We start from the raw sequence: 59,349 nt of genomic DNA, 5'->3' as shown, positions 1-59,349 counted from the left end.
AGAGTTGGAGGAGCTACGTCTTGAGGCCTATGAGAACTCTAGAATTTACAAAGAAAAGACCAAACAATACCGTGACAAGAATATTTCAAGCAAAGAATTCTACGTTGGTCAAAAGGTTCTCTTGTTCAATTCTCATCTTAAACTCATGCCTAGAAAGCTCAAATCAAGGTGGGTTGGACCCTTCACTGTTACAAAGATCTTTTCCTATGGTGCAGTAGAGATCATAAGTGACTCCACTAGCAAACGCTTTATGGTGAATGGGCACCGCTTGAAGTCATTCTTGCAAAACTTAGCTACCTTGGAAGAAGTTGAGAAGATTAACTTGAAACCACTATGCATTAACCTCCATTCTGACCCTTGGCCTCCATAACTTATTCCAGACGTCAAGCTAGTGACGTTAAAGAAGCGCTGTGTGAGAGGCAACTCACAAGTTGATTAAGAATTTTTTTTTTTATGGTTCTTTTCATTCAATAAGCATTTTTATGATTGAGCTGTGAATTGTGATGAATTAAACATGGTTTTATTACATATTCTTCATTCTTTTTACAGTGGACAGTTTTAAATTTTGAATTTGATTCATGCAGAGACCACAGGAATTTCATATGCACAAAGACATATCCAAGGTACCCACTTCCATTTCATAGTAGTTGCTTTCAAGCTAAGGTAAGTGAACCCACTCTCTGTAGTTTTCACTTTCAGCCAATAGTGATCACTCAAAAGGTTTATGGGTCATGAGTCTGCGCGCAATCACTCCTAGTTCATAGTGAACACGCGCAAATGACTGGAATATAGAAGGCTCTCTGTAGTTATCACTTTGGTTTCATAGTGATAACGACAGAGGCACCTCCTGGGTCAACCATGATGCGCATAGTTACTCCTATTTCATAGTAACTACGCGCAACTCACTTCACAAAATGCCTTCTCTATAGTTGTCACTTTCACCCCATAGTGATTACGCACGACACCTAACTTGTAAAATATAAATGCGCATGTTTACTATGGTTTGAAAGTGATAATGCCCACAACCTATATAAATTGAAAGTGACTACTCCAGCGCTCACTTTCACTCACCCTCTGAACGCTCTCACTCTCATCTCCAACCTTCCTATGATTTCTCCCTTTCCCTTCACTGTTTTGTGCTAAAACCAATTCCATTCTGCATTTCTGCAATAATCTAGAACTCCTATCCAGGTAAATCTTTCAATTTTTTTCTCTTTCTATTTTAGGGTTTATAACTGCAGAATTTGGGGATTTTGATCTGGGGTTGCATAATTTGAAATTTTTGTGTACATTCTGTTAGTCGAAGTATGATTGCCTGATTCAAAGGGGTTAGGGGTATTTAATTGTGATAAATTTTGCATTTTATCATTGCTCCAACCCTAGCATGCTCGCTGTCAACTAGGGACTTTGATTTTAACCCTCGTTTATGGAATTGCTACACAAGTTCTATCAATTTGAACGTGATTATCTGTTTGAAAGGGGTTAGGGTACTTTAAGTTGGGTAATATGTTGTGTTCCACCATTATCAAACCCAAGGGTAGTCACTCCCATTTGAAATTATGAATGATTGTGTATTCTGATGTAGTGGCGACCATCCTAGGCTTGTATTCACTGATTTTGGCTACGCTAACATGATTGCCACAAGGTCTGGAGTGTTATCTTAGTTTCACTCAATGCATTTTGGATAATTACTGTCAGTTGGGAATTCTGTTCTGAGCCTTTGCACTAAAATTGTTTTGAACATTCTGTTATTTGAAGTTTGACTTGTTGATTGAAAGGAATTAAGATTATGTGTTTGCTTGACAATTCATCCTTTTGTGTATGCCTTGCATCGACAACATTGTGCTGCAATTCCTACACTCCCATTTATCATAACTTAACAATTTCCACACCATGCATACTTGCACTTCAAATTTTCAATTCCTATGTTATAAGTCTCACTGTGCCTTACTGCATATTGTTAAATTCAGAATGCCATTTTCACTTCACTGCACACATATGCATTTCCATTTCATTTTTGCATTCTAGAATTTGAGACTACCCTGCCTGTGCTTAAAACTTTCATACATAACAATTGTGTTGAAAATTCTGCTATACACTTGTTTGATCAAAAGGGATTGAGAGTTTGTATTGTGGTTATTTGTGTTCTGTACTGTTGTTGCGTCATAGGGTACCTACTTTCATTTCTAGTGGTGATTATCTTGAATGTTTGATACAATAGGGACTGATTTAATTTTCTGCTTGCATAATATTCACTACCTCACCGCAATTCCCTGTCATCAGTTGCAGCAATTAGTGTACAAGCATGGAATGCGCTTCATTCACTCTGTATTATCCTTGACTGCACATAGTACACTCTGCATACACACATACCTCTGCTGATCTTTGCTGCTCCAAATTAATCACTTTTATTTTGTTGTGTACATTACTTTAATGGAAAGTGGCTAATTTGATTACCTCATACACATTTCTTTATTCATGTTGAGTTGCATAACCCCACTGTTCCACTGCACACATGCATAATTCCCTGTTAATTACTCCATGCAAATTGAAAATGAACATCCTTGTCAATTGCTTGCACAGAAACTGCTTTGTATTCTCTCAGTGGCCTGGTACTACTTGTTTGATTTATATGCACTTATTTTCATTCTGCTGCATCATTGTCCATCTCCAATTTGGTTGCCTTGCTGTTGTGTTTCCTGAACCATAATGTGATCATTTTGGCATTGTAACCCATCACCAATATTCTGGTTTACTCCTTCACTGTCTAGTTGAATGTTATTTTAGTTGATACGCACAGTTGCTGCATAATATCAATATATATCTCACACAAACTCTTTTCTTCTGCAGCAAATATGGTCAATACACCAAGGAAGAGCACTCCAAGGTCCAAGAGGGCCAAAACAGCTGGTGAATCTTCCTCTGCACCCCCACCTAACCATGACCCCAGGTTTAGGTCATTGGAGCATGAAGAATATTTCAAAACAAACATCTTGAGAAGAAAGTTGGTGCTGGATCGCAACTTTAAAATTCAAGAAGGCACCTATCCCCAATTTGAAGAGGAGATTCAGAGGAGAGGATGGGACCTTTTCACGACCTGTGCTGGTTGATGAATCCACATTTTACTAAATTTTTATACATCATTTATTACTTTTTATAGAAAAGAATAGACTTAGATAGTGTAAATAAGATGAATATTCCAATTAGGCTAAATAATATAGGTTTTTTAGTTTTTGATTAATTTACATTGATTTAAATAGTTTATTTTACATGTTTTGATCATTTGAATAATGTAGCAGGAATCTCCAAGCTTATTTTGAAGTATTATTGGATTTTGAGGAATCTGAGGTGAAAGTAACTACTTTCAAGATTGATAGTGACAACTACAGCAAGCCACTTCCAGCCAAGGGACCAAAGTGATCACTTTCAAAGCTTATAGTGACAACTACAGCAGCGCAGAATCCACTTAAACCTGCACGTGGTTACTATGAAAGTTCATAGTAATCACTCTAGAGCATGCAGAATTGAAGGTGTTGCGTGTAGTTACTATCAAAGTTCATAGTGACAACTCCAGAGAGTCCAAAATGTCCCAGTTCTGCGCGTGGTTACTATGAACTTTCATAGTAATCACTCCAGAAAGGCAAAACCCAACTGATGCTATTCGTGTTTACTATGAAAGAATGAAAGTAATTACTTTGGAGGGCGCCAGCTTTAGTATAAATAGATTTTTACCAAATTAGGAAAGAGAGCTTTTACACTTTTTAAGATTGCATACCAATTTAGGAACACGGGGAGAGCCTAGGGTGGCCTTGGGTGATAGCCAAGGGTCCAACCTAGGGTTTGATTTTCATTTTCTCCTTAGTTCTCTTTGATTTTTGTATTGATGTTATTGATTTCTCTTTACTTTCATTTTGTAATTGTGAGACCCATCCTCATGGAGGGTTAATTTTCTTGTAATCTCTAGTGAGTTGTTGTTCGCAATCTAACACTAGCAAGTGGTGCACTAGGATTGCAACAAGTGATGAGTAAATTTAAGATCCAAATATCGTCTCCATAAGGAATTTAGGTTTCAAGTACCACTTCATAGAATTATAACCATTTGAGCTTTTTCGAAATTGGAAGGAGAGTAGTAACATGTAATAATAACAAACCAGAACAATTGGAAGTAAAAGAAACTTGCAGAAAACAGAACAATGAACACACAGTTATGTGTTAAAAGAGGAAGAAACCATAGCTAGGGAATTGCTTCACCAAAACTCCAATGTTTAATCAATAAAGTTCTGAATTAACAAGCAATTAGAAAGAATGACAATCAGTTTCACATTATATTATTCAGAAGTTATTTCCTTAACTCAGTGAACCTAACATTCAATTAAACCATTCTAATTCCTTAGATCTGATTCAATTCAATATTGCTTTAAGTGTAAGAAACCAGAAGATTGCAAAATCAAAGCCTTTTATCCCTAAGAAAACTATAATCTCGGTGATTGGTTCAGATCTGAAGAACAAATTCAATTTCCATTGACAAGAGTTCCTTTGAATTTAGTTAATCAAATTTCCATTCAATTTCCATGTGAAGTTCAGAATCAATCACTCAATCTATTCCAAAGCTTGAAATTCAGATCCAAATCAATTCAACATGTTCGTTTCAGATCTACAATCCTAACTATGAACGAATTACACAGCCATGGCAGCAGAGAAAAGAAAAGAAAGAGAAGAAGAGAAGAAGAAATTCAGAAACGCCATGGAAGCTTGCTCCACTCCAATTCCTCTTCGTGAAGCTCCAAGATTCGAATCCCCACTCCTCTCTCTCACTTCCTCTAACGAGAATCTAACTAAAAAAGCTAAAAATGAACAGAATCCCCTCTTTCCGGATCGTTTATGGTATTTATAGAATTTCCCAGATTTTCACGTCATCACTTTTATTAGAAATAGTATTTACGCAGAGAGTTTTTGGTTGCGCGTTAACACTTTTCCCAGAAATAGTGGCCACGCGCATTTTCTTGATATTGAGAGCTCTCTGGAACTATCACTCTTGATGATAAAAGTGACAACGCAGAGCCAAGGTAGTTGCGCGTTATCACTATTGCTAATAAAAGTGACTACGCGCAACTCGCCAAGTTGAAGACTCTCTGGAACGATCACCTTTGATGACAATAGTGGTTACGCAGAGCTTTCCTGATATTTTGCCTCTCTGGAACTATCACTTTTAATGATAAAAGTGGTTACGCAGAGCTTTCCTTCTTCTTTGAGCTCTGAAGTGATCACTTTCACTGACAATAGTGATCACGCCCAGTCTGCAATTTCTTATTCTTGTGTTTTTGTAGTCCAGACTTGCTTCTTTCCTCTTCCTTGTCATCAAACCTCCATGGATATGACCCTTGCTCAATTTATTCCTTCAAAAACAAGATTAAAAACTTAATTCCTAAGCAAAAATTTCACAATTGCTAAAATAACTACAAATTTGAAACAAAACTTCAATTCCTTTTCTTTTTCTGAGTTTTTTTGCTTTCTTTATATATTTTTCTTATCAAATGTGTTAGAATTATGCTAAAATATCAGTCAAAATATGGATTCATCACTACCCCAAACTTGAATTTTTGCTTGTCCTCAAGCAAATCAAACTAAACCAAGGGTAATTCTTCCACTTTTCAAAAACCAATTAGCAAATTGCTTTTCTCAGATTTTTCAATTTTCTGTGTTTTCTGCAAAATTTTCAATTATGATGTTCATCTAATTACTCATCATTGCAATCACAATGCATTCATCAAATTTTAAGCAAGAATTGCTATCTAAGTGAATATATATCAGCCAAGTTCATGTGAGAAACATTAAAAATCATGATCACTTCTCACTGGACAGTGTTTCCCTCATTTCTCAGCAGTGTTTAGGTACTATTTTCTCTCTTTAATCATCAATTCAGCTACACTCTACCATATGCTTGCCCAATTTCTCCATCCCCTCTGCTTAGTACAGCCAATCACACATCAAGAGGACTTTTTATAGTTTATAATAGGGCTTAGGTTAAGGTAGATACTGAACAAAATAAGAAACAAGTTGCAATTTCAAAATATCAGAGGCATTTTGAGTGAATGACTTTAAAACTAGTCTGGTTTAACATTCATTCACATTAAATCCCTCAATTATGCAGCAAACACATTGTTTTTGTGCAGCAGAATTTTCATTTTCCTTTTTCTTCTCTTACTTCCATTTACTCTTTTTTTTTTCTTGAATTTCTTTTTCTTTTTATCTACAACAGTTTACTGCGAATTTCTTCTTTTTGATCTCCATTTTGCTCTTTTCAACTCAGATTCTGTTTTTGAACTCATGTTTTACTCTTTCCACAGTTTTGCTGCATAATTTTTCATTTTTTTGCAGCACTTTTACTATCACTTTCTGACTTTTTGAATTCAAACTTAGATAGCTTGCTATTCCCCTACCCAAACTTAAAAATTTGCTTGTCCTCAAGCAACATAAATGGATGCTACCCCAAACTTAGTTTTAAAACTCATTCTTGATTAAACTCACTATGCCTCTTTTCCTTTGAATGGTAAAATTGGTTTTTCAGCAAGGCTTGCAATGAAGTTAACTCAAGAAACGGGAATATTAAGCTCAAAGGGGTAAACTAGAGCAATTAATCATAAGGGAAGGCATTTTAGGCTAACTAAGTATATTAAACATGGCCTCTATCATGTGTGTGAGAACTGTAACATGCATATTCAATTAAGAACAAGGGCAAGTTCTAGAGAATGCAGTAAAATCTGATTAATCACACAAGAAAAAGAAAAAGGCAGCTCAAGTCTCACTAGGCATTTATAAGTGATCATGTGGATTAATGAAAACACAATGCACTTTTCAGAATTATATGCACCTAGTGGCAACTGCCTCATTTTTGAAAATACAAATGTGATCTCATTTTGAGAATGGGAAAAACAACTTAAAAAGAAATTCACACAGAATTCATAGCCAGCGGTTTATTACTTATTCTAGTATTTAGTGTTTTTCAAAAACAATTCAGTGTAATGTGAGGCTACACATGAATAAGAGGTAGAGAATGAAACCCCCCTTTCATGGCAGCTTGTGCAAGAGTCACCATCTAATGTGTGTGAGTATTGTGTGTGTGATATTCTCTGCACAAAAACACCAGAATTCCATCAATTCGCAGAAAGAGAAAGGTAATTAGTTAGGAAGCTAATATAATTGCAAAACAGGTAAGTGAAAATTAAACCAAATTGTACCAAATAGTGATTACAACCCAAAAAGTTTAAAACTACAGAAATTTACAAAATCCTAATAACAGAAAATAAATTCCTAAACTAATCTTCTACTGCATCTTCTTCTTCTGAGCTTTCCTCATCAGAACCTTCTTCTTCTTCTTCTTCTTCTTCTTCTTCTTCTTCTTCTTCTTCCGCTACCTCTTCAAATGGTGGCTGAGGAAAGTGGGTTCTGTATATTGGCATATTCTTGAAAACAGAAGAACGAAGGAACTGGGCATTCTCTGCCAAGTCTGGAGTATGATACATTTCATCTTTGGTCATTCCCAATTTCTGACCAATATTCAGCATAATACATTCCATTAACATGACTCTAGCTTTGAGGCTATTGTGCAGCTCAGTCTGCCTTTCAGCCAATTGATTCTGCCCTTCAGCTAGTTGCTTCAGAGTGTCTTTCATCATCATCGGTTTCTCTTTCTTGAATTGTGAAGGAATTGGGGCTACAGAGGTGCAGGAGACAGTTGCATAAATCTCTTTGATTAAAGTTGCAGAAATGGATGGTGCAGCTCTGATTTTCTCTTGATAATCACCAAACTCTACTCCTGCGTCTTCACAAAGTAATGTAATTACTGAAGGGAAGGCTAATGAATCCCTTTTTGTCTTCAGTATTCCCAAAATGCATTCACTTATTACTTCTCCCACATCTATGTAGATGTCAGAGACTATGGCAAAAAGCAGAGCAGCCCTCTTCACAGCTAGTGTGGAGCTATGTTTGACAGGCATGAAAGAATTTAAGATAAACATGATCCATACTTTGGCAAAGGGTAGAAGATTCTTGGTGATAATATGCTTTGGCTTCTTAGATTGGTTGAGCTCCCATGTGGTGCCTGGTTTTCCAATCCTTTCCAGAATTTGCACAAAATCAATATCTGGTCTTTCCTTAAATGTTTTGAAGTCCAGCTATGCAGCATGTTGTGCAGAATTAATTTCCAGCACCCTGTTGATGTTTGCTGGTGAGAAGTCAATTTCATGCCCTTGACCATGGAGCTGAACTTAGGGATTCCTTTTCCTTTAAACCTCATGGCATTGGCATAGAATTCCTGAGTTATTTCCCTCCAACCCAGGCCAGCTGTTGCACAGATGAATTCCCAGCCTCTTTTCTGGATTTCCTCCTTGAATTCAGGATAATTTTTCCCAACTATTTGGAATGCTCTGTCAGGAACAATTTTTCTTCTTAGAATGTTGGCTCTAAAAAAGTTTTCATGAGCCAAACTTTTGAATCTTGGATCATGTGTGGCAGGTGATGAAGATCCTAAGGGTGCAACTGTTCTTGGTGGGGGTGATGGTGTAGGTGAAGGTGCAGGAGATTGTGTTTAAGGTGGTGGAGAAGGTGAAGGTTTAGATGCAGGTGCAGATGACCTTGTCTGAGGTGAAGGAGAAGGTGAGGGTTCAAAAATCTGAATAGGTGAGGAACTTGAGACACCATCAGTTCTAGCCCTCTTTGATGCTGCAACTTGGAGATTTCTGCTGGATCTTCTTGTTGGAGTTGTGGAAGATGCAGCTTGCTTCTTCTTAGAAGGACCCACAGGTGTATTGAATGAAGTCCTAACCATTTCGTAATTTTCTGCAAGCAAGGAGTAATTGTCAGTTTAAAATTTTAGAATCATAGAATAATCCTATACTGCAGAAAGTTCAATCAAGCAATTTGCAGAAATTTAATTTTTCTAATACTCCACATCATGCAATCTGCTAATAGTATATCATTCACATTCAAATACCAACACCCAATTGCACAACTTATTCAAAACATGCAAAATCTAACAGTAGGATTTCAGAGTGCACACTCTTATCAAATATCAGGGTAACGCAAAAAGATTATTACATGCCTTGACCAATTTTTCAAACCAATTTTGTGCTGTCAGCAAAAATTCACAAGTTGTATTCATTTTACAATCAAGTATGCACTTCAGATATTCCCAATTTAATGTCTAATCTCAATTTCAGCACAATTATGCATCCTAATTTCCAATTCCACAGTTTCAGAAAATTCTGTTGCTATCAGTTCAGATTCTACAAAGATTTGGTTCATATAGTGCAATGTGATTTCAACTATCCCATCAAACTAACATACATGACAGAGAACAACTATTTGAAGTAGTATCCATTATATTTTGTACCAATTAGCCTCAGAGTGTGAATTTAAGTCTGCTGTCAGAACATGTATTATACATATGCACAGAATAGATGCTCAACCATCACATCAGGTAATTTCAGATAGTCGTATTCAGAAATTTCCCATCAACCAATTCACACACTTCAATTGAAGTCAACTAAAATGTTGCAGAATGTGATACATATAGTGTGTAATGCAATGTCAGTTATCCAGTAGAAATGTCATAGTTGACAGAGAAAGACCAATTCAGAGTATTGTTTATTCTATTCTTGAAGAAACTGATATCAAAATAGTTTCCCAACATGTATCTCGACATTTTCCCAAGACACTCTATGCAGAACACAGCTCAATAGATAATTTCAGACTTTCAAATTCAATATCTTTCAATCAAAACATTGTTATTAAAGTCTTTTTAGGTCAAGTCAATTTCTGCAGAAGTTTGTTAATTTGAAAAGTGCAATGCAGAATTGAATCTTCTCAGAAAACTCAAATTACAGCAAAACCTAATCTCACTATTTTCTATTCCCCAGATTGATTTAAATGGCTTAAAACATTCCTGGTTATCCTTTTTCAACAATTTCCCCAAAATATTTAAACACATACAAAACTCCAATCACAGATTTCAGAAATAAAGGAAATGTACCTTGGTTAGATATCCAGAAATGATGCTCGAATATGGAACAGGGAAGAAAAATCTTCTAAAGCACAATGCAGAGATTGAGGGTTAGAGAGCTCTCAGAGAGGGAAGGAATTTTAGGTTTAAAAGCGTATGTGCGTATTCACCCTTACTAGTATTTATAGGCACGCTTGGCACGTGGCTCCTTTTGAGAGTAAAAGTGACCTTTATGTTATTAAAAGTCCCAGCGTTATCACTATTATTCATAAAAGTGAATGTTCCAGAGAGTGGATTTTTCAGAATGAGGCGCGCGTTATCACTATTGCTGAGCAAAGTGATAACGCGCAGCAAAGTGATAACTTTTTTCAATAAAAGTACTAATGCAGAATTATTGGAAGTTTACTTACCTGTGCGTAGTCACTTTTGCCAATAAAAGGGAATGATCCAGAGAGCTAGGTTTCCCATTTGTCTCTACGTGATCACTTTTATCATAAAAAGTGATTGTTCTAGCATGGATCCTCCAAACTGAACTCTCTGCGTAGCTCCTTTTCTGCAAAATAGTGACTCCTCTCATTAATCAAATACCTCTAAAACCTCAATAAATTCAATTTTCACTTTTGAATCCATCAAATACACACTCTAAACATTGAATCTCAATTCAAGTATCTCAATTGTGCCTCAGAAAATCAGATTCAGCAGAATATTCATACATTATGCAGAAACTTCCAGAAATTGGTAAAATCAGATTATGCAGAATCTTAAACTCTTAACTACACATTCACCTCATCAATTCTCAGATTAAGCAACCAAATGCACCTCAAAAATTCAGATTCAGCAATATTTGTGTAGAATTTTCGCAGAATATAAGAAATTTACAGAACATTAATATGCAAAATTCTAAAAACACTATAGAAAGCTTAAACTGGGTTAGAAATGTGAGTTGCCTCTCACAAAGCGCTTCTTTAATGTCACTAGCTTGACATTAGTTGTTCCTCACTCAAGAGGAACCAATTTCAAGCATGATATGTTTCTTGCAAACTCTTCTCCATGATAGATCTTCAATCTTTGGCCATTGACCTTGAATTCCCTCCCTGTTTTCTGATCTTCTATAAGAATTGCTCCAAAGGGAGAAGTCTCCTTAATTAAAGATGGTCCAGACCATCTAGATTTTAGTTTCCCTGGAAACAATTTTAATCTTGAATTGAATAGCAACATTTGCTGGCCAGGTCTAAAATCTTTTTGCAGAATGAACTTGTCATGGATTCTTTTGGTTCTTTCTTTATACAACTTTGTATTCTCATAAGCTTGCTGTCTGAATTCCTCCAATTCATGCAGCTGCAGAACTCTCTTCCTTCCAGCACTTGACAGATCAAAGTTAAGCCATTTTGTAGTCCAATATGCTCTATGTTCCAGCTCTAGAGGTAGGTGATAGGCCTTTCCAAATACTAACTGATATGGAGACATACCAATTGGAGTTTTAAAAGCAGTTCTATATACCCACAATGAATCATCCAGCCTCTTTGACCAATCCTTCCTTGAGCTGTTCACTACTTTCTCTAGAATTTGCTTGATTTCTCTATTTGAAACCTCCACTTGTCCACTTGTTTGTGGATGGTATGGAGTAGCAACCTTATGCTTCACACCATATTTCATTAATACAGCTTCAAGATACTTGTTGCAGAAGTGAGTACCTCCATCACTTATCAGCACTCTAGGCACACCAAATCTTGAAAAAATGTTCTTTCTTATAAAAGAAATCACTACCTTTGCATCATTTGATCTGGTGGGAATTGCTTCTACCCATTTAGACACATAATCCACTGCCACTAGAATGTATTCATGTGAAAATGATGGGGGAAATGGTCCCATGAAATCAATCCTCTATACATCAAATAGTTCCACTTCTAAGATGTTGGTTAATGACAGCTCATGTCTTCTTGAGATATTTCCAGTTCTTTGACATTTGTCATTGTTTTCCACATACCTCTTGGCATCTTTGAAGAGTGTAGGCCAAAAGAAACCTGCTTGCAAAACTTTTGCAGCAGTCCTTGAACTTGCATGGTGGCCTCCATATTCTGAATTGTGACAATGCCATAGTATCTCAGCTTACTCACTTTGTGGAATGCACCTTCTAAGTAACCCATCTACTCCAATTTTGAACAGGTATGGGTCTTCCCACATATAGAATTTGTTGTCATGTAAGAACTTCTTCTTTTGCTGCCAGGTAAACCTCTTTGGAATGAATTGAGTGGCTTTAAAATTTGTAATGTCAGCAAACCAAGGCATGTTATCCACTGCAAACAACTTTTCATCTGAAAATTCTTCATTTATTTCCAATGGTTCAGTGGTTGAACTTTCCAAAGGTAATCTGGATAGGTGGTCAGCAACACTATTTTCTTTCCCTTTCTTGTCTTTGATCTCTAGCTCAAATTCTTGGAGGAGTAGAATCCATCTTAATAATCTTGGCTTTGCATCCTGTTTTGTCAAAAGATATTTAAGAGCAGCATGATCAGTGTATACAATCACTTTTTAACCCATTAAATATGATCTGAACTTATCAAAAGCATATACAACAGCTAAAAGTTCTTTTTCTGTTGTTGTGTAATTCACTTGTGCAGGATTTAACACTTTGCTTGAATAATAGATAGCATGTAATTTCCTATCTTTTCTCTGTCCTAACACAGCACCCACTGCACTATCACTTGCATCACACATGAGTTCAAAAGGTAATTTCTAATCTGGTTTTGCAAGAATAGGTGCAGAAATCAGTTTCTCTTTTAAAATGGAAAATGCATGCAAACAATTATCATCAAATATGAAATCTGCATCCTTTATAAGTAAATTACTCAAGGGTTTAGCAATCTTGTAAAAATCTTTTATGAATCTTCTATAAAAACCAGCATGTCCTAAAAAACTTCTAACTCCCTTAACATTGATAGGTGGAGGCAATTCACTAATGACTTCTATCTTAGCTTGGTCCACCTCCATTCCTTTCTCTGAAATTTTGTGACCAAGGACAATGCCTTCTTGTACCATAAAATGGCACTTCTCCCAATTCAACACAAGGTTAGTGTCTTGACATCTCTGCAAAACTGTGGATAGATTAGCTAAACAATCATCAAAAGAATCACCAAAAATAGAGAAATCATCCATGAATACCTATATGATGTTTTCTACCAAATCAGAAAAAATAGAAAGCATGCATCTTTAGAAAGTGGCAGGGGCATTACACAAACCAAATGGCATTCTCCTATATGCAAAGACTCCAAATGGACATGTAAATGCAGTTTTCTCTTGATCCAAAGGATCCATAGCTATTTGGTTGTATCCTGAATACCCATCAAGAAAACAATAACATGAATGTCCAGCAAGTCTTTCTAGCATTTGATCTGCAAATGGTAGTGGGAAATAGTCTTTTCTGGTTGCATCATTTAATTTCCTATAGTCTATGCACATTCTCCATCCAGTCACAGTCCTAGTAGGGACAAGTTCATTCTTTTCATTAGGTACAGCTGTCATACCACCTTTCTTTGGAACAACTTGGACTGGACTTACCCAATTGCTGTCGGAAATAGGATATATTATTCCTGCATCTAACAGCTTCATGACCTCCTTTTTAACTACCTCTTTCATGGCTGGGTTTAACCTCCTTTGTGGCTGCACAACAGGCTTAAAATTCTCTTCAAATAAAATTCTGTGCTTACAAAATGAAGGATTTATACCTTTCAGATCTGCAATACTCCATCCAATTGCAGATTTATGTTTTCTCAAAATTCTGAGCAATTTTTCCTCTTGTTCTTCCTTAAGTTCATTATTGATGATGACTGGATTTTCATGTTTCTCATCCAGAAATGCATACCACAGGTGGGAAGGAAGTTGTTTCAGCTCTAGCTTTTGCTTTTCCTTTTCTTTATCATCCTTTTTTAGCTTCTCCTTCACTGAATTTTCTGCAGATTTTTGAATTGGCAGAGCTGCTAATTGCTGCTGCACTTCCATGATGTATTCTTCATGCAGAAGTTCATATTTGTTATTCCCTGCAGATATTATTTTTTCTAACACAGCAAGTTCATCAATTTCATTAATATGGCGTTGTGTAATAAAAGCATCCAGTATATCTACCTTCATACATGTACTATCTTCAATTAGATATTTTAAAGCTTTAAACACATTAAACACTACCTTCTCATCTTGAACTCGAAGCATAAGTTCACCTTTTTGCACATCTATTAAGGCTCTCCCGGTTGAAAGAAATGGTCTCTCTAGGATCAAAGGAATGTTAGAATCCACTTCCATGTCCAGAATTACAAAATCTGTAGGAAAAATGAACTTATCAACTTTAACTAATAAATCTTTAACAACTCCATATGGATAAGTGTATGATCTATCAGCTAGCTGCAGTGTAATGTTGGTGGGCTTCACTTCCTCTATGCCAAGTTTCTGCAGAACAGCTAATGGCATCAGATTTATGCTTGCTTCCAAGTCACACAATGCTCTTCCCACAGTGCAGTTTCCTATTTCACAAGGAATGCTAAATGATCCAGGATCTTTCAGCTTTTGAGTAAGTTTTCTCTTGAGAATGGCACTGCACTCCTCTGTCAAAGGTATTGTTTTATCATGCTCTAGCTTCCTTTTTCTGGAAAGTAGTTCTTTCATAAACTTTGCATATGAAGGCATTTGCTCCAAAGCTTCTGCAAAAGGAATGTTAATTTGTAATTTCTTAAAGACATTCATAAACCTTTCAAATTGTTCCTCTTGTTTAGGATTTTTGGACTCTTTGAGGATAAGGCAGCCTCTTGTATTTTTCTGGATCTATTGGCTTACAAGCTTCCTCAAAGAGTTGCTTTTTGGTTTTCTTCTCAGAATTCATAGGAACGTCTACTTTTTCTTCTGAATGGTCCTTCTCCAATAGCTTAAAATTTCCTTGTTACAGATCTTGTTCAATTTTTCTCTCTGCTGCATCATTTACTTTCTTTTCTGCTAGTTTAGGGCTTGCAACTACAGCTCCACTCCTTGTAGTTATGGTTTGACATTGCTCTTTAGGATTGATTACTGTATTGCTTGGAAATCTTCCTTCATCCGTGCTGGATAGTTGTTCCGCTAATTGTCCGATTTGTGTTTCCAGTTTCTTTATGGAAGCTTCTTGGTTCTTGAAGCTTGTTTGAGTCACTTTCGTGAATTGCAGCATAGTTTCTTCCATCTCAGTCAACCTCTCATTCATAGGCTTGGAAAATTTCTGATTTCCTTGAGGTTGAGTGGATGAATTCCTCTGAAAATAAGGCTGTTGTGTTGCTGGACCTGCATTAGAAAAAGGCAAATTTAAGTTAGAATTCTTTGCAGTAGAATATTGATTATTCCAATTAGAATACTGCTGAGTTCTATTATTCAAAAATTGAAATCCAGGGGGATATGGTGGCTGTTGTCTCTGAAAATTATTCATATAATTCACTTGCTCTTGTGGTTCACTTGTAGATGCCTCGCATGCACCATTTACATGGTTTCCTCCACAAAAATCACAACTTAGCTGACTGGTAGGCATACTCCCTGTTTGCAGATTGCTGATTTGTTGTGTTAAGGCAGCTAATTGTTCTGAAAACATTTGATTTTGTAGCTGATTCTGTGCAAGAAAAGTTTCCAGAACCTTAGCTTCATGACCAGAGTTTCTTCCTTGATTTCTTGAGTTTGAATTCTGATACATTGAAGATGCCATCATCTCAATAATTCTCTGAGCTTCTTCCAAAGACTTCGTATTTAATGAACCTTCAGCAGCAGCATCAACCATTGTTCTTGTTACTGCATTCATCCCATTATAAAAAGTTTCCAATTGCATCCAATCTGGAATACAATGATGTGGACACCTTCTAAGCAATTCTTTGTATCTTTCCCAGGCTTCATACAATGATTCTCCTTCTTGCTGCACAAAGGATGTAATTTCTCCTCTCAACTTAGCAGCTTTGGATGGAGGGAAGTACTTAGTTAAAAACTTATTCACAAGTTCTGTCCAGGTTGTGATGCTTCCTTGTGGTTGAGCTTGTAACCAACATTTTGCTCTATCTCTCAAGGAAAAAGGAAATAGTCTTAATCTGATAGCTTCTTCACTAACTCCATTCATTCTTATGGTGTCACATAGCTGCAAAAAATTTGAAATATGTAAGTTAGGATCATCAGAATTTCCTCCAGAAAACTGATCCTGTTGGACTAAATGTAGTAAGGCAGGTTTAATCTCAAAATGGTTGGCTTGAATAGTTGGCCTAATTATAGAAGAGTTAAAACCTTGCATGTTAGGAATAGCATAGTCCCCTAATGTTCTAATTTTGTTCTGTTCTGCCATTTCTATTGCTGGATTTGGTTGTCTCAAGGGTGTAGATGTTCTTTTCACTCTAGGATTACTCTGAAATTCTGAAGAATGCACAGCTTCTATGTCAGGATCAAAGACCAGAATTGATTTATTCTTGTTTTTACCACGCATATACAAATCAAATTGAAGCAAAATTAGACTACAATCAATATTCAGAAATGCACAACAGAAATCATGCAAAATTTATCAGTAAAAGCGTATAGAAGTTTAAATCTAGCAGTTGCAAAATTGTAAAATCATGTAAAAGATATGCAGAATGGCAATTACAAATATGAAGAACAATGAAAACTGAAATTATGCAGATAAACAAGGATTTAAAATTTCTAAGCAGCAGTCAGAATTATTATGCAGAATACTGCACAAGGTGCAGTGAAATTATGCAGAAAGCAATTTAAAAGCAAAGCAACAAAATAAATGCTCAATCTAGTTACTTTTCTACTACTAATGATAATGAAATGCAAAATTCCCCGGCAACGGCGCGAAAAACTTGTTGTTCGCAATCTAACACTAGCAAGTGCACTAGGATTGCAGCAAGTGATGAGTAAATTTAAGATCCAAATGTCATCTCCATAGGGAATTTAGGTTTCAAGTACCACTTCATAGAATTATAACCATTTGAGCTTTTTTGAAATTGGAAGGAGAGTAGTAACATGTAATAATAACAAACCAGAACAATTGGGAGTAAAAGAAACTTGCAGAAAACTGAACAATGAACACACAGTTATGTGTTAACAGAGGAAGAAACCATAGCTAGGGAATTGCTTCACCAAAACTCCAATGTTTAATCAATAAAGTTCTGAATTAACAACCAATTGGAAAGAATGACAATCAGTTTCACATTATATTATTCAGAGGTTAATTCCTTAACTCAGTCAACCTAACATTCAATTAAACCATTCTAATTCCTTAGATCTGATTCAATTCAATATTGCTTTAAGTGTAAGTAACTAGAAGATTGCAAAATCAAAGCCTCTTATCCCTAAGAAAACTATAATCTCGGTGATTGGTTCAGATCTGAAGAACAAATTCAATTTCCATTGACAAGAGTTCCTCTGAATTTAGTTAATCAAATTTTCATTCAATTTCCACGTGAAGTTTAGAATCAATCACTCAATCTATTCCAAAGCTTGAAATTCAGATCCAAATCAATTCAACATGTTCGTTTCAGATCTACAATCCCTAACTATGAACGAATTACATAGCCATGGCAGCAGAGAAAAGAAAAGAAAGAGAAGAAGAGAAGAAGAAACTCATAAACGCTATGGAAGCTTGCTCCACTCCAATTCCTCTTCGTGAAGCTCCAAGATTCGAATCCCTACTCCTCTCTCTCACTTCCTCTAACGAGAATCTAACTAAAAAAACTGAAAATGAATAGAATCCCCTCTTTCTAAATTGTTTCTGGTATTTATAGAATTTTCAAGATTTTCACGTCATCACTTTTATTAGAAATAGTATTTACGCAGAGAGTTTTTGGTTGTGCGTTAACACTTTTCCCAGAAATAGTGGCCATGCGCATTTTCCTGATATTGAGAGCTCTCTGGAACTATCACTCTTGATGATAAAAGTGACAACGCAGAGCCAAGGTAGTTGCGCGTTATCACTATTGCTGATAAAAGTGACTACGCGCAACTCGCCAAGTTGAAGACTCTCTGGAACGATCACTTTTGATGACAATAGTGGTTACGCAGAGCTTTCCTGATATTTTGCCTCTCTGGAACTATCACTTTTAATGATAAAAGTGGTTACGCAGAGCTTTCCTTCTTCTTTGAGCTTTGAAGTGATCACTTTCACTGATAATATTAATCACGCCCAATCTGCAATTTCTTATTCTTGTGTTTTTGGAGTCCAGACTTGCTTCTTTCCTCTTCCTTGTCATCAAACCTCCATGGATATGACCCTTGCTCAATTTATTCCTTCAAAAACAAGATTAAAAACTTAATTCCTAAGCAAAAATTTTACAATTGCTAAAATAACTACAAATTTGAAACAAAACTTCAATTCCTTCTCTTTTTCTGAGTTTTTCTGCTTTCTTTATATATTTTTCTTATCAAATGTGTTAGAATTATGCTAAAATATCAGTCAAAATATGGATTCATCATGAGTTCATATGTATTCTTGAATTCTTGGTTTTTTTAATGTTAATGCAAATCTTTTTCTTCCATGAATTTCTTCCTCCCAAACTCTTGAATTGAATTAATGGTTGAATGAGGGGAGCATTGCGTACTGAACCCTAATTCATTTTAAGGAAATTCTAAATTTGAATTGCTTAATTCTTATTTAATTCCAAGATTGCGTACTCAAGGAATGAGAGATTGGAGTTCATTGGATTGCTTAATTCATATGAAAACATAAGGTTGATTTTCGCTTGTTAAATCAACCTAATTTTGAGAGAAGAGGAAGAGTATTAAATCTTAAGAGGAATAGGGATAGAGTTTATATGAATGAACTAGGGGTTACTACATTTTATAGATTGAACTTTGCAATTTAATTTTCTGCTTAAGTTGATTGAACTTGAAATCACAAAACCCCCTTTTTACTTGCTTTCTAAATACATTGCACACTACATGTTTGATATTTGGTCACTCGTCCAATGATTCATGGGAGACGACCTAGGCTTGCATCCTAGACTACATAAATTTTTCTACATATTTTGATGAAGGTTGACGACAAATCTTTTTGCAAATGAGAAAATATTTCATTCATCAAATTGGCGCCGTTGCTGGGGAATCATTGGTGCTTGATTAGATATGAAATATGTTTGGTGTTTTGTTTTTAACTTTCTACATGTTAATATGTTAGTTTCATTTTAATTCTTACATGGTAGATAGATTAGAATCATTTTGAGTGTTACTTGCCCATTCAACTCTACATTTCTTTTTTGTTATGAATTTTCTGCACTTTACCTATTGCGTTTTGCATACATCAACACTTGTTTTCTGCTGCAAAAATCTGCAGAATTTTGTCTAGGTACATACTTTTCATGTTCCCTGCACTTGTTCTGCATTTGTGCTGCATTTGTTTAGGTTCAATTTTCTGCCTTCTACATTCATTTTCTGCACTTTTGCATTTAGTAAATTTCTGCATTTTTTGCATTTCGTTCTAGTTTTCATTTTTCTACACTTTGCATTTTTATAATTCTACATAATTTTCTGCATACTGCATTTTGCTTCTGCATAATTTTTCTATTTTAATTTTCTACATTTCTGCATTCTGCACTTTTTCTGCATTCTGTTTTGCTCTTATTTTGTTTAACTCTGCTGCATAATTTTCTATTTTCTGCATTTGTTTTCTGCTCTATTTTTGTTCTATTTTTCTGCATTCTGCTGCATAGTTTCCTGCAATTCTGCACTCTGCATTATGCTTAATTCTGCATGTATTTTTCTGCATAATTTTTTGCTGCAACATTTTCTGTATTTTTTTTTTCTTCTGCATCACTTTGCTGCATATTATTTCTGCATAATTTTGTAGCTTTTTAGCTAGACTCTTTTCATTTTGATATAAATATCATGGCTGAGAAAACTTTGAGAGAACTTGCTTCACCTGATGTATCTTTTCAGACATTATGCATCCAATATCCTAATATAGATACACCTTGTGTGCTTAAGTCTGGATTGATTCATTTATTGCCCAAGTTTCATGGTCTTGTAGGTGAGGATCCATTTAAACACCTAAAAGAATTCCACATTGTTTGTACCACCATGGGACCAGCTGGACTTCCTGAGGAGCATATAAAGCTGAAAGCGTTCCCATTCTCATTGCAAGACACAGCCAAGGATTGGTTCTACTATTTACCACCTGGATCAGTCACTAGCTGGGATGGTCTAGGAAGAATGTTTTTGGAAAAATATTTCCCTGCATCTAGAGTGACTTCAATCAGAAAAGAAATTTGTGGTATAAGGCAAATGGACAAAGAGAGTTTGTATGAGTATTGGGAGATAAAACTCCTATTCCAGCAAGGCAATTAATTGAAAATATGGCTTCTAATAATCAGCAGTTCAATACCAGAAGCAATCCAGTGGCCTTAACTAAAGGAGTTTATGAGATGGAAAATACTTATGTTGCTGATCATAGAAAATTAGAGGACAAGCTAGATGATTTAGCTTCTTTGATCAAGCAGTTGGCAGTGTCAGAGAGGGCTGAAATATGGTGTGAAATCTGTACTTCACCTGAACATCCTACTGATTTCTGTCCTATATTGTAAGAGCCTGCTGGTTGGATGAATCATCCAAACTTGGGATGGGGGAATTTTACACAGCAACAATATCAACCTCCAACACAAAATGCTGCACCTTGCAAGAGTGAGCCTTCCTTGGAAGAATTGATGAAGGAAATGGTAGTTAATGATATGAATTTCCAGCAGAGAATAGAAGCAACCATTCAAAACTTGGAACATTAGATTGGATAGTTGGCTTCTGCTTTGAACCATTTGCAATCTCAAAGTTCTGGTAATCTATCTGCACAACCACCTGTCAAACGAGAGGATGCTAGTGCCAACACCTTGAGATTAGAAAAGACCATTCAAGACTTGTAAGAGCAGCAACCAACTGATGAAGATCTTAATACTACTGCTCCAACAAGTGATTGCACCAAAAATAGCAGCCCAGCAAGTGCAGATTCTGCTCCTACCCCTTGTGCTACTTCTACTAATGCAGCAGAAAATTCTGAGCAACTTGTTCCTCATTCATTTCATTCGGTTTGCCATATTGATTTGTTAAATAATTTAGTAGATGATAATTTGGTTGAGTTTTCAGATTATATTGATTATCCTATCTTAGCCAATTATTCTGATTCTTTTACTTATGATGCTTGTACTGATTCTGTAAAATGTAGCTTTTGTACTGAAATTGATACATATGTGTATGGTGATTTTCATGCAGCTATTGCAGATTCTGAGGAAGCAAATCATGATGCAGCCATTGCAAGTTCGAAGGAAATAATTATTCATTTGTAGAAGTGCGAGCTGCACATCCGGCCCCAATTTTAACATTGCCTCTTGCATTAGAATTGAAGCCTTTGCCTGAGCTCTTGAAGTATGACTATTACATCATTGAATATCCAAGAGAGCAGCCCAAATATAGCAGCAAGACATCATATTCTGTATATCAAGGCAATGAAGAGCATGAAGATAAGCTCATCGAGTTAATCAAGCAGCTGGATGTCCCTCCACGGTTATTTCTTCCACGTTCTTAATTAAATAAAGTGCTACAAATTTTTTAGAAAAAGGAGGAATATCTAGGGATACAACTCAAACCGTTACCATCAAAAGTATCTCCTACAACTAAAAGATCATAAGGCGTCAAGCTAGTGACGTTAAAAGAGCGCTGTGTGAGAGGCAACTCACAAAATTTTCTTACATTTGAGTTCTTAATTGAGTTTCTACATTTAGCATTGGTCTTGCATTTGAGTTTCGGATATCTCATGAATTCTGCTACATAAACATTCTAGTCTGCAGTTTACTTTGATATTTGACATTCGTTTCTGCATAATTTTGAATTTTGTAGAGGAAGAACACAAATTGTGGATCCAATTTCTGTATAAATTCAAGAAAGGATCAAGTGCAGCAGAAGAGTGACCACTTTTAGAGTTTGTGGTAACCACTTTGGGGAGAAAAATGGGAGTTTATCATGAAGGTAATCACTTTTCAAAGAAAAAAAAGTAGTTACTCTCAGCCCAGGTATGTATCTTTGCACTCTCTGTAATAAGCACTTTCAATGGCTATAGTAGTTACTTTGAGCTCAAGTATGCATTTCTGCCACAAGTGACATGCCTTTCCATAGACTAATTGGTAAGGTGACATACCAATTGGAGTCTTAAAGGCTATTTTGTATGCCCATAGACAGTCATCTAACTTCTTGGACCAGTCCTTTCTTGATTGATTCACCACCTTCTCCAAGATTCGCTTAATTTCTCGATTTGAAACTTCCACTTGTCCACTTGTTTGGGGATGATAAGGTGTAGCAATCTTGTGTCTCACTCCATATTTTGCTAAGACTGAATCAAGATATTTGTTGCAAAAATGAGTACCTCCATCACTCAGTAAGAATCTAGGTACTCCAAACCTAGTGAATATGTTTCTCTTGATAAAGGATATCACCACTTTAGCATCATTGGACCTTGTTGAGATGGCTTCCACCCACTTAGACATATAGTCTACGGCCACAAGTATATATTCATGAGAAAAGGACGTGGGAAATGGTCCTATGAAATCAACTCCCCATACATCAAACATCTCCACTTCTAAAATATTGTTCAAAGGCAGTTCATGCTTTCTAGAGATATTGCCTGTCCTTTGACACTTGTCACAGCTTTCAACATAATTCTTGACATCTTTAAACAATGTTGGCCAGAAAAATCCTGCTTGCAAGACTTTTGCAGCAATCCTTGAGCTACCATGGTGGCCTCCATATTCTGAGTTATGACAATGCCACATAATTTCAGCTTGTTCTCCTTGTGGTATACACCTTCTCAGCAGACCATCTACCCCTATTTTGAAGAAGTAAGGGTCTTCCTATACATAAAATTTGTTTTCATGCAGAAATTTCTTTCTTTATTGCCAATTAAACTTTGTTGGAATCAGCTGAATGGCCTCAAAGTTTGCTAAATCAGTGAACCAAGGTGACTCTTCCACCACAAATAACTTCTCATCTGGAAATTCTTCATTGATGTCCAAAGAATTAGAGTTCAAACTGTCCAATGGCAGTCTAGATAGATGGTCAGCTACTCCATTTTCCTTGCCCTTTTTATCTCTAATTTCCAGCTCAAACTCTTGTAGCAGCAGAATCCATCTCAGCAATCTTGGTTTGGCATCCTGCTTTGACAACAAATATTTAAGTGCAATGGTTAGTGTATACTATTACTTTTGATCTTATCAAATATAATCTGAATTTGTCAAAGGCAAACACAATGGCAAGGAGTTCCTTTTCAGTAGTTGTATAATTCATTTGTACAGAATTCAAAATTTTGCTGGAATAATAAATCACATGCAATTTCTTGTCTTTTCTCTGTCCTAGAACAGCTCCTACTGCACTATTACTAGCATTACACATTAATTCAAATGGTAAATTCCAATCAGGTTTAGCTAGAATGGGTGCAGAAATGAGTTTCTCTTTTAAAAAAGAAAATGCATGCAAACATGCTTCATCAAACACAAATTCAGTTTCCTTGACAAGTAAATCACTAAGAGGTTTTGGTATTTTTGAAAAGTCTTTTATAAACCTCCTATAAAAACCTGCATGGCCTAAGAAACTCCTAATTCCCTTAACATTAATTAGTGGGGGCAGTTTACTAATAACTTCAATTTTGGCTTGGTCCACCTCAATTCCTTTTTCAGAAATTCTATGGCCAAGGACTATTCCCTCTTGAACCATAAAATGACACTTCTCCCAATTCAGCACAAGGTTTGTATTTTGACATCTCAACAAAACAATGGACAAATTAGATAGACAATCATCAAAAGAATTGCCAAAGACAGAAAAATCATCCATGAAGACCTCAATGGTCTTTTCTACTAAGTCTGAAAAAATGGACAACATGCACCTTTGGAATATGGTTGGAGCATTGCATAATCCAAATGACATCCTTCTATATGCAAATATTCCAAATGGACATGTGAAGGCAGTCTTCTCTTGATCAATAGGGTCCACCGCTATTTGATTATAGCCTGAATATCCATCAAGGAAGCAATAAAATGCATGTCCAGCCAATCTTTCCAAAATTTGATAAGCAAATGGTAAGGGAAAATGATCCTTCCTTGTTGCATCATTAAGCTTTCTATAATTAATGCACATGCGCCAGCCTGTGACAGTTCTAGTGGGTATTAGTTCATTCTTTTTGTTTGCCATACAGTCATTCCTCCTTTCTTAGGAATAACTTGAACTAGGCTGACCCATTGACTATCCAAAATTGGGTAGATTATCCCCGCATCTAACAACTTCATCATCTCTTTTCTAACCACTTCCTCCATGGCTGGATTCAACCTTCTTTTTGGCTGTACTAATGGCTTGTAGTTGTCCTCAAACAGAATTCTATGTCTACAAAAGGATGGATTAATACTTTTCAAATCTGAGATGTGCCATCTAATTGCATATTTGTGATTCCTTAAAACTCTCAGCAGCTTTTCTTCTTTATCTCCCTTAAGATTATTGCTTATAATCACTAGATATTGATGTCTTTGATCCAGAAAAGAGTACCTCAAGTGAGATGGCAATTGTTTCAGGTCAAGTTTCTCCACTTTCTCTTTTTCCTCTTCCTTTTTCAGCTCCTCTCTTGCTGAATTTTTGGATAAAGGGATGATAGGCAGTGTTTCAAGTTGCGGCACATATTCCATGAATTTTTCTTCTCTTTTTAAGGCAGCTTGTGAATTTCCTACAACTATAATTTCCCTTAACATAGAAAATTCATCAGCATTATCAATTAATTGAGGAAATGAAATAGATTCTAAAATATCAACTCTCATGCAAGTGCTATCATCACTAGGATGTTTGAGTGCTTCAAAAACATTAAAAGTAACATTTTCATCCTGCACTCTAAGCATTAATTCCCCGTTTTGCACATCAATCAAAGCTCTCCCTATAGCTAAGAAGGGTCTGCTCAATATTAAAGGAATATCGGCATCCACTTCCATGTCTAAAATCACAAAATCTGCAGAGAAAATAAACTTGTCAATTTTAACCAATAAATCCTCTACAATACCATATGGATAAGTATATGATCTGTCCGCAAGTTGTAGAGTGATGCTTGTTGGCTTGAATTCCTCTATTCCAAGTCTTTTCATGATGGAAAGAGGCATAAGGTTGATGCTTGCCCCAAGATCACACAAAGCTTTTCCTATTATGCAATTTCCAATAGAGCATGGAATACTGAATGAGCCTGGGTCTTTTAATTTTTAAGGCAACTTTCTCTGCAAAATAGCATTGCATTCTTCAGTCAAAGGGACTGTCTTGTCATTCTCTAACTTTCTCTTCTTGGACAACAGCTCCTTCATGAATTTTGCATATGAAGGCATTTGTTCTAATGCTTCAGCAAATGGTATATTAATTTGGAGCTTCTTGAAGACGTCTAGAAATCTCTCAAACTGCCTTTCCTTCTTAGGATTGGTGACTCTTTATGGATAGGGCAGTCTCTTGTGTCTCTCTTCATCTAGAGGCTTGATTGAATCTTCTAAAATCTGCCTCTCTGTTCTTCTTACAGTTTTAGGGAGGGTATCCACTTCTGAATTTTCTCTTTTCAATAGGGTGAAGTTCCCTTCCTCTAAATTAGATTTGATCTTCTCCTCTTCCTTGGGATTCTCTCTCTTTTCAGCTAGTTTTAGACTGCCTTCAACAACTCCACTCCTAGTCATCACAGCTTGGCATTGTTCTTTGGATTTATAACTGTGTTCCTAGGGAATCTCCCATCTTCTCTGCTGGACAGTTGCTCAGTTAGCTGTCCAATCTGTGTTTCCAGCTTCTTCATGGAAGATTCTTGATTCTTAAAGCTTGTTTGTGTAACTTTCATGAATTGCAGCATGGTTTCTTCCATTTCGTTCAGCCTTTCATTTAGTGGTTTAGAAAACCTCTGATTTTTTTGAAGTTGGTTGGCTGAATTCCTTTGGAAATAAGGTTGTTGTGCTGCTAGACCTATATTTGAAAATGGGATAGCAGAGTTATAATTTTTCCAATTGGAATTTTGGTTATTCCAGCTATGTTGCTGCTGGTTTCTATTGTTAGAGAACTGAAAACCAGGGGGAAATAAAGATTGTTGTCTCTAAAAATTCCCCATATAGTTGACTTGCTTTTGAGATTCAGAATTATTCCCATCACAAGCTCCGTTTACATGATTCCCTCCACAAAAGTCACACACAAGTGGAGTGTTCTGTGTTGGTGCAGCTTATAAGTTGTTGATTTGTTGGGTGAGTGCAGCTATTTGTTCAGAAAACAATTGGTTTTGCAGCTAATTTTGAGTAAAAAAAGTCTCAAGAAGTTTTGCCTCATAGCCACTACTCCTTGTTAATTGTCTCAAACTATAGCTTTGATGCATGGAGGAGGCCATCATATCTATAATTCCTTTAGTGATTTGGTGTTCAAAGAACCTCCTGCAGCTGCATCTATCATGGTTCTAGTTGCTGGATTCATCCCATTATAGAAGGTTTCAAGTTGCATCCATTCCGGTATGCAATGGTGTGGGCATCTTCTCAAGAGTTCCTTATATCTCTCCCATGCCTCATATAAAGTTTCTGCTTCTTGCTGCATGAAGGATGTGATCTCTCCTCTTAGCTTTGCAGCCTTAGAAGGTGGGAAATATTTAGTGAGAAACTTGTTGACCAGATCTGTCCAAGTAGTTATGCTCCCTTGTGGTTGGGCTTGGAGCCAACATTTTGCCTTGTCCCTCAAAGGAAATGGAAACAATCTTAATCTAATTGCATCTTCGCTGACTCCATTGATCCTTATGGTATCACATAACTGCAGAAAATTAGAAATATGCAAGTTAGGATCATCTGAAATTAAACCAGAAAATTGATCTTGTTGAACTAGGTGAAGTAAGGCAAGTTTAATCTCAAAATGGTTGGCTTGAATGGTTGGCTTGACAATAGAAGAATTGTATCCATGCATATTAGGTACTCCATAGTCTCCTAAAGTCCTTTGTCTATGTGGTTCAGTCATCTTTGCTTCTGAATTTATAGGTGAAGTTGAAGAATTGACTTGTTTTTCTGCTGAGTTTGGTGAAGAAGGTGTAAACTGCGAATTATGCTTCTTTTTAGCTGAGCTCTCTGCCCTTAATTCGTTCCTTATCCTTCTCAAAGTTTTGTCTATGTCCGGATCAAATATAAGAACAAATTTGTCTTTATTCTTCCCATGCATATAACACAAGAAAACTAAACACAAACACTAATACTTGAAATTTGATTAGAACACAAAGTAGTGGAGTGCAGAGAAATTACAATCAAAATATTCTTCAAGAGCTAAAAGAGATAACCTCTATTTATTTAAAAACAGAACAACAATGCAGTATTACAAAAATTAAAATAATAACAGCTAATATATGTAAAATAACTACCAAAACTTAATACGAAATTGAACTATCAAACAGAACTGAATTAAAACAGAAAGTAAGTGATACAATCAAGCTATCCTCTAGTTACTAATTATGTTAAAAATTAAGGTGTAATTTCACTACTAGCAAGTGTACTAGGTAGTTGTAGCAAATTATAAAATGTGGAAATCAGATTGAGTCCCAAGTATCATTCTCTAGGATCTTATTTTTAATCACCAATTCACAAGATAATAACCATTTGCACCAAACAATTCATTGAACAGATTTCAATATGCAAGAAAGTAAAATTCAAAATTAAGGAAATGAGAAATTGTTAAAAACAGAATGTGTTTCACTCTGCGTTGCTACGCCATCTGCTATGCGTTTCCACGCTCTGATGCGCGCCAAAGCGCCAGGTTATGTGCATTTCAACGCGATGGCAGTTATCCAGGTTCAATTGCTGAAGTGTTAACGTGCATCACTCAGAGTTGCCACGCAAACCCAGTGCTGTATTTTGTTCTTTCCACGTTCAAATGCCAATCACTTGGAGTTGTAACGCCCAGCTCTTAGGATTTCTTCAAGCTTGATTCTTTGACTATTCTTCTTTAAATTCAGCTTCTAGTCCTTCCTTTAAGCACTTTCAACAACTTTTCATCTTTTTGCATGAACTCACACAAAAATTTAAACAATTTTTAATATTTCAACAAAACAAACAATTTATACTAATTATATTATTTTTATGATCTTTTCAAATTTATTTTAGAACTATTGTCCTAATTATTAACCAAAAACTATGCTAAAAACATGGTTTAATATGGATTTATGACATACTAGGCAGTGGAAACTTGTAATTTGCACTACGATTCAGTTGGAGAGCAAAGGAAGTTGCAACTGCAATAGTTAGAGGAACTGGATCATGAGGCTTATGAAAACTTAAGGATTTATAAAGAAAAGACCACCATGACAAGATGATATCAAGGGAAAAATTTTGCACTGGTCAAAAGGTCCACTTGTTCAACTCCACCTAAAGCTCATGCCTGGAAAGCTTAAATCAAGATAGATAGGTCCATTCACAATCACAAAGGTTTTCCCTCATGGTGCAGTAGAAATCAAAAGCGACTCCACTAGAAAGAGCTTTATGGTAACTGGAAACCACTTGAAGCACTTCCTGCAACACTTAGCCTCCTTGGAGGAAGTTGAGGAGATTGACCTGCACACCCCTGTCGCAACCCTCAACGACAACACTTGGCCTAATTAATCCACTTCACACGTCAAGCTAGTGACATTATTGAATGGAAGTTTGATTAGCTAATTACAGAGAAACTCTTATCAATGGAAATTGAACTTGTTTCTTAGATCTGAATCAATTACCAGGATTATAGATTTCTTAGGGATAAGATAACTTGATCTTGCAATCTTCTGATTTCTAGCACTTAAAGCGACATTTAATTGAACCAGATCTAAGGAATTAGAGTGATTTAATTGAATGTTAGATTCATTGAGTTAAGGAATTAACCTTTGATTAAAATAACGTGAAACTGATTATCATTCCTTCTAATTACTTGAATGTTCAGAACTTTCTTGATTCAACACTGAAGTTTTGGTGAAACAACTCCCTAGCTATGTTCTCTACATTTGTTAATCACATAATTGCATGTTCATTGTTTTATTTTCCTTTCTGATTTTAATATTTGTCACTTTTATCTCCAAAATCCATCTGAAATTCGTGAAGCTCAACTAATTGTGGACTTGTGAAGTGATAATTGAGTACTTTATTCCCTGAGGACGATATTTGGGACTCAAACATAGTTCTTTCATTTTTTATAACTTGCTACAATAACACTAGTACACTTGCTAGTCAAATTTACTTATGTTTTCAAGGTGACATTAAAGACCTCATTTCTCTGCAATTTCACACTAATTTGGCACTTCAATTCAGGTAATTATCATCCTCGCACTCTCTGTGTTAGGGGTTTTCATATTATACATTAGGGATTTTGATTTGGGGTTTTTTGTGTTGAAATTGTTGCATAGAACCTGTCATTGTGGATATGATTGCATGATTAAAAGGGATTGGGGGTGTTTAATTGAATCAATTTGTTGCATTTTGTCATAATCACACCCTAGGGTAGCAACTTTCGTCTATAATAGTGACTACTTTGTGCATCTTCACATAATTTTGATTTTTCTGGTTTAATTCTAAACAAATAGTCATTGCTTTGCTCTGAATTTTGATTCTCCCTGTTTGAACCACATAGGGTTCCACTCTGATTTAGTTTAGCACAAATTGAACCCTAGAGTAACTACTATTATCTGTGATAGTGATCACTTTATGTCATACAATTCTGAACCATATCAAATGCTTTGGGACTAATGTTTGCTGTGAAAAATTCCGGATTGTTGTATTAGTTTGACGTGCTAAACCATGAAAATTTGCATTGAAGTTGGTAGAAATTGACTTGACCACTTGTTGCACACACACATACACACCTTTGTTAAAATTCTGTAATTTGGAAGTAATCACTTTCATTTCTAACAATGTTCACTTTGCATGTGTGTGAGTTGCTTGAGTCAAAATAGCTACCTTGGACTGCATCACATATAAATTGCTTGATCTTTCTGCAATCTGCTGTGTGTATTTTGCCCTTGACATGCATTTTCCTGCATTGATGCTACTAAAATTAAGAATGACATGCACCTCCAAAGTGCCCACTTTCACTTGCAGCAGTACCCCCTTTGTGTGTAAGGGCTGCATTGCATTTCTTCTAACCCATCTTTTCTGCATTTTGTGCCTAAATTTAGCATTATACACTTTTTGTATTTGCATTTATCATGTTGTATCACTGCTATAACAGATTTAAATTCTATAACAGCTACTGTTGTTTATCATAGTGACCACTTTGGCAACATATATAGTCCTCTCTTTGCACTTGCACTACACTTTCACTACATCAACACTGCAAAATTGTTGTCCATTTACCTAATATCATATGCACATAGCCTAACATGTCACTTGTACTTTTGAGAATGCTTGGTACTAATTTTGCCGCCTGTTGTTTGCAATCTAACACTAGCAAGTGCACTAGAATTGCACCAAGTGATGAGTAAATTTAAGATCAGAATATAGTCTCCACAGGGAATTTAAGTTTCAAGTACCACTTCAAAGAATTATAACCATTTGAGCCATACGAACTTTGGAATGAGATTTGTAACATATAATAGTAGTAAACAAAAGCAATTAAAGTAAAGAACTTGCAGAAAAATAGAGTATGTAATGAAATGAGATAGGAATGAAGAATAGTTAGGAATTTACTTCACAAGAATATTAGTATTAATTCAATTATGCCTTTGAACATTCAAGAACTTGGTTAATTGACAATCAGTTTCGCATAGTAATAGCCAAAGATTAATTCCTTAACTCATTGACCCTAACAATCCACTAAACCTCCCTAATCCCTTAGGTGAGATTCAATTTCAAGTTGCATTAAGAATTAGAACTATAAGATTGCAGAATTAGGTCTCCTTATCCCTAAGAATCCCTAAACTCTGGTTGCCAATTTAGATCAGAGCAAACAATCCAATTCCCATTGGTAAAGATTCCTCTTGATTAATCAAATGAATTTCCATTCAAAGATTGCATGAAAAGCAAAATTAACAACTCAATTAATCCAAGAACTTAAAGTTCAGAAGATAAAGTCGAATCAACACATCAATTCGAGTTCCATAAACCCCTAACTATGGGAAATTAAGCACACATTGCAACAAAAACAGAGAAAGAAGAAGAAGAAGATGAAGAAGAATGCAGAGCAGCCATGGCCACGAGCTCCAATCCGATCCCTCTTCTTGGAGCTTCAAGCTTCGACCCCAATCTTCTCTCCACTCTCTCTCAACGAGAATCTAACTAACAAAACAAAAAAATGAGCAAAAGATCCAGTTTTCGCGCTTCAATCATGTATATATAGAAACCCCAGTTCTGCGCGTTGTCACTTTTCTTCACAAGAGTAACCACGCAGAAGCTTTATGTAGTGCGCGTGTTCACTTTCAAGAGCAAGAGTAACCACGCGCAACTTGCAGAGTTGAAGGCTTCTCTGGAACATTCACTTTTATTCATAATAGTGGCAACGCAGGAGGTCAAGGGCTGCGCGTGATCACTTTCGTGAGTAATAGTGACCACGCACATGCTGTCCTGATACAAGTGTCTCTGGAACGCTCACTTTCGTTGGCGAAAGTGACAACGCGCAGCTCCTCAGGAATAGAGTCTTCTCTGGAATGTTCACTTTTGTTGGCGAAAGTGATAACGCACACTGGCAACGCTCACTTTTGTAAATAAAAGTGATTACGCACAGGCTCTTCTTCTCCTTTAGGCTCTGGAATGATCACTTTCATTAACAATAGTGATCACGCCCAGGCTGCATCCCATAATTCTTGTATTTTTGAGTCCAACATTGCCATTCTTCCTCTTCCTTTCCATTGATGATCCATTTCCATTACTTTTGCTCAGATTATTCCTTCAAAACAAGATAAATTCCTTAAGAACTAAGCATAAATTCTACAAATGCGAAAATAACTACAAATTGAAATAAAACTTTCAATCATTCTCTTTTTCTAAGTTTTTCTGCTTTCTTCATATATTTTCCTTATTAAATGAGCTAGAATTATTCTAAAATATCAGTAAAAATATGGTTTCATCACCACCCCAAACTTGAATTTTTGCTTGTCCTCAAGCAAATCAAACTAAACCAAGGGTAAGTTCCTCCATTTTCAAATTCAGTTCATAAACTGCTTATTTCAGATTTTTCTAATTTCTAATTCTGTGTTTTCTGCAAGATTTTCAATCAAGTTGTTCATCCAAATACTCATCATGATATTTCTACTGCATAATCATCATTGAGTAAGAATTGCTACCTAAGTTCATATATTTCATCAAATTTCATGTGAGTACAATTAATCAACATGATCACAGCTCACTTGGAAGTGTTTCTCTCATCACTCAACAGTGTTTAGGTGCTGTTTTCACTCTAAATCATCAATTTCACTGCATTCTACCATATGCTTGCCCAATTTCTCCATCTCCTCTGCTTAGTACAATTAATCACACATCTAGAGGACTTTTTCAGGTTATAACAAGGCTAAGGTTAAGGTAGGTATCAAAGAAAATGGAAAACAATCCATGCAATTTCAAAAGATCAGAGGCATTTTGAGTGATTTGTTTTAAAACTAGCCTGGATCTACATTATTCCTCCTTACTTCTCTCACTTATGCAGCAAACAAATTTTTTTTCTTGCAGCAGAATTTTCACTGATACTTTTCTTCTTTTCTTGCTTTCAGTCACTATTTTCTTTTCTGCAGCACTTTGTTGCACTTCTTTTCTTTTGAACTCACATTTTTGTTCTTTTCACAGCTTTGCTTCATAAATTTTTCATTTTGCTGCAGCATTTTTGTTCTTTCTTTCTGGCTTGTTGAATTCACACTTAGATATTTCCCACCCCAAACTTAGAACATTGCTTGTCCTCAAGCAATTAAAATCTGGATACCACCCCAAACTTAGTTTTAAAACTCCTTCTTGATTAAACTCATTATGCCTTTGATCTTTTGAATGGTAAAAATTGGTTTTTCAGCAAGGCTTATAATGAGGTAATTTCAAGAAAAGGGATATTAAGCTCAAAAGGGTGAACTAAGACATTCAATCATAAAGGAAGGCATTTAGGCTGACTAGGTATAATCAAACATGGCCTCTATCATGTGGGTGGAAACTGTAGCATGCATATTCAATTTAAGAACAAGGGCAAGTTCTAGAGAATGCAGCCAAATATGATTAATCACACAAGAAAAAGAATTAGACAGCTCAAATCTCACTAGGTATTTATAAGTGATCATGTGGATTAATTAAAACACAATGCACTTTTCAGAAATATATGCACCTAGTGGCAACTGCCTCATTTTTGAAAATACAAGTGTGATCTCATTTTGAGAATGAGAAAAACAACTTAAAAAGAAATTCACACAGAATTCACAAAATTGTCAAACATTTTTATTTGACTAACAGCCAGCAATTTATTATCTATTCTAGTATTTTGGTGTTTTTCAGGAATAATTCAGTTTAATGTGAAGCTAACTCATGAATAAGAGGTAGAGAATGAAACCCCCCTTTCATGGCAGCTTGTGCAAGTGTCAGCTTCCAAGGTGTGTGAGTGTTGTGTGGTTGTGACATTTTCTGCACAAAACACCAAAAATTCCATCAATTATCAAGTGAAAAGGGATTGAATTCTGCAGAATTAATGTGTGTTCAAAACATAATTGTTCAGAATTAGCATGAAACCAAAATATACCAAGTGTGCAAATTACAAACCCAAATTCTAAAATGAAACCAAAAAGTTTGAAACTTAACTACAAGACCATCAAGAGAAAATTCGAATTAACAGAAAAGAAAACAAAAATCCTAAACTAGTCATCTTGAGCATCCTCCTCATCAGAAATTTCATCTTCATCTTCTTCCTCATCCTCCTCATCTTCTTCTTCCTCCACCACTTCTTCAGTTGGTTGTGGAAAATGAGTCTTGTAGATTGGCAAGTCTTTAAAGGCTGATGAGCGTAGACATTGAGCATTCTCGGCCAAGTCTGGTGTGTGATAAAGTTCATCTTTGGTCATTCCCATCTTCTGACCAAGATTCATCAACACACATTCCACTAGCATAGTTCCTGCCTTCAAACTGTTGTGGAGCTCAGTTTGTCGTTCAGCCAATTGATTTTGCCTTTCAACCAAAAGATGTAGGATGTCCTTCATCTTCATTGGTTTCTCCTTTCTGAACTGGGTGGGGATAGGTGCAGCTGAAGTGCAGGAGGTGGTGGCATAGATTTCCTTTACCATTGAGACAGAGATAGGGGGAGCAGATCTGATTTTCTCTTGGTAGTCTCCAACTTCAACCCCTGCATCCTCACAAAGTAAAGTGATTAATGAGGGAAAGGCTAGTGAATCTCTTTTTGTTTTCAGAATATTTAAGATACATTCACTAATTACTTCCCCTGCATCAATATACATATCATTAACAATAGCAAACAATTATTCAGCCCTCTTTACTGCCAGGGTTGTGCCTGGCCTTCCAATTCTGTGCAGGATTTCAATATAATCCTTGTCTGGACTATTCTTAAAGTCAGTGAAGTCCATCTACCCAGGTTGCCTTTCAGTGTAAATTTCCAACACTCGATTGATGTTGGCAGCAGTGAAATCTACCCTCATACCCTTGACCATTGTGTGAAATTTAGGAATTTGGTCTCCCTTGAACCGCATTGCATTTGCATAAAACTCCTGTGTAATTTCTCTCCAACCATTATCAGCCAAGGAGCAGAAGTTGTCCCATCCCCTTTTCTGAATTTCTTCTGAGTACTCAGAGTAGTTGCCTTCAGCAATTTCAAAGGCTCTATCTGGGACAATCTTCCTCCTCAGAATATTTGCCTTGAAATAGTTTTCGTGAGCAATACTCCTGAATCTTGGATCATGATCAGTAGGGGTAGAGGTAGAAGGAGCATTTCTTCTGGTCGGCTGAGGTGGTGAATAGGTTGCAGGTATGGGTACACTTGGCTGAGGAGGGTCAGCGATTTCAATGGGTGAGGAAGGTGAGACACCATCAGTTCTTGCTCTTTTAGTGGTTGGAGAATTCCTGGCTGTTCCAGCTTGCATATTCCTAATAGATCTCCTTCTTGGAGTGTTGCTGGCAGATTCAGCTTTGGTCTTCTTAGAAGGTCCAACTGGTGTATTCAAAGAAGTTCTGACCATTTTGAAGTGGCTGCAAAAACAAGCAAGTAATTTGACAGTTTAAAATTCATGACACAGAATTGTGACAGTATACATCTCTTTACTAGATAATTTCAATCAATCCATGTGCAGAATTCCAAATTGCAGTATGTATCTTTTTACAATCAGTTGCTGTCATGAGAATGTAATCATATAAACACACAAGCACTGTTGCAAATTACTAAGCAATCACAGTCAAAATTGGTTAAACCTTTAAATTTGTAGTTTAGAGTGCACACTTTCAAAGCACATCAGGTTAACGCAGAGATGCTATTATAGGTCATCAACATATTTTTTTTACATGCTCTCTTAACTTTTCAGATATACCAGAACTTAGGTACAAAATTAATCAAACCATATTCAGGGGATTTTAAAATGGCCTTCATAATTTGTTCCCTCAGAGTTCACAATTTCACCAAGAATGCAGAAAAAGAATCACAATTTTCAACCAAATTTCAACTACTAATGGTTCCTAAAAGAAATTATCTTCTGACAGTAAAATTCCATCCAGAATATTGCCTATTGTTTCTTTGAATCACATACAATTAGAACAGTGCACTCATTCATTATCATCATAGACTAAATATCAACTTAATGCAGGATTATCAGTATGCTATCTATACAATCAGGCAGTGCAATATACAGCAGTAATTCGTTCCATACAACTCAGTTCAGACATCAACATTTATATATTGCATGCAAAGAGTATTTTCGTTGATGGCAACTGGAATATTTCTATTTCTTTCAAAGTCATGTTCAGATTTTTCTTATAATGCAGATGTGCATATGTTAACAGAGGAGATTGAATGACTTTTAAAACCTATTCACAGTATTTAAAGTTCCTTAAATCGAATACGCTCAAGATATTTCCCCATTTGCCATTTTTGACATTTTTCCAGAGTTGCAGCAAAGAAAAACCCTAAATACAATTTCATAAAATGCAGAGAACGTACCTTGAGCTTCAGAAATGTGAATGACAGTGAAAAAGAGGGAGCAATTGCTTGCTGGTTGCTTCACGAAAGATTGAAAGTCAGAGGAATTTCAGAGGGAAATGGGGATTTAGGTTTAAATGGATGTGAGCGTGGTTCCTGTATATTGAGTCTGGGGTCACGCGTGTGCACGTGCCCACTTTTTAAGTGAAAAGTGAACGTTCCCTTATTCATAAAATTCTACGTTATCACTCTTGTCGAACAGAGTGAGTGTTCCAGAGAACTTGAAAATTTTGAATGCAATGCGCGTTATCACTATTGCTGGGCAAAGTGATAACGCCAAGCTTATTGCTTGAACGTGGTTACTTTTATCAGTAAAAGGAGTAACGCGCTATGAAATATTCCATACTTACCTGCGCGTGGTCACTCTTGACAAGGAAAGGAAGTGATCCAGAGAGTGTGTTTTTCCCATCTGCCTCTGCGTTATCACTCTCATCAGCGAGAATGATTGTTCCAGAGAGCTGTGTTTCCCATTCTGTTTCTGCGTTATCACTCTCATCAGCGAGAGTGATTGTTCCAGAGGGGAAATCTCAGAATTCCATCTCTGCGTGATTGCTTTCCTGTAAAAGAGTGATTCCTTTCATCAATCCAAGTTCTCCAAACTTTAATTGGCTCACTTAACAAATCATAATCATTCCAATACACACTTACCATATAAAATACCTACTTCTCTCATCATGTTCACCCTTAATTACATATGCAACATTCATCCAAGGCTGAATTCTGCAGAATTTCTGCAGAACAAGTATTTACTCCCTACTTATGCAGTTTTGACTTTTACATTACACACTCCTATCATGAACTCTCAATTCATTCATCATTTTCGCTCCAAATTACAGATGCAATAAACATCACAGTTGAATTCTGCAGAATTTCTACTTAACATATTCACAATGCAATTCTAACTTTTCCATAACACATTATAGCATGAAGTCCAATTGCATTTATCAGATTCACTACAATTGACAGATTTAGCATGCTTCAAACTTTACCTTTTGCATCAAAATTACAGAATATGATGAGTATGATGCAGAACTTTGTATTTTGCAGAAAATTTGCAGAATTTGATAACTATTATTCAGACTGTACAAGAACTTTAAGCATTCTAATTAATTCCAATCTGCATTCTTGTTTCAGCCACCAGATTTATTCCAAACATCAACTTCAGCAAGGTAACCAAGATGAAAAGTGCAGACTTTGACTTCTATGAACACTGTTAATTCAAAAATAATGCAGAAAAGTTAAATTGGGTTAGAAATGTGAGTTGCCTCTCACAAAGCGCTTCTTTAATGTCATTAGCTTGACATTAAATGTTTCTCACTCAAGAGAAACCAGTTTCATGCATGATATGTTCCTTGTAAACTCCTCTACATGATAGATCTTCAATCTTTGGCCATTGACCTTGAATTCTCTCCCTGTTTTCAGATCTTCTATAAGAATTGCTCCAAAGGGAGAAGTTTCCTTGATTAAAAACGGTCCAGACCATCTAGATTTCAGTTTCCCTGGAAACAATTTTAATCTTGAATTGAATAATAGTACTTGCTGGCCAGGTCTAAAATCTTTTTGTAGAATAAATTTGTCATGGATCCTCTTGGTTCTTTCTTTGTACAACTTTGCATTCTTATAAGCTTGTTGTCTGAATTCCTCCAATTCATGCAACTGTAAAACTCTCTTCTTTCCAGCACTTGACAAATCAAAGTTAAGCCACTTGGTAGTCCAATATGCTCTGTGCTCCAGCTCTAGAGGTAAGTGACAGGCCTTTCCAAATACTAGCTGATATGGAGACATACCAATTAGAGTTTTAAAAGCAGTTCTATATGCCCACAGTGAGTCATCCAGTTTCTTTGACTAATCCTTCCTTGAATTGTTCACTACTTTCTCTAGAATTTGCTTGATCTCTCTATTTGAAACCTCCACTTGTCCACTTGTTTGTGGATGGTATGGAGTAGCAACCTTATGCTTCACACCATATTTCATTAATACAGCTTCAAGATACTTGTTGCAGAAGTGAGTACCTCCATCACTTATCAACACTCTAGGCACACCAAATCTTGAAAAAATGTTCTTTCTTATAAAAGAAATCACTACCTTTGCATCATTTGATCTGGTGGGAATTGCTTCTACCCATTTAGACACATAATCCACTGCAACTAGAATGTATTCGTGCGAGAATGATGGGGGAAATGGTCCCATGAAATCAATCCCCCATACATCAAATGGTTCCACTTCTAGGATGTTGGTTAATGGCAGCTCATGTCTTCTTGAAATATTTCCAGTTCTTTGACATTTATCACAGTTTTCCACATACTTCTTGGCATCTTTGAAGAGTGTAGGCCAAAAGAAACCTGCTTGCAAAACGTTTGCAGCAGTCCTTGAACTTGCATGGTGGCCTCCATATTCTGAATTGTGACAATGCCATAGTATCTCAGCTTGCTCACTTTGTGGAATGCATCTTCTAATTAACCCATCTATTCCAATTTTGAACAGATATGGGTCTTCCCACACATAGAATTTGCTGTCATGTAAGAACTTCTTCTTTTGCTGCCAAGTAAACCTCTTTGGAATGAATTGAGTGGCTTTAAAATTTGCAATGTCAGCAAACTAAGGCATGTTTTCAACTACAAACAGCTTTTCATCTGGAAATTCTTCATTTATTTCCAATGATTCAGTGGTTAAACTCTCCAAAGGAAGTCTGGACAAGTGGTCAGCAACACTGTTTTGTTTCCCTTTCTTGTCTTTGATTTCTAGCTCAAATTCTTGGAGGAGTAGAATCCATCTTAATAATCTGGGTTTTGCATCCTGTTTTGTCAAAAGATATTTAAGAGCAGCATGATCAGTGTATACAATCACTTTTGAACCCATTAAATATGATCTGAACTTATCAAAAGCATACACAACAGCTAAAAGTTCTTTTTCTGTTGTTGTGTAATTCACTTGTGCAGGATTTAACACTTTGCTTGAATAATAGATAGCATGTAATTTCCTATCTTTCCTCTGTCCTAACACAGCACCCACTGCACTATCACTTGCATCACACATGAGTTCAAAAGGTAATTTCCAATCTGGTTTTGCAAGAATAGGTGCAGAAATCAGTTTCTCTTTTAAAACAAAAAATGCATGCAAACAATTATCATCAAATATGAAATCTGCATCTTTTACAAGTAAATTACTCAAGGGTTTAGCAATCTTGGAAAAATCTTTTATGAATCTTCTATAAAAACCAGCATGTCCTAAAAAACTTCTAACTCCCTTAACATTGACAGGTGGAGGCAATTTACTAATGACTTCTATTTTAGCTTGGTCCACCTTCATTCCTTTCTCTGAAATTTTGTGACCAAGGACAATGCCTTCTTGTACCATGAAATGGCACTTCTCCCAATTCAACATAAGGTTAGTATCTTGACATCTCTGCAAAACAGTGGATAGATTAGCTAAACAATCATCAAAAGAATCACCAAAAATAGAGAAATCGTCCATGAACACTTCTATGATGTTTTCTACCAAATCAGAAAAAATAGAAAGCATGCATCTTTGGAAAGTGGCAGGGGCATTACACAAACCAAATGGCATTCTCCTATATGCAAAGACTCCAAATGGACATGTAAATGCAGTTTTCTCTTGATCCAAAGGATCCACAGCTATTTGGTTGTATCCTGAATACCCATCAAGAAAACAATAACATGAATGTCCAGCAAGTCTTTCTAGCATTTGATCTGCAAATGGTAGTGGGAAATAGTCTTTTCTGGTTGCATCATTTAATTTCCTATAGTCTATGCACATTCTCCATCCAGTCACAGTCCTAGTAGGGACAAGTTCATTCTTTTCATTAGGTACAACTATCATACCACCTTTCTTTGAAACAACTTGGACTGGACTTACCCAATTGCTGTCGGAAATAGGATATATTATTCCTGCATCTAACAGCTTCATGACCTCCTTTTTAATACCTCTTTCATGGCTGGGTTTAACCTCTTTTGTGGCTGCACAACAGGCTTAAAATTCTCTTCAAATAAAATTCTGTGCTTACAAAATGAAAGATTTATACCTTTCAGATCTGCAATACTCCATCCAATTGCAGATTTATGTTTTCTCAAAATTCTGAGCAATTTTTCCTCTTGTTCTTCCTTAAGTTCATTATTGATGATGACTGGATTTTCATGTTTCTCATCCAGAAATGCATACCGCAGGTGGGAAGGAAGTTGTTTCAGCTCTAGCTTTTGCTTTTCCTCTTCTTTATCATCCTTTTTTAGCTTCTCCTTCACTGAATTTTCTGCAGATTTTTGAATTGGCAGAGCTGCTAATTGCTGCTGCACTTCCATGATGTATTCTTCATGCAGATTTATGTTTTCTCAAAATTCTGAGCAATTTTTCCTCTTGTTCTTCCTTAAGTTCATTATTGATGATGACTGGATTTTCATGATTCTCATCCAGAAATGCATACCGCAAGTGTGAAGGGAGTTGTTTCAGTTCTAGCTTATGCTTTTCTTCTTCTTTAGCATCCTTTTTCAGCTCTTCTTTCACTAAATTTTTTTCAGGTTTTTGGATCGGCAGAGCTTCCAATTGCTGCTGCATTTCCATGATATCTTCTTCATTCAGAGTTTCAGATTTGTCATTCCCTGCAGATATTATCTCTTCTAACACAGCAGTTTCATCAAATTCTTTCATATGGTGTTGTGTAATAAAAGCATCCAGTATATCTAGCTTCATACATGTATTATCTTCAACTGGATATTTTAAAGCTTCAAACACATTAAATATTACCTTCTCATCTTGAACTCGAAGCGTAAGTTCACCTTTTTACACATCTATTAAAGCTCTCCCAGTTGCAAGAAATGGCCTCCCTGGGATCAAAGGAATGTTAGAATCCACTTCCATGTCCAGAATCACAAAATCTGCAGGAAAAATGAACTTGTCAACTTTAACTAATAAATCTTCAACAACTCCATATGGATAAGTGTATGATCTATCAGCTAGCTGCAATGTAATGTTGGTAGGCTTCACTTCCTCTATGCCAAGTTTCTGTAGAACAGCTAATGGCATCAGATTTATGCTTGCTCCCAAGTCACACAATGCTCTTCCCACAGTGCAGTTTCCTATTTCACAAGGAATGCTAAATGATCCAGGATCTTTCAACTTTTGAGGAAGCTTTCTCTTGAGAATGGCACTGCACTCCTCTGTCAAAGGTACTGTTTTATCATGCTCTAGCTTCCTTTTTCTGGAAAGTAGTTCTTTCATGAACTTTGCATATGAAGGCATTTGCTCCAAAGCTTCTGCAAAAGGAATGTTAATTTGTAATTTCTTAAAGACATTCATAAACCTTTCAAATTGTTCCTCTTGTTTAGGATTTTGGACTCTTTGAGGATAAGGTAGCCTCTTGTATTTTTCTGAGTCTATTGGCTTACAAGCTTCCTCAAAGAGTTGCTTTTTGGTTTTCCTTTCAGAATTCATAGGCATATCTACTTTTTCTTCTGAATGGTCTTTCTTCAATAGCTTAAAATTTCCTTGTTGCAGATCTTGTTCAATGTTTCTTTCTGCTGCATCATTCACTTTCTTTTCTGCTGGTTTAGGGCTTGCAACTACAGCTCCACTCCTTGTAGTTATGGCTTGACATTGCTCTTTAGGATTGATTACTGTATTGCTTGGAAATCTTCCTTCATCCCTGCTGGATAGTTGTTCAGCTAATTGTCCAATCTGTGTCTCTAGTTTCTTCATGGAAGCTTCTTGGTTTTTGAAGCTTGTTTGAGTCACCTTCATGAATTGCAGCATAGTTTCTTCCATCTCAGTCAACCTCTCATTCATAGGTTTAGAAAAATTTACATTTCCTTGAGGTTGAGTGGATGAATTCCTCTGAAAATATGGCTGTTGTGTTGCTGGACCTGCATTAGAAAAAGGCAAATTTGAATTAGAATTCTTTGCAACAGAATATTGATTATTCCAATTAGAATACTGCTGAGTTCTATTTTTCGAAAATTGAAATCCAGGGGGATATGATGGTTGTTGTCTCTGAAAATTATTCATATAATTCACTTACTCTTGTGGTTCACTTGTGGATGCCTCACATGCACCATTTGCATGGTTTCCTCCACAAAAATCACAACTTAGCTGACTGGTAGGCATACTCCCTGTTTGCAGATTGTTGATTTGTTGTGTTAAGGCAGCTAATTGTTCTGAAAATATTTGATTTTGTAGCTGATTTTGTGCAAGAAAAGTTTCCAGAACTTTAGCTTCATGACCAGAGTTTCTTCCTTGATTCCTTGAGTTTGAATTCTGATATATTGAAGATGCCATCATGTCAATAATCCTTTGAGCTTCTTCCAAGGACTTTGTATTTAATGAACCTCTAGCAGCAGCATCAACCATTGTTCTTGTTACTGCATTCATCCCATTATAAAAAGTCTCCAATTGCATCCAATCTGGAATACAATGATGTGGACACCTTCTAAGCAATTCTTTGTATCTTTCCCAAGCTTCATACAATGATTGTCCATCTTGCTGAACAAAGGATGTAATTTCTCCTCTCAGTTTATCAGCTTTGGATGGAGGGAAGTACTTGGTTAGAAACCTGTTCACAAGTTCTATCCAAGTTGTAATGCTTCCTTGTGGTTGAGCTTGTAACCAGCATTTTGCTCTATCTCTCAAGGATAAAGGAAATAGTCTCAGTCTGATGGCTTCTTCACTAACCCCATTTATTCTTATGGTGTCACATAGCTGTAAAAAATTTGAAATATGTAAGTTAGGATCATCAGAATTTCCACCAGAAAACTGATCTTGTTGGACTAAGTGTAACAAGGCAGGTTTAATCTCAAAATGGTTGGCTTGAATAGTTGGCCTGATTATAGAAGAGTTAAAACCTTGCATGTTAGGAATTGCATAGTCCCCTAATGTTCTAATTCTATTTTGTTCTGCCATCTCTATTTCTGAATTTAGTTGTCTCAAAGATGTAGGTGTTCTTTTCACTCTAGGATTACTCTGAGATTCTGGAGAATGGATAGCTTCTAACTCACTATCACTCCCTATGGCTTTTTCTGCTCTAGACTCTTTTCTCAATCTTCTTAAGGTTATGTCTATGTCAGGATCAAAGACTAGAGTTGATTTGTTTTTGTTTTTGCCACGCATATACAATTCAAAATGAAGCAAAAGTAAACTACAAGTTAGTATTCAGAACTGCACCACAAAAATTATGCAGCAAATATCAGTAAAAGTAATTGAAACACAAGTTTAAAAGTTGCAGAATTATGCAGAATGGACAAAATGTCTAACTATAGACTAATACTACAGAAATTCAGAGAACAAAATACTCAATCTAGCTATTCTTATGTTACTAATGATATTGAAACTCAAATTCCCTGGCAACGGCACCAAAAACTTATTGTTTGCAATCTAACACTAGCAAGTGCACTAGAATTACAGCAAGTGATGAGTAAATTTAAGATTAGAATATTGTCTCCACAGGGAATTTAGGTTTCAAGTACCACTTCACAGAATTATAACCATTTGAGCCATACGAATTTTGGAATGAGATTTGTAACATAGAACAGTAGTAAACAAAAGCAATTAAAGTAAAGAACTTGCAGAAAAACAGAGTATGTAATGAAATGAGATAGGAATGAAGAATAGTTAGGAATTTACTTCACAAGAATATTAGTATTAATTCAATTATGCCTTTGAACATTCAAGAACTTGGTTAATTGACAATCAGTTTCGCATAGTAATAGCCAAAGGTTAATTCCTTAACTTATTGACCCTAACAATCCACTAAACCTCCCTAATCCCTTAGGTGAGATTCAATTTCAAGTTGCATTAAGAATTAGAACTATAAGATTGCAGAATTAGGTCTCCTTATCCCTAAGAATCCCTAAACTCTGGTTGCCAATTTAGATCGGAGCAAACAATCCAATTCCCATTGGTAAAGATTCCTCTTGATTAATCAAATGAATTTCCATTCAAAGATTGCATGAAAAGCAGAATTAACAACTCAATTAATCCAAGAACTTAAAGTTCAGAAGATAAAGTCGAATCAACACATCAATTCGAGTTCCATAAACCCCTAACTATGGGAAATTAAGCACACATTGCAACAAAAACAGAGAAAGAAGAAGAAGAAGATGAAGAAGAATGCAGAGCAGCCATGGCCACGAGCTCCAATCCGATCCCTCTTCTTGGAGCTTCAAGCTTCGACCCCAATCTTCTCTCCACTCTCTCTCAACGAGAATCTAACTAACAAAACAAAAAATGAGCAAAAGATCCAGTTTTTGTGCTTTAATCATGTATATATAGAAACCCCAGTTCTGCGCGTTGTCACTTTTCTTCACAAGAGTAACCACGCAGAAGCTTTATGTAGTGCGTGTGTTCACTTTCAAGAGCAAGAGTAACCACGCGCAACTTGCAGAGTTGAAGGCTTCTCTGGAACATTCACTTTTATTCATAATAGTGGCAACGCAGGAGGTCAAGGGCTGCGCGTGATCACTTTCGTGAGTAATAGTGACCACGCGCAAGCTGTCCTGATACAAGTGTCTCTGGAACGCTCACTTTCGTTGGCGAAAGTGACAACGCGCAGCTCCTCATGAATAGAGTCTTCTCTGGAATGTTCACTTTTGTTGGTGAAAGTGATAACGCACACTGGCAACGCTCACTTTTGTAAATAAAAGTGATTACGCACAGGCTCTTCTTCTCCTTTAGGCTCTGGAATGATCACTTTCACTAACAATAGTGATCACACCCATACATCCCATAATTCTTGTATTTTGGTGTCCAACATTGCCATTCTTCCTCTTCCTTTCCATTGATGATCCATTTCCATGACTTTTGCTCAGATTATTCCTTCAAAACAAGATAAATTCCTTAAGAACTAAGCATAAATTCTACAAATGCGAAAATAACTACAAATTGAAATAAAACTTTCAATCATTCTCTTTTTCTGAGTTTTTCTGCTTTCTTCATATATTTTCCTTATTAAATGAGCTAGAATTATGCTAAAATATCAGTAAAAATATGGATTCATCACCGCCTTAATGTTGTCATGCCTGAACGATAAAGTGATTACTTTTACTAAGCATAGTAATTACTTTGTCACTGCACTTCCTCACAGTAACCACTCTGGCTTGCATTTTCACTATCAGTTTAAGCATTATTTTGGAATTGCCATAGATACTTGCTATACACTTTTGCTACATGAATTCATTGCACATTTCACTCATTATTTCCCTTTCTCCTTGCAGCAAAATGATGAACACTCTCACAAGGAACACCCAAAGAACCAAGAGGACTAGGACAACTCGTGCTTCCTCATTCAGGCCCACACCTGCACACGACCCCAGTGTAGGACAGCATCCTGAGATTCAAGATGGCACTTATCCACAGTTTCAGGAGGAGATTCAGAAGAGAAGTTGCGACCTCTTTACCACTTGTGCTAGAAATGGGTGGAAGGAAATCACCCAGGAATTCTATGCCAACGCCGTGAGAGTCAAGCGCGACACTCTTTCCCACAGACACACCATGGTGAGGGGTAAGGATATTGATTTCACCCCTCACAAACATCAAAAGAATCTTAAATATCCCAACAGGGAGAGGGAAGCTGGGCAATTAGATTTCACTACCTTTAATTACCTAGAGGAAAAGGATTACAAGTCCATCTCATAAGCAATCTGCAAGGATGGAGAAAATTAGGAGTTTGATATGAAGCTCCAACCTAAGAATCTGACCACAAGACACCTCCTCCCTGCAACCAAAGTCTGGAGCATCTTTATCCTCAGTTTCTTCATGCCTGTAATCCACTCCTCTACCCTTGCAATGAAGAGGGCAGAGTTGATCTATGCCATTCTCATAGGCATACTGATCCATGTTGGTGAGGTAGTCAGTAATGCCATCATGGACATCTTGAGTAGGAAGAGGGACTCACTTGGCTTTCCCTCCATAATCACTATGTTGTACCAAGATGCTGGAGTAGATTTTGGTGAGTACCAATAGGGAATCAGAGCAGCTCCTTCCTTCTCCACTGCCATGATGAAGGAGGTGTTCAAGCCCAAGAAGACCACTGACCCTCGCCTATCATTACCTGCTGAGTACAGGAAGGGAACCCCACTGAAGATGGGAGAGCAGGTGAAGCAAATTGCCCTCAGGTAGGATGCTATACACTCTGGCCAGAAGGCCATGCTGACTTTGATGGAGACCATGATGCCTAATATAGGAAGAAGCTGGGGATGACTTCAGAGCAGATTTATAATGCCCCCACCTTCAATGCTCCTTACCTCAGAGCAACAATCCAAAATGATCTTCCACCTTTCACCCCTTCTACACCTCAGGAAGCTAATAAGGATGACAACAACTCCAGCTCTTCAGACAAAGTAGAGGTAGAGGCTGAAGATGAAGACAACACCCTATCCTCCTTTAGCTCAAATAAGGACGTCATTTAGCCTTAGTTTATTTTTCTATCATTAGTTTTCAATTACTCTCTTTCTCTTTTCTTGTATATATTATTATTCCTCATTTCCATGTAATTACTGCACATTATCATTTTTATTTTCCTGCTTTACTTTTACCCTAATACTTTTGCTTTGAACAATATTTGATGCCTCCATGTTTTTATATATACACCATTCACGTTTCAGTTTCCATATTTCCTTTCTGTGCTGAATCCATTGTGTATCTTTGTGTAGAGAATGCCCTCAATCCCATCAAGAGGAGCATGGATTTCACCCCTGAGTTGTGAATCTATCTTCTATAAAAGGGTGGTGATCTCTTTGCCTCTATTTCACATGTTTTTAGTCCAATTTTCTTGCACCGTAATAGCCAAAAATACAAAAATATTTTCATTAATTCTTTTCTTTTTAATTTAGTCCAATTTTATAATTCCAATTTCATATTCTAATTACACTTCCTATTCAACTTACAATTATTCTCTGTTTTGTGTATAATTGTCATTCTTACCATTCTGAACAAATTTTCTTGTAAGGTGAATTGTACTCACATGTGCTAAGTAATTATCACTTTTTACCATGGTAAAGAATTGAGCCTTTAATTTCGTTTTGTGTGCATGTTATATGTATTTTTGCATCTATCCTCTAGAACTTGCCATGCTTCTTAATTGAATATGCATTTTTGCAATTTTCCATTATGATGATTGAGGCCGTCTTTACACACACACACATACACATACACCCTAGAACAGCTTTACACCTAATTCCCCTTCTTTCACATTTCCTTCTTTTGACAGACTTAGTCTACACAAATATTTTCCTTACCTTAAGAGAGGCATTTCTTTTGAGTTGAATCAAGAAACTAAGTTTGGGGAGCTAATCATGACTATAGTTGTAACACCCTACTGTATTTAGTTTATGCTTAAGTCATAATTAATAAATGCAGTAGTTGCATTACAGTAATAAAAATTTTATTTATTTCACTCATTCATTTCATATTGATTTAGTAGTAAATTATCAGATGTATAAAAGAGCGAGACGTTCTAAAAACAAAAATAAAAGAAAATTGAATATGGAATAACTTGGATAAACATAGTAATTAATTTAACTCATACATTTTATAAAAAGGTAACTATATATATTTATATATATATATATATATTTATATTTATATAGGACACCATGTTATTTACATACAGGCAGGAATACATATAAGAACCACTACATACAAAAAGATCAGTGGCCCATGCCATCAAAGTGCAGTCCTAACGAGTCTTTAGAGGACAATTTAGAATTAAGGTTAGCGTCCTACAACTACTATCATGGCCCAATAAACTATCCTACCAAAAGATGGCCATATTGTACAAAGTTAGCTACTCCACCAAATACTCAAACAAAAAGCCATTGGCCATAGAAGGCCCAATAAGAGAATAGTCGTCAGTCTACAGCTTCTGATGGGTCACTCTTGGATTCGAGCAGACTTCTGGGGATCACCCGCAAAGGTGAAGCAGATATAGATTTTGTATAATATGCAGGTGTAGGATGTGTCATGGACAATGAAAATATGAAATATAGAGTAGAAGGGTCGAAGGCAGGATGAAAAAAGGTACAGAAAAGTCCCTATTACTAAAGAAATAAACCCTAAAATGACACGATAGTGTAGCTGCATATTCGGGAACTTAACGTAGATCACTGTTGTTGCGTCCATCATATATAAGTAATTAAATAAATAGTCAAAAGACTCAAGATGAATCATACATATGACATAATAATACTTAAAGTTAAAATTGAAAGTAACATAGAAATGAACTAATATTAATTAAAAATACTTTCAATGACATAATAATGAGCTCAATTCTCATCTAAGTTCCTATCCTTGGTCTCCTGGGAGTTCTTGGCCATAAGACTCCTGGGTAATAGTCTGCTTATCAGGATCGAGCTCGTTCCTATACAGGATTTGTCAGGTTTACTTTCCCCAATGCTCCCACCAACTTATTCCCTTTAACTTTTTATCTGGGGTTGGCCCAAGAGATATACGACTTTCTTATAACTTCCAATCTTCTTAGACTTTCATAGCTTTGAAATTTTACAATTTATGCATAACTCTTACAAAATTTGTGCAGCATAACGGATCATATTTGCTTTGCAATGAATAGTGCCAGCTAACAAACAAACATTCACATATCATAGCAAATAAATAAATAAATAAACAAAACCTTTAAATTCACAATTCTTTTCTTAAAGGGATAAATTTTGCCTTGTTTTATTTTTACTACATTTATTGCTATATGACTTCAATAGATCTAAACTTTTTATATGTTGAAACCCTATTTGTCTATTTTCTAACCTAATTGGTCCCATTCAGTTTTGACAACTACAACTCAAGATTTTACTTTCTACTATGACTTGTCCTGTGATTACTAGAACAACACTCAAAAATGTTAAAATCCACTAAAATTTGAATTCCAAGTGTATGACTGCTAAATCCATGTCATTTTAAATTTAAGGGATGAAATTTTAATATCCAAAATGCTTCATTTCATTTGGTTAAATATAACTCAAGCTATAAGATTCTAAATTTGATTGTTATAGGTTGCTCTATTTCTAAATCAACAGCACTAGGGGTAACTTTCAAAAAATCCTGGGGACTGCTCAAATTGAATTGGGCTCTGAAATTTTTATGGTGTAAACTAATAGATCTTATCTTTTTAACAAATTTTGTTTAACCTCAATCCAAGTTATGTGGGATAAGTTATGTCTTACGTAAGCTTACTTGCCCAAAATCAAAATCTAAACTTAGGGCAAACTTCAAATTTTCATAACTAATTCTATACTAATCATGATATAGATATGTATATCACTATGTATAAGTGTATAAGTATATGGTGATTTAAATGTGGATGTTAACTTGTGGTTGGGCTAATAGTGATTGAGAATATGGGTGGATGTCAGGGTTGCAAGGACATTCTTGCTGTAGCGAGAAAGCATTGAGCAAGTTGGCATGTCTCTGTTGCATTCTCGCTATAGCGAGAAGGTCGTAAGAGATGTGGATGTCTCTATTGTGTTCTCAATGTAGTGAGAGGACTCTCGCTATAGCAAGAAGGAAACATTATGCGCTTAGTCTCGCTGTAGCGAGAATATCGTGACTCTTGGGGTAGGGTTTAGGAAAACACATTTCCTATTTCCTCTTTATTTCTCCTTCGATTCTCTCAACTCCTAACCCTTTTTCACCGATTAAATTGCCTCCAAAACCATTTGTGGGCTAGATTGAAGGTTAGGATCACGTTTTGGACATTTGGAGGTAAGTTTCATGAGCTAGGGTTTGCAGTTTTACCCTTTCTTCATTCTCCTCAATTTCTCATGGAGTTTTCCATGTATTTAGGATGAAAATCCGCGTAGGGAGCATTTTTATCATTGATTTCATTGTTGGTCTTCATTCCAAGGTAAGGGGAGGACTGTATCCTATCTCTTTGTGTTTAAATTTCATTTATATTAGGATATGTTGAGATATGATTGAAATAAAATGTACAAAAATGTGTGTTTCGATGGATGTTGTGTGTTTGAGCATATTATGGTTGATGTTGGATAATATGTGTGATAAAAAATGGTTAAATGGCATGTTGATTGTGTTTGAAATGGTTGAAAAACTATGAATGGTTACAGCGATACACTAGAGGTATAGAAGATAGGAGCAATAGGAATATCTTCGGGAAAAAAGGGTGGTGGTGTTACATTTACAACTGCTGTTGCACTGTAAGTAAACTGACTAGCAAGTGTACTAGTGTTGTTGTAGCAAGTTATAAAAAATCTTAGAATCAAATTGAGTTCCAAGTATCATCCTTATGGAACAAAGTTCTCAATTACCACTTCACAAGATCACAATTAGTTGAGCTTTACAATTTTCAGATGGATTTGGTATGAATGTATCAAAAATGAAATTAGAAAGTAAAACAGAATAGTTAGCGTAAAAGTATATAGTAAACAGATGTAGAAAGAGTAGCTAGGAAATTGTTTAACCCAAACTTCAACATTGAATCAATAAAGTTCTGAACTTTCAAGCATTTAGATGGAATGACAATCAGTTTCACGTTGTATTAATCAAAGGACAATCCCTTGCCTCAATGAATCTAGCATCTAATCAAATCACTCTAATCCCTTAGATCTAATCCAATCAAATGTTGCATTAAGTTTGAGAAACCAAAAGATTGCAAGATTAAGATATCTTATCCCTAAGAAACCAATAACCTTGGCAATTAATTCAGATCTGAGAAACAAATTCAATTCCCATTGATAAGATTTCCTCTATGATTAGTTGATCAAATTTCCATTCAATCACTACTTTAACAGCAAAATCAATCACTCAATCCAATCCAAAACTCAAAGTTCAAATCCAAAATCAATTCAACATTTCGATTTCAGATTCACAGTTCCTAACCACAAAGAGTTTAAGCAAACATTACAAAAAGAAAAGAGAAGAGAAGAGAAGAAGAGAATGAACAAAGAAGAAACATCTTCAAGTTAATCTGCAATCTGATACCTCAAGAAATGAAGCTTGGTGTTCGTCCTCAATCTCCCTCTCTGACTCTCTCAACAACAAAAACAAAACGGAAAAATATAAAAAATGAACCAAAAAATTCTCCCTTAAATTCCTGAGCTAACTGTCTTTTATAGAATTCCCACTCTGCTGGCGTGATCACTTTTGCTAGCACTAGTAATCACGCAGAGGCTAATTCTTCCTTTCCACTTGCGCGTGTTCACTTTTGCTGAAAATAGTAGCCACGCAGAAGCTTCCCTTACTAATGTCATGTGCGTGTTCACTTCTGCTAGAAATAATGAACACGCAGAGACTACCTTCTTGCGCGTGTTCACTTTTGTGGATAATAGTGAACACGTGCAGCAACTCTTTTTGGAGGATTCTCTGGAACGCTCACTTTTTCCAGAAAAAGTGATTACGCAAAAGCTCTTCTCAATGCAACCTCTCTGGAACGATCACTTTTGCCAGCAAAAGTGATTACGCAGAAACTCTTCTTCATTTTATGGTTCTGGAGTGATCACTTTCACTAGCGAAAGTGATCACTCAGAGGCTGTTCTTCAATTATCAACTTCTTTCCTCCAATTTTTGCTACTTTTCTTCTATTTTTCCTTTGATCATCCAATCCTCATGAACTTAGCTCAGAATTCCCTACAAAAGCATACTTGAATTGTCACTTTTTACATAGAAAGTCAATGAATTTTAAAATAACTATGTTTAAAAGTGACATGCAACATTTTATTATTTTTTTAAGGGTTTTCTACTATTTCTAGCATGTTTTCTTTATTAATTGCACTAAAAACTATTGTAAAATACTAGTAAAATATGGATTCATCACTACCCGAAACTTGATTTTTGCTTGTCCTCAAGCAAATTAGAACATATCAAGGGTGTAAATTCTTATTAATTGAAATCCAAAAACTTTTTACATTTTCAGAAAAATTCAGATTAAAAATCCATTTTACTTCAATGCATTCTAATTATTTTCTCACTAAGTCATTCACCAATTCTTCATCATGATAGTCACACTTGAATTATCTGTTTGCTGCACAATCTCATTCATTTCAACCAAGCAAATCATTAAAGCTACATGCAAACAGAGTTGAGAAATATTATCACAGCTCTCAAAAAGTGTTTCTCTAACTCAATCAGTGTTTAAGCTTGTGTTTGCTCTCAGCATCACCAAATTCATCAAACTTTGCATAAGCTTGCCTATATTCTCTACCTCCTCTGCAAATTTACAATTAATCACATATCAAGAGAACTTTTTAGGTAATATTAAGGCTCAGGGACAGGTATGATTTCAATGAATTCAAGATATCAATGCAGCTAATTTCAAACAGAAAAAGATGCAAATTGAGTAGATAAGCTTTTAAACTTAGTAAGGGCTACATCAACTGTTTCTATTCTTAATCAACTTTCAATCATAGTTTAAATTTTTGCAGAATTATCTACCAATTTTCTTTTCCTTTTTGATTTGCTGATTTCTTTTTACTTCTTTTTTATTTTTCTATTTTTACTTGCAGCTTTTTACTTCTTTTTCATTTTTTCTCTGCATGACTTTTTCTTACTTTCTTATTTCATTTCAATCCTTTTCTCAATCCTTTTCTACCCCAAACTTAGAACATTGCTTGTCCTCAAGTAATGCATTAGAAACATGATGTTACCCCAAACTTAGTTTTAAAACTTATCTTTGATTCAACTCAATTTGCCTCTTTTCTATTTGAATAGGTAAAATGGTTTTTCTAGAAAAGCTTGTATTGAGGTTGATCAAAGAAAGGCTATCAGCTCAAAGGGGCTAACTAGGACATTCAAGAATGAAAGGCAGTCTATTTGGCTCACTAGGTAAATCTGAATAATGGCCTCTATCCTTTATGTGATTAGTGCAAAACAACATATTCAGTTAAGAAACAAAGCAAGTTCTAGAGAGTGAATCAGAATTTGAGATCAATCACACATCAATGAATGAAAAGGTTCAAGTCTCACCAATGAAGTAAATGGATAATATTCATCAATTCAGTTCACTATTTACTTTAAAAATTTGCATGAATAAAATGGCAAGACTGCTTTTTTTTTTTTTAAATACAAGTATGACAATCATGTTAAGAATGAGAAAAATAACTTATGTAATTCAACAATCAGAATTTCAATTAGGTGAAAATCAGGTTTATTTATCAAGAAAACAAAATCTAATGCAGTTTAATATCTTTCTAACTTGTGAAAATTTTATGCAAAATGTAAGCTGTACACATGAAAATAGAGGTACAGAATTAAACTCCCCTTTCATGGTAGCTGTGCATATTTCAATCATTCCATGCGCTCCTTGTTCAGAGTTTGAGAGCATGGTCTGCACAAAAACATCACAAGTTGTTCATCAATTATCAGATAAAAATTCAATAAAATTCAAAGCTAGTAAATATTTAAAACAGAATTGTTCATAACCAAAATAAAACCAAAATGTAATTACAACACTCAAAAGTCTGAAATTCTAATTACAATCTTTTTACAAAAATTAAACTACTGACAGAAATTTAAATTCCTAATCTACTTTTCATCTTCATCCTCATCCTCATCTTCCAAATAATCATCTTCTTCCTCTTTTGCAGCAGCTGCTAGTGGAGGAAAATGAGTTCTGTAGATGGGGAGGTCTTTGAAGACAGCTGACCTCAGGCATTGGGCATTCTCTGCTTGATCTGGAATGTCGTACAAGTCTTCTTTGGTCATGCCCATCTTTTGACCAATGTTCATGAGAACACCTTCTAGGAGCATGATGCCAGCCTTCATACTGTTGTGCAACTCATTCTGCCTCTCAGCTAAGGAGTTTTGTCTTTCAGTCATAAAGGCTATCTTCTCCTTCATTGTGGTTGGATTCTCTCTTTTGAACTGGGAGGGAATTGGGGCTACTGATGTGCAAGAGACAGTAGCATAAATCTCCTTCACCATAGCTACTGTAATTGGAGGTGCAGCTCAAATTTTGATTTGATAACTCCAATTTCAATACCTACATCCTCACAAAGAACAGTTATTAACGAAGGGAAAGCTAGAGAATCTCTTTTTCTCTTAAGGATGTCCAGAATGCATCCACTAATTACTTCTCCTACATCTATATAAAAATCATTAACTATAGCATATAGGAGTTTAGCTCTCTTCACTGCTAGAGTGGAGCTATGCCTAACAGGCATGAATGAACTCAAAATAAAGGTGCTCCACACTTTCGCAAAGGGCAAAAGGTTCTTGGTTGTGATGCATTTGGGCTTTTCTGATAGATTCAGTTCCCAAGTAGTCCCTGGTTTCCCAATCCTCTCAAGGACTTGAACATAGTCCTTGTCTTCAGCATCCCTGAATGCTTTAAAGTCTTGCTGCTCAGGTTGTTTTTGAGTCGTAATGTTGAGGACTCTATTGATGTTAGCAGCAGAAAAATCAACTGTCATCCCCTTGACCATTGAATGGTATTTAGGCAGCTGATCTCCCTTGAATCTCATGGCATTGGCATAAAATTCCTATGTAATGTCTCTCCAGCCAATGCCAGCCATCATGCAGAAGGATTCCCATTCTCTTTTCTTAATTTCCTCCTTGTATTCTGGATAATGGTCTTCAGCTATCTCAATTGCTCTATATTGGACGATCTTTCTTCTCAAGATATTAGCTCTGAAATAATTCTCATGAACTATGCTCCTGAACCTTGGATCATGTTGAGCGTTTGGCCTTGATGAAGAGGCTCCTGCTAATCTTCCTCTCTTTGTTCTAGGAGTACCTCTAGAAAAGCCAACTGGAGTGTTGTCTGAGGTCCTTACCATTTTTTAAAATTTCCTGCATAAAAAGAATATTTCAATACACTGAAAGACATGAATGCAATGCAATAAAAATATGAACAATGCAGAGCATAAGAATATTATAACAATGCAGAATATGGTTCCTTGAAACATTTAAACTCATATATTCATGATTTTGAATGCAAAATGCTAGAGTTCAAGAGTTACATTTATGCAGAAATTTCTTTCTAACTATTTTTCACTTTAAGTCCTTAGGTTAACTGTTGCAATCTGTCAATGTAGGTCTTTTTCATCTAATAAATCTATCATTTAAAGTGAGAATTACTCTATACTGCCTTGTAATTGCATGTTCAGATTAGTTATTAACAAGAAAATTTCTATTTTTCCATTACCCCAAGTGTTTTCCACAATTCTGACCTGGATTTGGAGAAATGTGCAGAATGAACTTCAATTGATTTCTTAGAAACAAATTTCGTTCAGCAAAGGGTCAGAAAAACAAAGAATTTAAGAAATGAGATGAAGAAATGAAGATTTGAGATTCTGGAAATGGCTCTGCGTGGTTCCTTTTATGCATTTTAATGGACACGCTTACTGCACGTGGCCACTTTTTTCAGAAAAAATGGAAGTTGTAGAAGTGATGCTGTGTGCGTGTTCACTATTGCTAGAAATAGTGAACGCTTTGAGGGTAAATAGCATGTGCGTGTTCACTATTGCTAGAAATAGTGAACGTTCCAGAGGGCTTTGCATTGAGTAATTTGAAATGAGCTGCGCGTGTTCACTTTTTCTGGAAAAAGTGATCACGCGCAGGTGGTATCCTTCTTCGTGATTACTATTCCTAGAAAAAGTGGTAAAGCGCATCAACCTTAACTTGTAACTACACATTACTCATGCGCGTGATCACTATTATTGGAAAAAATAACTACACGCATCACATTACCTCTATTTAAACCTGGGCGTGGTTACTTTCACTGAGAAAAGTGATTATTCCAGAGAAGGGTGTCTTCCAAAGGGTTCTGCGTGTTCACTTTCATCAGCAAAAGTGATTGTTCCAGAGAAGGGTGTTGTTCCTTGCTCCTCTGTGTGATCACTTTCATCAGCAAAAGTGACTGTTCAGAATGGAACCCTGTAATTGAAGCTCTGCGTGATCACTTTTCTGTAAAATAGTGACTCCTTTTGTTATTCAAAGCTCCTTAGAAACTTAATTGCCTCATGCATTCAATTTCAATCATCTCATTTATGCATCCACAACATGAACCTTCATTGAATTAACACATTATTCCTAAAACACATATAAAACAGAATCTAAAATCAGAAAATTGTAGAAATTGAAATAAAGAATTAACAAAAGTTTAAGTAAAATGCAAATAGAGTAAAAATGGTTCAGAAATGTGAGTTGCCTCTCACAAAGCGCTCTTTTAACGTCTCTAGTTTGACGTTAAATGTTCCTCACTGCTGAGAAACCAAGTTAATGCAAAAGGTGTTCCTATTGAATTCTCCTCCATTGTAAATCTTCAGTCTTTGGCCATTGACTTTAAACTTTCTCCCTTCTCTCTGATCTTCAAGTAACACAGCACCAAAGGGAGATACTTCCTTTACTATAAAAGGTCCTGACCATCTAGACTTGAGTTTTCCGGGGAACAACTTCAATCTAGAGTTGAATAGTAGAACTAGCTGCCCTAGTTTGAATTCTCTCTGCAGGATGAATCTGTCATTTATTCTTTTAGTCCTTTCTTTATACAGTTTTGCATTTTCATATGCAAATTGTTTGAATTCCTCCAGTTCATGTAGTTGTAACACTCTCTTTTCTCCAGCCTTGGTTGAATCAAAATTCAGCCATTTTGTAGCCCAATATGCTCTATGTTCAAGTTCCACAGGAAGATGACATGATTTCCCAAACACTAATTGATATGGTGACATACCAATTGGTGTTTTGAATGCAGTTTTGTATGCCCATAATGTATATCATCAAGCTTCCTCGACCAATCTTTTCTTGAGTTACTGACTACGTTCTCTAAGATCTTCTTGATTTCTCTGTTTGAAATTTCCACTTGTCCACTTGTTTGAGGATGATAAGGAGTTGTTACTCTGTGTTTTACTCTATACTTATCCAGAACATTATCAAGGTATTTATTGCAGAAGTGTGATCCTCCATCACTAATCAGAATTCTTGGCACTCCAAATCTTGAAAAAATGTTTTTCTTTATGAAGGAAATCACCACTTTGGCTTCATTTGTTCTGGTTGGTATAGCTTCCACCCATTTAGACACATAATCCACTGCCACAAGTATGTATTCATGAGAAAAAGAAGTTGGAAAGGGTCCCATAAAGTCTATTCCCCATACATCAAACAGTTCCACCTTCAAGATATTGTTCAAAGGCATCTTATGTCTTCTGGAAATGTTACCAACTCTTTGGCATTTATCACAGTTTTCTACATAAATTTTTGCATCTTTGAACAATGTAGGCCAGAAAAATCCAGCTTGGAATACTTTGGCAGCTGTTCTTGATCCACCATGATAACCTCCATAATCTGAATTGTGGCAATGCCATAGGATATCAGCTTGTTCTTTCTGTGAAATACATCTTCTCAAAATGCCATCTACTCCAATTTTGAATAGATGAGGATCTTCCCAAATATAGAACTTGCTGTCATGAAGAAATTTCTTTCTTTGCTGCCAATTCATTCTCTTTGGAATGTGCTGAGTGGCCTTAAAAATCGCTATATCAACAAACCAAGGTACTTCATCCACAGTTAGTAGCTTTTCATCAGGAAATTCTTCATTAATATCCAAGTAATCTGATGACATTGTATCCAATGGAATTCTGGATAGATGGTCTGCAACACCATTCTCTTTTCCTTTCTTATCTCGAATTTCTAACTCAAATTCTTGAAGTAGTAGAATCCATCTCAGCAGTCTTGGTTTAGCATCCTGCTTAGGAAACAAATATTTCAGAGCAGCATGGTCAGTATATAGCACAACCTTGGACCCTACTAAATAAGACCTGAATTTATCAAAAGCAAATACTATAGCAAGCAACTCTTTTTTAGTGGTTGTGTAATTAATCTGTGCAGAGTTTAGGACTCTACTAGCATAGTAAATCACATGTAGTCTTTTATCTTTTCTTTGTCCTAATACAGCACCCACTGCATTGTCACTTGCATCACACATTAGCTCAAATGGTATAGTCCAGTCAGGTTTAACAAGAATTGGAGCAGAAATCAGTTTTTCTTTTAAGATAGTAAAAGCATGCATACAAGATTCATCAAATACAAATGCTGCATCCTTTACAAGCAAGTCACTCAGAGGTTTGGCAATTTTAGAAAAATCTTTAATGAACCTCCTATAAAACCCAGCATGGCCTAAGAAACTTCTAATTCCTTTCACATTCACAGGTGGAGGTAATTTAAAAATCGCTATATCAACAAACCAAGGTACTTCATCCACAGTTAGTAGCTTTTCATCAGGAAATTCTTCATTAATATCCAAGTAATCTGATGACATTGTATCCAATGGAATTCTGGATAGATGGTCTGAAACACTATTCTCTTTTCATTTCTTATCTCAAATTTCTAACTCAAATTCTTGAAGTAGTAGAATCCATCTCAACAGTCTTGATTTAGCATCCTGCTTAGAAAGCAAATATTTTAGAGCAGCATGGTCAGTATATACCTGATAACCACGTCGCAATGGTATCAAACAAACTAGATTTTCTTAAAAATTTTGCAATAGAAGGAGTAAACCTAGGTCATCTCACAAGGACATAAGATACATTCTGTTTTTGGTTCCATCATGTAATTTCATATTAGCTTAGGGATGGATTGTTTTGAATTAAGTTGTAAACAACAGAAAAGAAAAGAACAAAGAATAATTCTAACGAAACGAAATATGAAGTTCAACCAAATCAAGATCTCAATCACTACAACGCAATTCTCATTGTTACACGAATACAATTTCAACGAATTTCCAATCAACACTAATTCAATACGACATTAATAACCCGAAATCTAAATCTAGATTATGAATTTCATCAAAACAAGAACTGCAATCGCAAACCCAATGCTCTAATGAAATTCAGAAAAATTGATTTATTGATTTATGTGAATTCATTTATTTCAAATCTAAAATTCTCATTCTCTGTTTAGAATGCAAACAAAAATTCAATATCATGAAAAACGTAATTATCCTAATCAGAAAAGAGGAGGAAGAGCGAGAATTTGATAAAATCTAACCCGAAACTCAAATGCGATGTAGTTTTTGAAACCTTGAACCGATTGATGGATTATCCTTGCTTTATGATCATGCTTACTTCGGCCAAAACCAGAAAAATACGAAAAAATGGAAGGAAGAGAGATGAAAATAAAGGAAAGAATTTAAAATAAAGACTTTTTGAATTTTTAAAAATTATGAGCGAGAAAAGAAAAACAAGGATTCGTACATGGAGTCATAACCTCTATTTAAAGACAAAATAATTGGGCTTAAT

General features: G+C 35.9%; 3 non-coding genes across 3 annotated transcripts; all 3 read left to right on the top strand.

The window, feature by feature from the left end:
* The first annotated feature begins 15,840 nt into the window (after window positions 1-15,840).
* On the top strand, window positions 15,841-15,947 carry LOC113853625. Its single transcript, XR_003502676.1, has one exon. It is a non-coding gene; the product is annotated as a small nucleolar RNA R71 (small nucleolar RNA).
* A 10,560-nt stretch (window positions 15,948-26,507) lies between these two features.
* Window positions 26,508-26,614, top strand: LOC113853538. Its single transcript, XR_003502635.1, has one exon. It is a non-coding gene; the product is annotated as a small nucleolar RNA R71 (small nucleolar RNA).
* A 15,952-nt stretch (window positions 26,615-42,566) lies between these two features.
* Window positions 42,567-42,673, top strand: LOC113853564. Its single transcript, XR_003502645.1, has one exon. It is a non-coding gene; the product is annotated as a small nucleolar RNA R71 (small nucleolar RNA).
* Window positions 42,674-59,349: the final 16,676 nt, after the last annotated feature.

The sequence above is a fragment of the Abrus precatorius genome, unplaced genomic scaffold (genome assembly GCF_003935025.1).
Source record: "Abrus precatorius isolate BTA unplaced genomic scaffold, Abrus_2018 Scaffold0, whole genome shotgun sequence".
Lineage (NCBI taxonomy): Eukaryota > Viridiplantae > Streptophyta > Magnoliopsida > Fabales > Fabaceae > Abrus > Abrus precatorius.
Note: the sequence above shows the minus strand (reverse complement) of the source record. Positions and strands in the feature narration are given on the sequence as shown.